The 67,360-nt window shown below is 43.9% G+C and overlaps 4 protein-coding genes across 7 annotated transcripts in view; 3 read left to right on the top strand and 1 right to left on the bottom strand.

Annotated features, from left to right (window-relative positions):
- The first annotated feature begins 11,909 nt into the window (after positions 1 to 11,909).
- Positions 11,910 to 22,024, top strand: LOC100196560 (ras-related nuclear protein). 2 transcript variants are annotated; one of them, XM_014195196.3, is made up of 7 exons: positions 11,910 to 12,024; positions 13,872 to 13,911; positions 15,721 to 15,805; positions 16,427 to 16,552; positions 16,759 to 16,946; positions 21,332 to 21,502; positions 21,697 to 22,024. In XM_014195196.3, exons 2-7 carry the CDS (start codon positions 13,885 to 13,887, stop codon positions 21,739 to 21,741), a joined length of 642 nt encoding a protein of 213 aa, XP_014050671.2. In that variant the 5' UTR covers positions 11,910 to 12,024; positions 13,872 to 13,884; the 3' UTR covers positions 21,742 to 22,024.
- Positions 22,025 to 29,012: 6,988 nt separating this feature from the next.
- LOC106602583 (syntaxin-3) lies at positions 29,013 to 35,561 on the top strand. The gene is made up of 10 exons (XM_014195299.3): positions 29,013 to 29,560; positions 30,195 to 30,269; positions 30,359 to 30,458; positions 30,633 to 30,707; positions 30,942 to 31,012; positions 31,180 to 31,288; positions 31,898 to 31,971; positions 32,820 to 32,954; positions 33,072 to 33,182; positions 33,761 to 35,561. The coding sequence occupies exons 1-10, from the start codon at positions 29,531 to 29,533 to the stop codon at positions 33,836 to 33,838; spliced, it is 858 nt and encodes a 285-aa protein (XP_014050774.1). The 5' UTR covers positions 29,013 to 29,530; the 3' UTR covers positions 33,839 to 35,561.
- A 192-nt stretch (positions 35,562 to 35,753) lies between these two features.
- On the top strand, positions 35,754 to 56,774 carry LOC106602582 (lysine-specific demethylase 2A). 3 transcript variants are annotated; one of them, XM_014195294.3, is made up of 22 exons: positions 35,754 to 35,912; positions 41,137 to 41,275; positions 41,490 to 41,568; positions 41,710 to 41,756; positions 44,263 to 44,441; positions 44,537 to 44,643; positions 44,812 to 44,905; positions 45,010 to 45,163; positions 45,404 to 45,519; positions 45,640 to 45,766; positions 46,087 to 46,319; positions 46,494 to 46,571; positions 48,421 to 48,672; positions 49,006 to 49,140; positions 50,332 to 50,415; positions 50,525 to 50,824; positions 51,332 to 51,364; positions 51,656 to 52,782; positions 53,490 to 53,653; positions 53,815 to 53,961; positions 54,234 to 54,449; positions 54,655 to 56,774. In XM_014195294.3, the coding sequence occupies exons 1-22, from the start codon at positions 35,907 to 35,909 to the stop codon at positions 54,834 to 54,836; spliced, it is 3,999 nt and encodes a 1,332-aa protein (XP_014050769.1). In that variant the 5' UTR covers positions 35,754 to 35,906; the 3' UTR covers positions 54,837 to 56,774. The 3 variants fall into 3 exon arrangements, with proteins under 3 accessions (XP_014050769.1, XP_014050767.1, XP_045572596.1); XM_014195292.3 differs by lacking the exon at positions 35,754 to 35,912 and adding an exon at positions 36,211 to 37,300; XM_045716640.2 differs by lacking the exons at positions 35,754 to 35,912; positions 50,525 to 50,824 and adding an exon at positions 36,241 to 37,300.
- Positions 56,775 to 65,522: 8,748 nt separating this feature from the next.
- Positions 65,523 to 67,360, bottom strand: part of LOC106602585 (pre-mRNA-processing factor 19) — a 9,329-nt gene continuing 7,491 nt past the window's right edge. Inside the window, exons 14-16 of the mRNA XM_014195301.3 lie at positions 67,242 to 67,324; positions 66,769 to 66,874; positions 65,523 to 66,463 (exon numbers count right to left, since the gene is read on the bottom strand). Coding sequence (XP_014050776.1) covers positions 66,366 to 66,463; positions 66,769 to 66,874; positions 67,242 to 67,324 — 287 coding nt within the window. The 3' untranslated portion in view covers positions 65,523 to 66,365. The remainder of the gene's footprint in view (positions 66,464 to 66,768; positions 66,875 to 67,241; positions 67,325 to 67,360) is intronic.

Genomic DNA, 67,360 nt, shown 5'->3' with positions numbered 1-67,360 from the left:
CAAAAGTAATGCACTATTTAAGGAAGAGTGTGCCATTTGGGACGTAGTCCTACTGTTTTAAGGGCAGAGTGTTATCATTTGGTCAGAAAGCGTTACACAACCAGTTGGCACATGATACTCAGGCTCGATTATAATATCCTCAAGCTAGTAGATATATTAGCCTGCTGCAAACACGAAGTTAAATGGGGGTTTGTCATGAGAATTGTACAAAGGTTAAATACTTGTGGACTTCAAATTATGAAGAATAAATATTGTTCTGTCCGAAGTTTTCAAATGGCGTGCAGTGTTGTCTTTCAAAGTCCCAATGCAGTCAAAATGTGATTTTCCTGGTTTTTTTTATATTTCACACTGAGGTTGGAAGTATACTGTAACATTTATGATAATTCCCTTTCAGTGGGAGCTGTTTAATAAGACTGCCTGTTTTTCAGGCGGTAAATTAGTTACATATATAGATACCATTTTGCAGATGCTTTTATCCAAAGCGACTTATAGTCATGTGTATATACATTTTATGTTTAGGTAGGTCCCTGGAATCAAACACACTACCCTGGCGGTGCAAGTGCCATGCTCTACCAACTGAGCCATACAGGACCAGTTAATAGACCAATAAGAAAGAGAGTTCCAAGTCTCTGCCAATAACAGCTCATTTCCAGTTTTCCCCTCCCCACTCAGACCACTCCCAGGCAATCTTATCAGAAATATTTGCCTGAGAAATTGCTATTTGCAAAGAAGCTATTATTGTGTCTTTTTGACCATGTTAATTGAAAACAATCACAGTAAACTGTAACCCCGAAATTATTTGATATTGAGATGAAACGGCTGCATTGGACCGTTCTAGCTTTCTGTCTAAATAAGGTTACAATTAAATGAAGCCTGCTCTTGCATCTGAAAACTTGGTTGATTTATGGTTTAGGTTAATGCCATTGATGCATAACGTGTGCCAGTATCTGTGGATGATGGGTCAGTGTGCTTAATCGATTGGCTAAGTACAGTACAATGGCACCCTATTACCTACATACTGCCCTACTTTTGACCAGGCTTCATAGGGGGCCTCTGCTTGTCCATACCATCATTAACAGTTCAGTGTGCTGTGGGGAAATTGAATTGAAAATTGTCAATAAGAACCTCAATTTCAGTCCATATGATGTAAGATGGAAAAGTTGAAATGTATACAAGCTCTTGTTTTCTTAATAATTTTAACCAGCACCTTAATGAAAAATAAAGATATTATAGTTATGACTATCAATAGTCTTTTCGTAATTGCTCAACAAATCATTAAGATAGAGATATCAGTTTTATCTGCATGGGCTTTGTCTCAATCCACTGCATCCGCCTATGTCGGTCTTCCGCATCGGTGGTGGAAGGTGGCCGAGCTACAGCAGTGTTTGTCAGACCATTGAGACATCCCGAAAAATCGGTCTTCTCACAAAAATGTCTGTAGTGTCCAAACGGTTTGGCCTACACGATGAACATGATGGTGTGCTCCATTTTGCTCTACGACCCCCACAAGTGTCACGGAACTCATCTGAAGGTAACCCATGGAAGTACGGAGCTAGTTTTGTGCCCCAAAAAATAAGCGGTTAAATATGTGTAAAAATATATATACAAATATTTTCTGAGCTTTCTTATATCGCCTAGAAATTGGACAAACACTTTAAAACCTTATTCCTTATGATTTCTTTTTTTTTTTACTGTCTTGTTTGCCATTTATGCATGTGTTATTCAGTGCATTTATGTTGGTTGTAGCAGTAGTAGGCCAAATTCAATATTTTAGCTTTATTTTCTTTTTTAAATACCTAAAGGGATCCTAAAACTCTAAATCAAATAGCTAAATGTTCCATGGTATGACCATCTTAACCCCCCCACCCCCAATGGCTTACACTTTTAGAGGTAAACAAAATGGAAGGCAGTTGAGAGGAGGCAAGATCCGGTTGCTGCTCATTTTGTACAAGCTGGACATCCTATTAGTTCTCTGAGATACATTGGAATAGAAATGGTCAAGATGCCCCCCGAGTGGCGCAGTGGTGGCTTAGTGCTGTGCCACTAGAGATCCTGGTTCGAGTCCAGGCTCTGTCGCAGCCGGCAGCAACCGTGAGACCCATGGGGCGGCGCACAATTGGCCCAGCATCGTCCGGCTTAGGGGATGGTTTTGCCGGCCATGATGTCCTTGTCCCATGCTGACACGGTAGCCAGGTGTACGGTGTTTCCTCCGGGTTAATTGGGCAATGTGTCAAGATGCAGTGCGGCTTGGCTGGGTCATGTTTCGAGGACGCACGGCTCTCGACCTTCGCCTCTCCCGAGTCCATACTGGAGTTGCAGCGATGAGACAAGACTCTAACTACTAATTGGATACCACTAAATTGGGTAGAAAAAGGGGAGGGTGTGGCAGGTGGATGGAGCATTGCAAATTAAGACCATGTCATTGTTCTCTCTCATTGTTCTCTCTCTTACGTCTGGTTTTCACAAATCAAATCAAATTTATTTTTATATAGCCCTTCGTACATCAGCTGATATCTCAAAGTGCTGTACAGAAACCCAGCCTAAAACCCCAAACAGCAAGCAAAGCATGTGAAAGAAGCACAGTGGCTAGGAAAAACTCCCTAGGAAAAACTCTCTAGAAAGGCCAAAAACCTAGGAAGAAACCTAGAGAGGAACCAGGCTATGAGGGGTGGCCAGTCCTCTTCTGGCTGTGCAGGGTGGATATTATAACAGAACATGGTCAAGATGTTAAAATGTTAAAATGTTCATAAATGACCAGCATGGTCAAATAATAATAATCATAGTAGTTGTCGAGGGTGCAACAAGCACGTCCGGTGAACAGGTCAGGGTTCCATAGCCGCAGGCAAAACAGTTGAAACTGGAGCAGCAGCACGGCCAGGTGGACTGGGGACAGCAAGGAGTCATCATACCAGGTAGTCCTGAGGCATGGTCCTAGGGCTCAGGTCCTCCGAGAGAAAGACAGAAAGAGAGAAAGAGAGAATTAGAGAGAGCATATTTAAATTCACACAGGACACCGGATAAGACAAGAGAAATACTCCAGATGTAACAGACTGACCCTAGCCCCCCGACACATAAACTACTGCAGCATAAATACTGGAGGCTGAGACGGTCACGGTTGTTTTATGTGGAGTTGGGTTTATAAACCGTGAATTCGTAAACTCAAATCTCTGTCTGGACAATTGTTCCTTTATGATCTAGCCAAGATATTACCATACAAAATATTAATGAAAAAAAAAATGCTTTTTGGTTTAATTTAAGGTTAGGATAAGGTTAGTATCAGGGTAAAGTTCGAGTTAGGTTTAAAATCACATTTTAAGAAGATGAATTGTAGAAATAGACAGGGTTTGTGACTTTATGGCTGTGACTTTGTGGTTGTAACGACACAACTCCGATAGAAAGTGTTTTTTCTAAAAGTTGCCAGGATGTCACGTGTCCTACATACAGTTGAAGTCGGATGTTTACATACACTTAGGTTGGATTCATTAAAAGTCTTGTTAACAAACTATAGTTTTGGCAAGTCGGTTAGGACATCTACTTTGTGCATGACATAAGTCATTTTTCCAACAATTGTTTACAAACAGATTATTTCACTTATAATTCACTGTATCACAATTCCAGTGGGTCAGAAGTTTACATACACTAAGTTGACTGTGCCTTTAAACAGCTTGGAAAATTCCAGAAAATTATGGTGAGGCTTTAGAAGCTTCTGATAGGCTAATTGACCTAATTTGAGTCAATTGGAGGTGTACCTGTGGATGTATTTCAAGGCCTACCTTCAAACTCAGTGCCTCGTTGCTTGACATCGTGGGAAAATAAAAAGAAATCAGCCAGGACCTCAGAACAAAAATTGTAGACCTCCAGAAGTCTGGTTCATCATTGGGAGCGATTTCCAAATGCCTGAAGGTACCACGTTCATCTGTACAAACAATAGTACGCAAGTATAAACACCATGGGACCACACAGCTGTCGTACCACTCAGGAAGTAGACTCGTTCTGTCTCCTAGAGATGAATGTACTTTGGTGCGAAAAGTGCAAATCAATCCCAAAACAACAGCACATATTATTCACAAAATAGATGGCATCATGAGGACGGAAAATTATGTGGATATATTAAAACAACATCTCAAGACATCAGTCAGGAAGTTAATGCTTGGTCGCAAATGGGTCTTCCAAATGGACAATGACCCCAAGCATACTTCCAAAGTTGTGGCAAAATAGCTTAAGGACAACAAAGTCAAGATATTGGAGTGGCCATCACAAAGCCCTGACCTGAATCCCATAGAAAATTTGTGGGCAGAACTGAAAAAGCGTGTGCGAGCAAGGTGTAACCGATGTGAAATGGCTAGTTAGTTAGCGGTGGTGCGCGCTAATAGCATTTCAATCAGTGACGTCACTCGCTCTGAGACTTGAAGTAGGGTTTCCCCTTGCGTTGCAAGGGCCGCGGCTTTTGTGGCGCGATGGGTAACGATGCTTCGTGGGGAGTCAGTTGTTGATGTGTGCAAGGGTCCCTGGTTCGAGCCCGGGTTGGGGCGAAGAGAGGGACGGAACCTACACTGTTACAGAGGCCTACAAACCTGACTCAGTTACACCAGCTCTGTCAGGAGGAATGGGCCAAAATTCACCCAACTTATTGTGGGAACGTTGTGGAAGGCTACCCGAAACGTTTGACCCAAGTTAAAAAATGTAAAGGCAATGCTACCAAGTACTAATTGAGTGTATGTAAACTTCTGACCCACTGGGAATGTGATGAAAGAAATTAAAGCTGAAATAAATCATTCTCGCTTCTATTATTCTGACATTTCACATTCTTAAAATAAAGTGATGATCCTAACTGACCTAAGACAGGGATTTTTTACTAGGATTAAATGTCAGGAATTGTCAAAAACGGAGTTGAAATTTATTTGGCTAAGGTGTATGTAAACTTCCGACTTCAACTGTACATATAACTAGGAATAAAGTGACAGATAATAAACATTAGCGGCAGCATATGTGATGAGACAAAGTTAGTGCAAAAAAGGTAAATGCGATAGTCTGTGTAGATATTTGGTTAACTATTTAACTAACTATTTTGCAGTCTTATTGCTTGGGGTAGAAGCTGTTCAGGGTCCTGTTGGTTCTAGACTTGGGACATCAGTAACGTTTGCCGTGCGGAAGCAGAGAGAACAGTCTATGATTTGTAGGGCCTTCCTCTGACACCGCCTGGTGTAAAGGTCCTGGATGGTAGGGAGCTTGGCCCCAGTGATGTACTGAGCTATTCACCCTACCCTCTGTAGTGCCTTCGAGGTCGGATGCCAAGCACTTGCCCTACAAAGCGGTGATGCAGCCAGTCAAGATGTTCCGGTTGAGTTTTTACTCTGTTCAAAACCTAACAGTTTAGTATTGTGAAGTAACTACAATGACCTTTATCCATCCTCAGTTTTCTCCTATCACAGCCATTAAACTCTAACTTTTTTAAGTCACCATTGGCCTCATGGTGAAATCCCTAAGGGAGTTCATTCCTCACCGGCAAATGAGTTAGGAAGGACGTCTGTGTAGTGACTGGGTGCATTGATACACCACCGAAAGTGTAATTAACAGTACCGCTTAAGTCGTTTTTTTTGGGTGTCTGTACTGTACTTTACTATTTATATTTTTTACAACTTTTACTTTTACGCCACTGCATTCCTAAAGTAAATGATGGAATTTTTACTCCTTACATTTTCCCTGAAACCCAAAAGTACTCGTTACATTTTGAATGCTTAGCAGGACAGGAAAATTGTCTAATTCACGCATTTATCAAGAGAACATCCCTGGTCATCCCTACTGTCCCTGATCTAGCACACTCACTAAACACAAATGCTTAATTTGTAAATTATGTCTGAGTGTTGACCTGTGTCCATGGCTATCTGTAAATTTAAAAAACAAGAAAATCATGTCATCTGGTTTGCTTAATATAAGACATTTGAAATGATTTATATTTCCACTTTTGATACTTAAGTACATTTAAAACCAAATACGTTTAGACTTTTACTTAAGTAGTATTTTACTGGGTGACTTTCACTTTTACTTGAGTTATTTTCTTTTAAGATATCTTAACTTTTTTTACTCAAGTATGAACATTGGGTACTTTTCCCCAGCACTGGTAATTAATAACTTCACCATCCTCAAAGGGATATTCAATGTCTGTTTTTATTTTATTTTCCCATCTACCAGGTAGCCTAGTGGTTACAGCGTTGGGCCAGTAAGCAAAAGGTTGCTAGATTGAATCCCCGAGCTTTGCTAAATGTCCCTAAACAGTTTCTCATGCATTGTCAATGGGGTTTGTAAACCAATTTGGATGTGTCATGAGAATTTCTATCCCAATGTTCTAACTGAACTATTTTATATTTCTGTCTAATTCCTGAAGGTTGTAAATCTCCAGTTCAAAGAAATAGACAGTCTCAGCCTGCAATAGGTCAATACTTTATTCAGAGAGCGCTCTGCCCTTCAAGTGCAGAGCGAATCTTTTATACACACACACACAAACAAGTTAAAATCTTAAGCTACGCCTTGCTCAGACAGTTACTTTTCCACTACACACATACATTGTTTATCATATTCTGCAACATGTTTCATAATTTTCTGCAAGCCTAACAATTTCTCCCCTCCACGGGTGGGGACAGAATATCCTGTTATTGGTTTCACAGTAGCACAACTTGTCTGTCGATAGCTCCGCTTATCCTTTGTTTCACACTTGCACTCTGCTTACATAGCTAAACAGGAACAAAATGTCCTGGTTCTAATTCTGACTAAAACTACACACATCATCAGATTATAGTTTTATGATTCCAATACATTTCACACAATTATATGGTTTCAGGGTGGAATACTTTAGTCATTATCTTAAACATACAAATTATTCTATCAGGATGTAATAAAGATCTGGTCACATGTTGACTCAGTGGCACTTCTCCATGCAGGTCGTGGGACCGGGGAGGGATGCACACTCTGTAAACAGGAATAGGTGCATCACCGGTCACTGAGCTGGCAAACATTAAGTGTGTACACTTGGGCCACTGCTCTACTACCACATGTCTACAACACAAAATCCTTGTGTACAGTGTGTATGTTATCATGTGTCTCTTCACAGTCCCCGCTGTTACATATTTTTATCTGTTTTTGAAATCAAATTTTACTGCTTGCGTGAATTACTTGATGTTGAATAGAGTTCCATGTAGTCATGACTCTATGTACTACTGTGCGCCTCCCAAAGTCTGTTTTGTTTAGGTTAGTGTGTAGTCATTAAATTGATATTGTGTCCATTTTTTCAGATCTGCCAACCTGCTCGGTGGGTGACAGGTAACTGTCTTTCCACCAAGATGTTCCAGGCCTGGAGTGGCAGGCTGGAACTTCCAGAGTCTTGTAGACCTGAAGCAGTGTGATGTGGTCCAGGTAATTATCAAACACACGTATACACACTCAATCAATCACTCGGTTTCATTGTATAATTATTTCAACTTAAGAAAATTGTTCCTCTCTCTTTTAGATCTGACACCCCTATTAGCTCAACCACAGTCTTCACAGCTGCAGTCGTCTGCCCCTGCACCTGCAACACCGGCCACGACAGGTGATACAGGTACAGCATTGCTTTTTTCACCTCTTAGCTGTGTAACCCAAAGCCTAAGTTGCATTGTGATTGGACAAAAGCAATGACTGTACAGCCCCTCCCTAGAACTTTTTTTTTGTAAAATAGAAAATAGAAATGAAAAAGAATCCAGTTGGTAACTGTTAACCCAGAGGATGAAATATAGAAAATAAACAGAATTTTAAAAACTCACAAGTAGAACCTTATAGACACACACATGCACACTCTCCCTCACTTGGGGCTCTATTCAATCACGTCCGCTTTAGCCAACATCCACATTGCGGTTGTTTTGGCGTTGTCTGAGGTGGAACTGTGTTAGAGCTGTCAAATCCACAAGCTGCTCCTGGCATTATACCTAAAGCGGACATTGCCATTGGCTGCACGGAGTCGCATTACCAGAAATCTCATGCAGCCCTGTTTACAAGTTAGAACACTGCAATTTGAGATGTAATCTACACCTCGATTAGGCTGATAGAAATCCTCATTATTTAGTTCAATGATTTTGAATTTGAGTGGTGTTATTTCTATATAACCTACACTTTCTCGTTCTGAACTGGTAACGAGACTAGGGCGGGTGTAGTTTTGTGACAATGATTTGACAGATCCAACGCAGTTACACGTCAGACGCCGCCAAAACATCAGCTATGCGGGTGTCGGCTATCGCCGGTTAACGCTTGATCTGATTGAAACTAGGCCTTACAGTCATTCAGTCTATTTAGTTGTATGATTATTGTCAGTTAAGAAAATTGTGCCTCTGTCTTTTAGATCTGCCAACCCCAGCAGTTCATCTGCAGTCACAGCAGTCGTCTGCTGTGGTATTTCATTTACCGGCTGCACCAGTTCCTACTACACTGGCCGTGAAGGGAGAAACTTTTGAGGATTCCCACATGGATGCAGGTAATTCAGATTTATATTGCATATGCTCACTCACACCAACAGATGTACACACAGGCATGTTGAGCTGTGTACTTACTGTCGCTTTGTGCATCTCTCTTTCAGATCTGCCATGCACTTCACCGCTGCCTGACAACCTCACCCAGAAGTACATACACTGGGCCTATCAAGACCGACAAAGCAGAGATGGGTGGCTGACAAGGAAAATAAAACATGCACTCACACACATCCACAATGTAAATAAGTTGTAGCTACTTGTTTATTTAATGTTTGCTCCATTTTATTTTAGGATTGTAGAAATCTACTCCTTCATATCCATTCTCAATATCTACATAATTACTCAAATCAAATTGTGATTGATAATATTGTAAAAGACTATGGCTTAATGTTTACAGTTTGAGGATATTCTGTGTGCTTTTTTCTGAGTTGAAAAACATGTCTCCCTCTCTCACACACACATTAGACCCAATGTAAATCAATTGTAATAACTTGTTTATTTTATGTATGCTCCATTTTATTTGAGGAAAATATCTGCAATAAAGTACCTTCACAGTTAAAGCAATGTCTTTGGTTTATTGGATATTTCTCTGAATACAATGTGTGACCAGAAGGAAGTTGGCAGACCTGCAACCCTTGGACTGTGTGTAGGTTTTGTCATCTGGGGCTTAAAAATAGAGAGATGGGGAGAGATATGGGGGGAGGAAAGTAAGAGTGCCATTTAAAGGTTTATCATTAATAACTGACACAATTCTATAATGAATACATATTAGAATAATAATACATAAGAGTGACCAATAGTTACTGTATTGTGATTGTTTATTTACTCAATCAAGTAGTGCCCCAAGGAGGGATCGAACCGTATCTCAAAAGCAGCAGAAAAGGTCAAATAAGGTCACCAAAATTTCCGTTACGGCTATACACGACTGGCCACAAGGTAAAAATCTGTCTTTCTTCCCCTGAACAAGGCAGTTAACGCACTGTTCCTAGGCCGTCATTGTAAATAAGAATTTGTTCTTAACTGACTTGCCTAGTTATATTTAAAATACCAATAGGTGCCCTTCTTTACGAGGCATTGGAAAACCTTCCTGGTCTTTGTGGTTGAGTCTGGGTTTGAAATTCACTGCTCGACTGAGGAACCTTACAGGTAGTTGTATATGTGGGGTATTAAACACTATTATTGCAGACAGAGTGAGTCCATGCAACGTATTATGTGACTTGTTAAGTACATTTTTACTCCTGAACTTACTTAGGCTTGCCATAACAAATGGGTTGAATACTTATTGTTGACTCAAGTGATTTCAGCTTTTCATTTTGTATTAATTTGTAAAAAAAAAAAAAATACATCATTCCATTTAGATGCTATGGGGTATTGTGTAGCCCAGTGACACAAAATCTGAATTGAATCAATTTAAAATTCAGACTGTACCACAATTTCAAAGGGTGTGAATACTTTCTGAAGGCACTGCAGGTGGGAGGGCTTACAGGCTGTCGCAATTTATTAATGCACAAATTGCCTAAATGGGTAATGGAAACACTTCAACCACTTCATTTTTATTCTACTCTGAGTAGTTTATTTAATTTATTTTGCTGTGACGTCATTACGTCCAGCTGTTTATATCGAGAAAAGACTTAAATGGAAACACCGTAGCAGGCAATTGTCGAATATGTATTCAATGCAAACGTTTTAAATGTCAACAGAATCACAGGACAAGTTAATGGAAATATAGCTATTGTTACAACGAGGAGATACTTTCTTTATTGTACAATAGCCGGCACTATGTAATGGGTTTATTATGAAATTAGCTTGTGAGCACCTGAATATGCTATGACCTGAAAGTGTGGTCGCACGCATTCACTTTGTTATTTCTCTGGTAATTTTTGGAGGTTTGCACATTGTAGCGAGCAGCTGGACCATACTTTAAGTTGGAAGTTGCTAGAATATTTCAACACTTCTCATGTAAACTGAAAAAAAAACCTGAAACCCCACCTCTTTAAGGAATACCTAGGATAGGATAAAGTAATCCTTCTAACCCCCAAAAAATAATAAAAAAAAAAAAAAATAATAATAATCCTTCTAACCCCCCCCCCCCCCCCCCCTTAAAAGATTTAGATGCACTATTGTAAAGTGGTTGTTCCACTGGATATCATAAGGTGAATGCACCAATTTGTAAGTCGCTCTGGATAAGAGCGTCTGCTAAATGACTTAAATGTAAAATGTAGAACCCATCCCCAAAGCCAACACATCCTTTGGCCACCTTTCCTTCCAGTTCTCTGCTGCCAATGACTGGAATGAATTGCAAAAATTACTGAAGCTAGAGACTTATATCTCCCTCACTAACTTTAAGCATCAGCTGTCAGAGCAGCTTACCGATCACTGTATCGGTAAATAGCAAACCCAACTACCTCATCCCCATACTGTTATTTATTTTTTTGGCACTTTTGCACCCCAGTATCTCTACTTGACTGTACCTTTGTTTATCCCATGTGTAACTCTGTGATGTTGTTTTTGTCGCACAGCTTTGCTTTATCTTGGCCAGGTCGCAGTTGTAAATGAGAACTTGTTCTCAACTGGCCTACCTGGTTAAATAAAGGTGAAATAAAAATTTACATTTTCTAAACATAATTATGTATTTGAGAGACAAGTGCTCATTGAATACAGTGTACAAAACATTAGGGACACCCTCCTTATGAGTTTGACCTCCCCCCCCCTTTGCTCTCAGAACAGCCTCAATTCATTGGGCATGGACTCTACAAGGTGTCAAAAGCTTTCCACAGAGATGTTGGCCGATGTTGACTCCAATAATTCCCAAAGTTGTGTCAAATTGGCTGGATGTTCTTCGGGTCGTGGACCATTCTTCATACGCACAGGAAACTGAGCGTGAAAACCAAGCAGCGTTGCAGTTCTTGATGCACTCAAACCAGTGTACCTGGCACCTACTACCATACCCTGTTCAAAGACACTTAAATCTTTTCTATTGCCCATTCACACTCTGAATGGCGCGCGCACACACACACACACACACACACACACACACACACACACACACACACACACAATGCATGTTGCAAGGCTTAAGCTTAAAAAATCCTTCTTTAACCTGCCTCCTTCCTTTCATCTACACTGATTGAAATGGATTTAACAGGTGACATCAATAAGGGATCATAGCTTTCACCTGGATAGTCTGTAATCGGAAGAGGTGTTCCGGATGTTTTATATACTCACTCGGTGTAGTTTACATGTTGTCATCAATCTAAGCCAACCCCGTCTGTTTTGCCCCATAGTTGTGCACCTGTCAGGTTTGTTGCTAAACAACCAACCCGTCTATCGGAGAAGCAGTTTCTGCCTATATTCATATTGTACTGTCTTTGATTAAAAACCTCAACAACCTTCTCTCGCAACCATGTCAGAGATCACGTGATACAGGCAACCAAAAAACGTCACACACATTAGCCAAATTCATCGAAGGTGCTTGAAGGCCCATAGCACCTTTAGCGCCTAGCTAGCTATTCCATCCGAAACCGTGGGGGTAAGTGTGGACGTAAGAGTTTAGAAAATATGATCCATTTACTCTGCCATGTCAAAACACAGACATCAATTCAAATATCTGAATACAGGATTAGAGTTATTGTATTGTGCTGACACTCATGTCTTGTCCTAAACAAAGTTTAGCTGTCTAATGTTAGCTAGCTAACGTTTGATAGCTTGTTAGCATAGTCAGAAGACATTGGTTCCCAGTGGCGCGAGCTAGAGATAGCTAGCATATCAACTTGTTTACACTCGAGCTGCAATTTCAGTGTGTCATGCAAAGTTGTTAATACAACACTTTTGTTTTGGTACATTTTCGTAAAAACAAATGATTAGCTACTGGACCATGTGTAACGCGAAGCCTCATGAAAAATTGCTGTAGCTCGCTAAATATGGGGGTAGGCTGGTTGACTGGACTTCCAATTGCATTGCACATGTGCTGAAACTATAGCACGCTATAACTGCAGCAATACGGTGTGTACAGTTGGACCACTTCCATTAGGCAGGATTCCATTGGCCCAGGTTTATTCGACAAACGCAATGTTGCAAATAAAGTTATTGAAACGGTAGATATAATGGATATTTTCTAAATATAGACAACATTTGTATTCGTATGACGTGTGGATTTTTCTTTAATCTAAATGTCTGTATTGGGGGGGGGTCAAGGTGTTATAAACATTGACTGATTTACATATATGAACTGTAACTCAGTAAAATCGTTGACATTTTTGCATGTTGCGTTTATATTTTTGTCAAGTATATTTTCTATGCAAATTATAATTGTTGACAAAAAGACACGATGACGTGTTTCTGCACGTGAGTTTAGCTAGCCAACGTCGCCATGACATCGCCTAATAGCGTCATCTGGGATTTCTATTGGAAAAGCAGTTTCTGACTGTCTTGGATACTAGGCTTCGTCATTGTTTTTCAACCTGGACTCTGGGGTAGACGTAACATAGTAAATGTACATTTGTCTCCTTTCCTTTGGTAGGATATGTTACATTTCGTAAGGGAAGGAAATGAATTTGTGGATGTCTGTCATCCATTTCGCATGATATGTTATTAATTACAATTTGTATATGTAATTTGCAATGCGTATATGCGACGAATTACAATGTATTGTGGCTAACTTTATCTAGGTAGCAAACGTTCGTCAGATGGCTAACATTAGTTAGGGGTTTATGGTTAGGGTTAAGTTTATGAGTTAGCTAAACCTTCCCCTAAACCTAACATGCTAAGTAGTTGCAAAGTAGTAAGTGTTTCCTAAAATGCTAAATTTGTCCACGATGAGATTCGAACGCTCAACTTTTGGGTTGCTAGACGTTTGCGTTATGCACCTACCCATCCACAACGACCAACCAACCTCCTTTCGTGTTTGCCTTAAGTAACTTTGTCTTATTAACCATGCCATACGTATCACACTAATTTGAGTGGCCTGGATGTATTTTTACTATGTTACGCCTAGTCTGAGACCAGGCTGGTTTTTCAGCTTCTCTCCACCATGTCCAAAACAAAACACATTCATATTGCTTTCCTAGTGCCAAGACAGTCATGTCAACCAAGCATCAATAACTGAATAATATGGGAATTACTCAAGTAGTTAACACTAATAGGACATGGTGTCTGAAGTCACTTTTGGCAGGTATTGTTGTGAAGCCACATCACACCAGCAGCACCCCTTGTGGCTTCCTCTATTGATGATTGATACTGTATTTTGAGCAGAGCCCTATGGTCTCTAGTCAAAGTAGTGCACTATAAAGTGAAAAGGGTGCCATTTGGACACAAACACTGCCCATTATTAACCTGTTCTTCTTCTCCTCTTATTTCATCGTATAATCACCAACACAGAGAACATACTGCTATGGCAGAACCAGATGTACAGTTTAAGGTGAGTCTTTGACTGTGACTTATGGCACCCTACTCCCTATATAGTGCACAACTTTTGACCATGGCCCATAGGGCTCTGATCAAAAGTAGTGTACTAGACCTACAGTTGCAAGAAAAAGTATGCGAACCCTTTGGAATTACCTGGATTTCTACATAAATTGTTACATTTTTTTATCTGAACTTCCTTTGTTACAACAATGGACAAACACAGTGTGCTTAAACTAATAACACACACGTTATTGTATTTTTCTTGTCTATATTGAATACATAATTTAAACATTCACAGTGTAGGTTGGGAAAAGTATGTGAACCCCTAGGTTAATGACTTCTCCAAAAGATAATTGGAGTCAGCTAAACTGGAGTCCAATCAATGAGACAAGGTTGGAGATGTTGGTTAGAGCTGCTCTGCAATCTAAAAAACACTCACAAAATGTGAGTTTTCTATTCACATTAAGCATTGCCTGATGTGAACTAGGCCTTGAACAAAAGAGATCTCAGAAGACCTAAGATTAAGAATTGATGACTTGGATAAAGCTGGAAAGGGTTACAAAAGTATCTCTAAAAGCCTTGATGTTCATCAGTCCACGGTAAGACAAATTGTCTATAAATGGAGAAAGTTCAGCACTGTTGCTACTCTCCCTAGGAGTGGCCGTCCTACAAAGATGACTGCAAGAGAACAGCGCAGAATGCTCAATGAGATTAAGAAGAATCCTAGAGTGTCAGCTAAAGACTTACAGAAATCTCTGGAACATGCTAACATCTGTGTTGATGAGTCTACGATACTTAAAACACTAAACAAGAATGGTTTTCATGGGAGGACACCACGGAAGAAGCCACTGCTGTCCAAAAAAAACATTGCTGCAAGTCTTAAGTTTGCAAAAGAGCACCTGGATGTTCCACAGCGCTACTGGCAAAATATGCTGTGGACAGATGAAACTAAAGTTGAGTTGTTTGGAAGGAAGGAACACACAACACTATGTCTGGAGAAAAAAAGGCACTGCACACCAACATCAAAACCTCATCCCAACTGTAAAATATGGTGGAGGGAGCATCATGGTTTGGGGCTGCCTCAGGGCCTGGACATGCTTGCTATCATTGACGGAAAAAGGAATTCCCATGTTTATCAAGACATTTTGTAGGAGAATGTAAGGCTCTGTCTGCCAATTGAAGTGCAACAGAAGTTGGGTGATGCAACAGGACAACGACCCAAAACACAGAAATAAATCAACAGAAGAAAATACGCCTTCTGGAGTCATAGTCCTGACCTCAACCCGATTGAGATGCTGTTGCATGACCTCGAGTGGTTCACACCAGACATCCCAAGAATATTGTTGAACTGAAACAGTTTTGTAAAGAGGAATGGTCAAATTCCTCCTGACCATTGTGCAGGTCTGATACGCAACTACAGAAAACGTTTGGTTGAGGTTATTGCTGCCAAAGAATGGTCAACCAGTTATTAAATCCAAGGGTTCACATACCTTTCCCACCCTGCACTGTGAATGTTTACACGGTGTGTTCAATAAAGACATGAAAACGTATAATTGTTTGTTATTAGTTAAGCAGAAATGTGTTTGTCTATTGTTGTGACTTAGATGAAGATCAGATCAAATTTTATGACCAATTTATGCAGCAATCCAGGTAATTCCAAAGGGTTCACATACTTTTTCTTGCCACTGTATATAGGTGTCATTTGGGATACACACTTTGGGTTGGAATTGTTCCTTCGTTTAGCACTAACCAGTACTACATTGGTGTTTAGTTGCTATTCCTTTTTACCAATGTGTTCTTTTAATTACTGTCCGTGTTTCAGCTCGTGTTGTGCGGAGATGGAGGCACAGGAAAAACCACCTTCGTGAAGAGGCATTTAACGGGAGAGTTTGAAAAGAAATACGTTGGTGAGTTTCTTAGAGTCCAGACAGTCCTCAGTCCCCCTCTCTCTCTCTCTCTCTCTCTCTCAGCTTTACATACCCCTTCTTTTTCGTCTTCTGTTTCTTCTCCTTCTTCTTCTCCTTCATAACACCACCATACATTCAATCAATAATCTGACTTAATTCTCTCCTGAGGGAAATTTAGTTTGCAGGCTAACTTTATAATTGTAGACAAAAAAAGACTCTGACGTGTTTCTGCGCATGAGTTTAGCTAGCCAATGTGGAAAAGCAGTTTCTGACTGTCTTGGATACTAGGCTTCATCATTGTTTTTCAACCTGGACTCTGGGGTAGACGTAACATAGTAAATGCACATTTGTCTCTTTCCCTTTGGTAGGCTATGTTACGTTTCGTAAGGGAAGGAAATGAATTTGTGGATGTCCGTCATCCATTTCGCATGATATGATACGAATTGTAATTCGTATATGTAATTTGCGATGCGTATATGTTACGAATTACAATTTATTGTGGCTAACTTTAGCTAGGTGGGTAGCGTGATTTAAAAAAAGCAATCCATACAAGAGTTTAAACTGTTCTAGATCCCTGAACCATGGCTGACCTGCCCCTCGCTCCCCCTCTTCCCCCTGTAGCGACTCTGGGAGTAGAGGTGCACCCCTTGGTCTTCCACACCACTCGAGGGACCATCAAGTACAACGTCTGGGACACAGCCGGCCAGGAGAAGTTTGGAGGGCTCAGAGATGGCTACTACATACAGGGTACGTCACGTTTGTGTGGGTCACATGTCTGTGTATTGTATTGTAGTATATACAGAGTAGGTCACATCCTGTCCTCAGATCTCTACACAATCTTACCCTCTGGTGCAAAATGACTCGGATGGGTACGGGCACCACACATTTACCGATTATCTGATACACACAATTACTCTCCCCCTTCCACTCTTCTCTCCCCTATCTCTCTCCAGCCCAGTGTGCGATCATCATGTTCGACGTCACATCTCGCGTCACCTACAAGAACGTGCCCAACTGGCACCGCGACCTGGTGCGCGTCTGCGAGAACATACCCATAGTCCTGTGCGGAAACAAGGTGGACATCAAGGACAGGAAGGTCAAAGCCAAGAGCATCGTGTTCCACCGCAAGAAGAACCTTCAGGTAACCGTGGCAACGCCAGCCCGACGCACATGTTAAGATACAGTGGGGGGGGGGGGGGGAGTATTTGATCCCCTGCTGATTTTGTACGTTTGCCCACTTACAAAGAAATGATCAGTCTATAATTTTAATAGTAGGTATATTTGAACAGTGAGAGACAGAATAACAACAAAAAAATCCAGAAAAACGCATGTCAAAAATGTTATAAAATGATTTACATTTTAATGAGGGAAATAAGTATTTGACCCCTCTGCAAAACATGACTTAGTACTTGGTGGCAAAACCCTTGTTGGCAATCAGAGGTCAGACGTTTCTTGTAGTTGGCCACCAGGTTTGCACACATCTCAGGAGGGATTTTGTCCCACTCCTCTTTGCAGATCTTCTCCAAGTCATTAAAGTTTCAAGGCTGACGTTTGGCAACTCGAACCTTCAGCTCCCTCCTCAGATTGTCTATGGGATTAAGGTCTGGAGACTGGCTAGGCCACTCCAGGACCTTAAGTATTGGAACGAGGGTACCCAACATGAACTAGCGCGCCAGGTGTCTAATGGGACATCACCGTTCCATGGCTCTTGTTCGGTCAGATCTCCCTCCAGAAGACTCAAAACACTTTGTAAAGGCTGGTGACATCTAGTGGAAGCAATAGGAAGTGCCAAAATATTCCTAAACCCCTGTGTTTTTCAATGGGATAGGTTTAAAGTCAATACAACACATCAGGTATCCACTTCCTGTCAGAAAATGTCTCAGGGTTTTGCCTGCCAAATGAGTTCTGTTATACTCACAGACACCATTCAAACAGTTTTGGAAACTTTAGAGTGTTTTCTATCCATATATAATAAGTATATGCATATTCTAGTTACTGGGTAGGATTAGTAACCAGATTAAATCGGGTACATTTTTTTTATCCAGACGTGCAAATGCTGCCCCCTAGACCCAACAGGTTAATGTGCTTCTTCTTGAGCCACTCCTTTGTTGCCTTGGCCGTGTGTTTTGGGTCATTGTCATGCTGGAATACCCATCCACGACCCATTTTAAATGCCCTGGCTGAGGGAAGGAGGTTCTCACCCAAGATTTGACGGTACATGGCCCTGTCCATCGTCCCTTTGATGCGGTGAAGTTGTCATGTCCCCTTCGCAGAAAAACACCCCCAAAGCATAATGTTTCCACCTCCATGTTTGATGGTGTTCTTGGGTCATAGGCAGCATTCCTTCTCCTCCAAACACGGCGAGTTGAGTTGATGCCAAAGTGCTCCATTTTGGTCTCATCTGACCACAACACTTTCACCCAGTTGTCCTCTGAATCATTCAGATGTTCATTGGCAAACTTCAGACAGGCATGTATATGTGCTTTCTTGAGCAGGGGGACCTTGCGGGCGCTGCAGGATTTCAGTCCTTCATGGCATAGTGTGTTACCAACTGTTTTCTTGGTGACTATGGTCCCAGCTGCCTTGAGTCATTGACAAGATCCTCCCGTGTGTTCTGGGCTGATTCCTCACCGTTCTTATGGTCATTGCAACTCCACGAGGTGAGATCTTGCATGGAGCCCCAGGCCGAGGGAGATTGACAGTTCTTTTGTGTTTCTTCCATTTGCGAATAATCGCACCAACTGTTGTCACCTTCGCACCAAGCTGCTTGGCGATGGTCTTGTAGCCCATTCCAGCCTTGTATAGGTCTACAATCTTGTCCCTGACATCCTTGGAGAGCTCTTTGGTCTTGGCCATGGGGGAGAGTTTGGAATCTGATTGATTGCTTCTGTGGACAGGTGTCTTTTTTACAGGTAACAAGCTGCGGTTAGGAGCACTTCCTTTTAAGAGTGTGCTCCTAATCTCAGCTCGTTACCTGTATAAAAGACACCTGGGAGCCAGAAATCTTTCTGATTGAGAGGGGGTCAAATACTTATTTCCCTCATTAAAATGAAAATCAATTTATAACATTTCTGGCATGCATTTTTCTGGATATTTTTGTTGTTATTCTGTCTCTCACTGTTCAAATAAACCTACCATTAAAATTATAGACTGATCCTTTCTTTGTCAGTGGGCAAATGTACAAAATCAGCAGGGGATCAAATACTTTTTTCCCCCCACTGTAGGTGTGTTAGCTGACAGGTAAAAAAAAGTCTCTACAAGTATATACAATTGCAGTCAGAAGTTTACATACACTTAGGTTGGAGTCATTAAAAGTCGTTTTTCAACCACATTTCTTGATAACAAACTATAGTTTTGGCAAGTCGGTTAGGACATCTACTTTGTGCATGACACAAGTAATTTTTCCAACAATTGCTTACAGACAGATTATTTAACTTATAATTCCCTGTATCACAATTCCAGTGGGTCAGAAGTTTACATACACTAAGTTGACTGTGCCTTTAAACAGCTAGGAAAATTCCAGAAAATTGTCAAGGCTTTAGAAGCTTCTGATAGGCTAATTGACATAATTTGAGTCATTTAGAGGTGTACCTGTGGATGTATTTCAAGGCCTACCTTCAAACTCAGTGCCTCTTCAAACTCAGTGCCTCTCAGCGAAACGAGTCCTATATCGACATAACCTGAAAGGCCTCTCAGCAAGGAAGAAGCCACTGCTCCAAAACCGCCATAAAAAAGCCAGACTACGGTTTGCAACTGCACATGGGGACAAAGACCATACTTTTTGGAGAAATGTCCTCAGGTCTGATGAAACAAAAATAGAACTGTTTGGCCATAATGACCATCGTTATGTTTGGAGGAAAAAGGGGGACGCTTGCAAGCAGAAGAACACCATCCCAACCGTGAAGCACGGGGGTGGTAGCATCATGTTGTGGGGGTGCTTTGCTGCAGGAGGGACTGGTGCACTTCACAAAATAGATGGCATCATGAGGGAGGAACATTATGTGGATATATTGAAGCAACATCTCAAGACATCAGTCAGGAAGTTAAAGCTTGGTAACAAATGGGTCTTCCAAATGGACAATGACCCCAAGCATACTTCCAAAATTGTGGCAAAATGGCTTAAGGACAACAAAGTCAAGGTATTGGAGTGGCCATCACAAAGCCCTGACCTCAATCCCATAGAACATTTGTGGGCAGAACTGAAAAAGTGTGTGCGAGCAAGGAGCCCTACAAACCTGACTCAGTTACACCAGCTCTGTCAGGAGGAATAGGCCAAAATTCACCCAACTTATTGTGGGAAGGTTGTGGAATGCTACCCGACACGTTTGACCCAAGTTAAACAATTTAAAGGCAATGCTACCAAATACTAATTGAGTGTATGTAAACTTCTGACCCACTGGGAATGTGATGTAAGAAATAAAAGCTGAAATAAATCATACTGTATACTATTATTCTGACATTTCACATTCTTAAAATAAAGTGGGGATCCTAACTGACCTAAGACAGGATTTTTTTACTAGGATTAAATGTCAGGAATTGTGAAACGCCTTAGCCAAATACATTTAAACTCAGTTTATGTAAACTTCCAACTTCAACTGTATGCCTCAGCTGGAGTGCTGTGTCTGCAGTGTTTCTCCCTTCCTTGGTTCCTTTTTTTAGATGGGAGAGCTAAAATAGCATTTAAATAGCTAAAATAGATTTGATTAGATAGTTTGGACACAATCTCATTCAAGGGGTTTTCTTTATTTTTACTATATTCTACATTGTAGAATAATAGTGAAGACATCACAACTATGAAATAACACATATGGAATCATGTAGTAACCAAAAACGTATTTTATTTTATATTTGAGGTTCATCAAAGTAGCCACTCTTTGCCTTGATGACAACTTTGCACACTCTTGGCATTCTCTCAACCAGCTTCATGAGGTAGCCACCTGGAATGCATTTCAATTAACAGGTGTGCCTTGTTAAGTTAATTTGTGGAATTATTTTCCTTAATGAGCCAATCAGTTGTGTTGTGACAAGCTAGGTGTGGTATGTGGAAGATAACCCTATTTGGTAAAATACCAAGTCCATATTATGGCAAGAACAGCTCAAATAAGCAAAGCGAATCACAATCACCCGACCTCAACCCAATTGAGATGGTTTGGTATGAGTTGGACTGCAGAGTGAAGGAAAAGCAGCCAACAAGTGCTCAGCATATGTGGGAACTCCTTCAAGACTGTTGGAAAAGCCTTCCAGGTGACTACCTCATGAAGCTGGTTGAGAGAACGCCAAGAGTGTGCTAAGCTGTCATCAAGGAAAAGGGTGGCTACGTTGAAGAATATCAAATGTATTATTTTGGTTACTCCATGATTCCGTATGTGTTATTTCATAGTTTTGATGTCTAAACTACTCTAAATTGTAGAAAATAGTAAAAATAAAGAAAAACCCTTTGAGTGTGAGTGAAAGAATGAGAGAGCGAGAGAGAGCCTGGATAGAGATGACCATACCTAATTGACTGACTCTCCACTTCCCCATCAGTACTACGACATCTCAGCCAAGAGTAACTACAACTTTGAAAAGCCCTTCCTGTGGCTGGCCAGGAAGCTGGTAGGAGACCCCAACCTAGAGTTTGTGGAGATGCCAGCCCTCGCCCCCCCGGAGGTCGTCATGGACGCCTCCCTGGCCGCGCAGTACGAGAATGACCTTAAAGTGCGTACACGCATGCAGATGACACGCATGCAGAACACACACACATGCAGAAGTCACACACGCTATACACCGTACACACACACAGGCTGGATCAGTGTTTGAAGTGTTATTTATTTTAATTGTTTTTATTTACATCAGGAACTTGCATACAAGTATTTAGTATTACAGGTGATACATTTTCCTCATGCCTCCAGGTTGCCGCAGAAACTGCTCTTCCAGATGAAGACGACGACCTTTAACCTGTGACCTTGCTGGCCTCCAGTGTTCTGAGAGCGTGCCCTATTGCTGACCTTAACCCTTGACCTTTAATTGTAAAAGCCTTCCCCAATGTTTTGTTTTTGTGTTTCAAACTGAAAATGTGTGTCTGGTAGCGTGAAGCTTTCAGTAGAGACAAACAGGAGTAGAAGTTTAGACTGCTGAAAGTAGGCATTACTCAAAAGACTTTGTACGCTCGCTGTACTATACTGACTAAGGGTGATATGAAATCACACTAAATCAAAAATAAAACGTTTTCGAATACAATCTAGCTGCTGTGTCAATTCATGTGAACAGAATCGGTGTGTGACTGGAATTTAGCAAAAATTACATTTCACTTGCTTCGGGTCTACCTGATTGATGTTTGACAGCATTTTATTCTACAGAGGTGGCTGTGGTGTGGTTGACGGGGAATGAAAATGTCCAAGTTCCACAACAGTTGTATAGTAAATACAATAATCCATTTGTACAGTGCCTTCAGAAAGTTTTCGTACACCTTGACTTATTCCACATGTTGTGTGGCAGCCTGAATTGAAAATTGATTAAATCAACAACAAAAAATTGTCACCCATCTACACGCATCCCTGTATCACAACCGGCAATGTTTGGGAGTCCCATAGGACGGCGCACAATTGGCCCAGCGTCAAGGGTTTGGCCGATGTGTGCCGTCATTGAAAATAAGAATTTGTTCTTAACTGACTTGCCTAGTTAAATAAAGGTTCAATAAAAAAAACAATACCCTGTAATTACAAAGTGACACTTTTTTTATTTATAAAACAATATATACAAAATGTAGCAAGTATTCACACCCCTGACTCAATACATGTTAGAATCACCTTTGGCAGTGATTACAGCTGTGAGTTTTTCTGGGTAAGTCTCTAAGAGCTTTGCACACCTGGATTGTACAATATTTGCACATTTATTATTTAAATTCTTCAATCTCTGTCAAGTTGGTTGTTGATCATTCCTAAACAGCCATTTTTAGGTCTTGACATAGAATTAAGTGGATTTAAGTCAGCTAACTAGGGCACTCAAGAACATTCAATGTCGTCTTGGTACGCAACCAGTGTATATTTGGCCTTGTTTTTTAGGTTATTGCCCTGCTGAAAGGTGAATTTGTCTCCCAGTGTCTGTCGGAAAGCAGACAACCAGGTTTTCCTCTAGGATTTTGCCTGTGCTTAGGTCTATTCCATTTAGTTTTATCCTAAAAACAACTCTAGTCCTTGCCGATGACAATGCTTGAAAATATGAAGTGGTACTAAGTGATGTGTTGGATTTGCCCCAAACATAACGCTTTGTATTTAGGAAAATAAAGTTAATTTCTTTTCCACATTTTTTTTCCTATTTTAATTTAATGCCTTGCAAAAGGATGCATGTTTTGGAATATTTTTATTCTGTGCATTCTTCCTTCTTTTCACTGTCATTTAGGTTAGTATTGTGGAGTCATTCAAAAACAATGTTAACTTTCACTGCTATGCAAATGACACACAGCTGTACATTTCGATGAAACATGGTGAAGCCCCAAAATTGCCCTCGCTGGAAGCCTGTGTTTCAGACATAAGGAAGTGGATGGCTGAAAACGTCCTACTTTTAAACTCAGACATAACAGAGATGCTTGTTTTAGGTCCCAAGAAACAAAGAGATCTGTTGAATCTGACAATTAATCTTGATTGTTGTACAGTCGTCTCAAATAAATCTATGAAGGACCTCGGCGTTACTCTGGACCCTGATCTCTCTTTTGACGAACATATCAAGACTCTTTCAAGGACGGCTTTTTTCCATCTACGTAACATTGCAAAAATCAGACATTTTCTGTCCAAAAATGATGCAGAAAAATGAATCCATGCTTTTGTCACTTCTAGGTTAGACTACTGCAATGCTCTACTTTCCGGCTACCCGGATAAAGCACTAAATGAACTTCAGTTAGTGCTAAATACGGCTGCTAGAATCCTGACTAGAACCAAAAAATTTGATCATATTACTCCAGTGCTAGCCTCCCTACACTGGCTTCCTGTTAAGGCAAGGGCTGATTTCAAGGTTTTACTGCTAACCTACAAAGCATTATATGGGCTTGCTCCTACCTATCTTTACGATTTGGTCCTGCCGTACATACCTACACGTACGCTATGGTCACAAGACGCAGGCCTCCTAATTGTCCCTAGAATGTATAAGGAAACAGCTGGAGGCAGGGCTTTCTCCTGTCCTGTAGAGCTCCATTTTTATGGAATGGTCTGCCTACTCATGTGAGAGACGCAGACTCGGTCTCAACCTTTAAGTCTTTATTGAAGACTCATCTCTTCAGTAGGTCCTATGATTGAGTGTAGTCTGGCCCAGGAGTGTGAAGGTGAACGGAAAGGCACTGGAGCAAAGAACCGCCCTTGCTGTCTGCCTGGCCGGTTCCCCCTCTTTCCACTGGGATTCTCTGCCTCTACCCCTATTACGGGGGCTGAGTCACTGGTGCTCTTCCATGCCGTCCCTGGGAGGGGTGCGTCACTTGAGTGGGTTGAGTCACTGACGTGGTCTTCCTGTCTGGGTTGGCGCCCCCCCTTGGGTTGTGCCATGGCGGAGATCTTTGTGGGCTATAGTCGGCCTTGTCTCAGGATGGTAAGTTGGTAGTTGAAGATGTCCCTCTAGTGGTGTGGGGGCTGTGCTTTGGCAAAGTGGGTGGGGTTATATCCTGCCTGTTTGGCCCTGTCCGGGGGTATCATCGGATGGGGCCACAGTGTCTCCTGACCCCTCCTGTCTCAGCCGCCAGTATTTATGCTACAGTAGTTTGTGTCGGGGGGCTAGCGTCAGTCTGTTATATCTGGAGTATTTCTCCTGTCTTATCCGGTGTCCTGTGTGAATTTAAGTATGCTCTCTCTAATTCTCTTTCTCTCTTTCTTTCTCTCTCTCGGAGGACCTGAGCCCTAGGACCATGCCTCAGGACTACCTGGCATGATGACTCCTTGCTGTCCCCAGGGTACCTGGCCGTGCTGCTGCTCCAGTTTCAACTGTTCTGCCTGCGGCTATGGAACCCTGCCCTGTTCACCGGACGTGCTACCTGTCCCAGACCTGCTGTTTTCATCTCTATAGAGACAGCAGGAGCGGTAGAGATACTCTCAATTATCAGCTATGAAAAGCCAACTGACATTTACTCTTGAGGTGCTGACCTGTTGCACCCTCGACAACCACTGTGATTATTATTTGACCATTCTGGTAATTTATGAACATTTGAACATCTTGGCCATGTTCTGTTATAATCTCCACCCGGCACAGCCAGAAGAGGACTGGCCACCCCTCATAGCCTGGTTCCTCTCTAGGTTTCTTCCTAGGTTTTGGGCTTTCTAGGGAGTTTTTCCTAGCCACCGTGCTTCTACACCTGCATTGCTTGCTGTTTGGGGTTTTAGGTTGGGTTTCTGTACAGCACTTTGAGATATCAGCTGATTTTAGAAGGGCTATATAAATACATTTGATTTGATTTGAGTAACTACAATGTTGAGCCATCCTCAGATTTCTCCTATCACAGACATTCAACTCTGTAACTGTTTTAAAGTCACCATTGGCCTTATGGTGAAATCCCTGAGTGATATCCTTCCTCTCCGGGACCTGTTAGGAAGGATGCCTGTATCTTTGTAGTGACTGAGTGTATTGATACACCATCCAAAGTGTAATTATTAACTTCACCACAGGAGGTTGGTGGCACGTTAATTGGGGAGGACGGGCTTGTGATAATGGTTGGAGCGGAATCTGTGGAATGGTATCAAATGCATCAGGCATGTGTTTGATGCCATTCTATGTGGCTCCATTCAGACATTATTATGAGCCTTCCTCCCCTCAGCAGCCTCCAGTGAACTTCACCACGCTCAAAGGGATATATTCAATGTCTGCTTTTTTTGCTTTTTTTTACCGATCTACCAATAGGTGCCCTTTACGAGGCATTGGAAAACCTCAATGGTCTTTTCGGTTGAATCTGTGTTTGAAATTCATTGCTCTACTGAGGGACCTTACAGATAATTGTATGTGTGGAGTACAGAGATGAGGTAGTCATTCAAAAATCATGTTAAACACTATTATTGCACACAGAGTGAGTCCATGTAATGTAACATGTTAAGCACATTTTTACTCAGCTTATTACAACAATGGCGTTGAAAACTTACTGACTCAAGACATTTCAGCTTTTCCTTTTTAATGAATTTGTAATTCCGTGTTGACATTATCGGGTATTGTGTGTAGGCCAATGACACAATCTCAGTTGAATCCATTTTAAATTCAGGCTGTAACACAACAAAATGTGGAAAAAGTCAAGGGATGTGAATACTTTCTGAAGGCACTATAGGTATTTTTCTCCACATGTTGTGTTCTATCATGAAAAGTTGTCTTGACAAGTTGTTCTCTTGAGAAACAACCAGCAGACAGAATGTACATTTTGTGGACTAATATATTGGTACCCTTGCACTTTTCTTAAATAATTCATAATTCTGCCTAAAATAAATTGAAATTGAAAATAACTCCACACCTGGTTATGTGAATTTCCACATTGCAGAACCAAATAACATTTTAGAAAATAAAACTATTGACAAAATTATTAGCACCCAGTACTAGTACTTGGTTGCACAGCATTTGGTCAGCATAACTGCCGCTTATTGCAGCCCTCAAGGAGCTTGCTGTACCTTTCTACTGGCAACTTTGCCCACTCTTCAGCTGTAAATTGCTCCCAATTCTTCAATGTTTGATGGTTGCCTTATGACCAACTGTTGTTTTCAGATCTCGCCTTAGGGTTTCGACGGGACTCAGATCTGGACTCATTGCTGGTCACCCCAGTCCAGTGTTTCTTCTTGAGCCATTCCTGGGTTCTTCTTTGTGTTCTTGGGGTTGTTGTCCTGCTGGATACCCATGACCTTCGACAGAGACCTCATTTTTGGAATCTGGGTTGAACACTGCACTCCAAAACTCCTTGATAAGCTGCTGATTTCATGATGCCTTGCACATGTTCAAGGCCCCCAGTACCAGAGGCAGCAAAGCAGCCTCACAGTATTATCAAAAAACTCTCGCATGTTTGGTTGTAGGGAGGGTGTTATTTTCTTTGAATGCTTAATTTGGTCATACATTACTGTAGTTCTACTTGGAATATCGTTGTTCAACAGGAGAAGTAAAAAAAATTACTTGAGTGAAGGGTGACAATATATTAGGCTGCAACTTTACCCAGGGATTGCACATACTGTCAAGACAAACCCAGAGGGTTTGCAACCTTTTATGTGTAAGAGGTTGACACATCAGAAAAGAGGAAATACATGGGAGATTAGGATGGAGGTATTGAATAGGTATATGAGGCAGAGCTGAGTGAAAGAGAGCATCTGAGGCAAGGAAAAGAAGCAAGAATAGAGGAAAAAGACGCTGACATTTACACACACCAGGGTAAAACCCAAATATTTGATTCTGTAATGAGAAAATGCACCTCTTTCCAACGTTATTCCACCGCTTTCTCATTTGTCTCCGTGTTCTCTGTATTTCTCATTGTCTCGGAGAGTGCCGGTCGCGTGCCCCCACAGATTGTAACTCCGGTCTCCTTTTAAAAAATCATATAATAACTTTGATATTTTCCCAACAGCTGAAGAGAAGTGAAGATCCCATGATGAAGGTCCTACCCATTCTGGCCATGATGCTACTCGGGGCGTCTGCCATGGTGCTCAATGGCCTAAACTCCACCGGTACAGTAGCCTGCCCTCATCATCTTAACACCACAGTGACTGATGTAGATTCTTTCAACAGAATATATATTTTGAGGGCCAGATACTCTGACCCAGATTAAGCCTAGTCCTGGACTGAAAAGGATGTTCAAATGAGAATCTCCATGTAAAGTTCTGTGTCTGCCCCCATCAAAAAATATATAGTATAGTATACATATAAATACTATAGTATTCACTGTAGTGTTTTTGCTGACTTTACTATAGTATTTACTGTAGTACTGTATACTGTTTTATTTACAGTTAATTATAGTATAAATACTGTAGTAAAATATAACTGTAGTCAAATCTGTCGATGTGCCCTTGAGCAAGGCACTTAACCCTAATTGCTCCTGTAAGTCGTTTTGGATAAGAGCGTCTGCTCAATTACTAAAATGTAAATGTAAATACTATAGTAATTAATGTTGTGTTTTTGCGGGTTGTAGTAGACTGTAGTGTTTTTGTGGATATGACTGTACTATTTGTTTTATTGTCTTTGATATAGAATTCAAGGCTTTCTCCTTCAGGAAACCTACTGGAGAAATACTAAGAGCTAGTTTTCCATAACCTGTAGGTAGGACTGGGGTCTGAACAGACCCCGGCGCTTCTGGTCTTTTCTATAACCTGTAAGGAACTCAGTATATGGTCTTTACTTTGCATGTAGGTGTCTCACTTATGGGTGGAACAAATTGCGATATGGGGAATGGGCAGGGTATATGCAAATAAGATACTGTAGTATTTACTATAGTTTTTTAAAAATGGAGTGCTTTTGCAGACTATAGTGTTTGTGTGGATAATACTGTAGTATTTACTATAGTATTCTACAGTTTACTGCAACATTCTATAGTAAGTACTACATATGGTCGAGGGATATTACAGTGTGTAGTGTAGTATTTTTTCATGTTGGTGGGAAACCAGCCCTGAGAGTATATGGACGGAGCCTCTCTCTCTCATATCCCTCCTTCTAATCTCTCCCTTGTTCTTCCCATGTTTGTTTAGAACCTAAGCGGGTCTCTGGGAAGGTCAAGGTCTTTCTCCCATGTTCTTGCCATTCTACCTGGTATAAACTTCTTCAAGGAAGACTTGGACTTTACATCTGCTGAGGTAAATTCAGACTTCTCTAAGGTTTTAGCTTACAGACAGACCCATGTTCTCTTAGTTATTTAACCTTATTTAGGCAAGAGTCCCATTGAGCCCAAAGTAAGATTTAACGAAGCAACTGATAGTGTTAGAAACTTCTAGACACATTGCATTTGAGAATCCTATCTAGACCTATTGTATTTATAGGTCTAGATAGGACCTATATAATGTATTTTCAGGAGGAATGGTGTCGATAAAAATGCTGCTTCACGTGTTTGTACTATGAAACATTATGCATTTTTTGATTCGAAAATATAAAAAAAGGAATACTAAATATCTTAATGAATCAATAATCATTGCATTACTTTATTTTGTTGACCTGGCCTTATTTAGCTATATTTAGAAAGCAGATGGGGGTCAAGAAATAACAATACAAATGCAGCCTCTTCTCATTTATAGATGGACAACCCACTGGGTTGACTTTACAGATTTAGAATTTAACCTATTACCTTTCCATTCAGTGCCCTGTTTGAGTAGTCTGCCCAAAACAGAGATCATGTGTGATATTTACTTTGCATCCTTTTTTACGCATGCTATTGATGAGAGAGAGAGAGAGAGAGAGAGAGAGAGAGAGAGAGAGAGATTAATTGCCCTCTACACAACTGTTGCTCTAATCCTCCTTGAGAGGATAGGCTTAGTAAAACTACAGGTTGGAGACGCTGCTACAGCCATATTGAACAGACATTTTGTAAAAAAAAAAAAAGATTGTTCTTTTTTTATTTGATGACCATATTCTAATGGCCATTTAGCCTACTAAATCTTTTTACAACTAACTTCGAAACGTATTTTCGGCCAAATCACTGGATGAATCAGTAGGCTATTAAATTGTAATGGTCTAATTTGGTAACCTTTTAATTAGTGGTTGTAGATTAGAATATCGCTTTTTTGATAGTTTAGAGATTGTGACAGTGACAACACAGTTTTGAAGATGAAGGACCGATTGGAACAGTTGAAGGCGGTAAGCTACGTCTTTTTATACACTTGTTCATGTTTTCATAGCCTTGCTTGCTATTAGCTCAACATATAACCGTTGCTAATCATATATAATTATATAATAGGGATGGGGGACGTATCAGATTTACTCGTTTGTCTTTGCGCACTAGATGCGGATGGTCCGGATGAGCGGTTTGGCCATAACATTAGAACAACTGTTTGATCCCATTTTCAGGCCTAGAAAAGCGGAAATAGAAATAGCCTAGTTGAACATTGGGCTAATAAACATTAGAGCATTCATTTATTCTAGGAAGTAGGTAGGCCTAATTGGGGTGTGATGATATTCAGGCTGTACACTTGTTTATTGGTGGTGCGTTACAAATGGAGGGGGGTGGGTACAGAGAAGGATTGTTTTCTCCTAATTTCCTGCACCTCATCCAAGATCTCAATGTCATCGATGTAGGCTATTCATTGTAGCTTGTGTGCGCTGCAATCCTTATTGTGTCTGGTTAAAAAATTTACTTTATAGTGGCTTCAAAACACATTGTTTCACTGATGTAAGAACCGCTAAAAAGCCGGTGAGTGTAATTATCTCACCACAAACACACCACCACAACAACTGTGTGTGTGTGTGTGTGTGTGTGTGTGTGTGTCAACAGAAAAGTGATGTGGCTGGGGACGATGTGGAGATTCCAGTGGAGAACCAAGCCTTTATGGATGACTTCTTCGCCCAGGTATTTCTGACCATACTCCTGATGTTTGTGTGTGTATTTGCGTGCGCGTGTGTTCACCAGTGTGTCATCATTGCCTGTCTCGGTCTCAGATTGAGGAGATTCGCGGCAGCATCGATAAGATAGATGAGAGTGTGGCGCAAGCAAAGAAGCTGTACTCTACCATCCTCTCCGCCCCTACGTCAGAGCAGAGTAAACATCATCATTCAATCCCACTCTGTCTCTGCCCCCTCTCTCTCTCTCTCTCTCTCTCTCTCTTCGTTATCTCACCCACTTTCTTTCCATTCCATATTGTTCATCTTTGTGGCTTATTGATACTTCTATGTTACAATCGCTCTTTTTTCTCCCTTTCTCTGTGCTCACCAGAGACGCAGGATGATTTGGAGGCAGTCACCAACGACATCAAGAAAGCAGCCGGCACCGCTCGCAACAAACTAAAGAGTCAGTCCTTCTTGACCCTTTAAATATTAGACGCACCATATCTTACCCACAGTCTTTCTGATGACCAACCGTTTTTTCTGATGACCAGCACAACAGTCATCAAATTGTATAAACTTAGTTTTCCTGTCAAGATAAAATGTTTTTGAATGCCATGGACTCCAATGCCATGGTCATTTTGTGTTGTTGTCGATGGCCGTAGTCACGGTAACGGTTGCATGTTCCCATCCCTGGCAGGTATCGAGAAGCAACTTGAGACAAACACAGAGGAACGGTCGTCAGCAGACACGAGGATTCGGAAGTCCCAGGTAACCCTTAAAAAACGAACTAACCTCAACCATACCCTTAACTCTATCGGTTTGCACGTCAATCATGTCCCCGTCGTTTTTCCTGTTGGAGACCGGGGTTGGAGACTTGGGTTCCATCCCCACTGGTTACCATAACAACCTCTGTACCCACCTCCACCTTTTCCCAGCATGCCATCCTGGCCAAGAAGTTTGTGGAGGTGATGACCAAGTACAACGAGGCTCAGACGGATTTTAGAGACAAGAGCAAAGGCCGCATCGCCCGGCAGCTGGAGATCAGTGAGTCTGACGTCTATGAACCTTCATAACCATGTGATAACCATGTCATAACCAGTAGTATAGACAAGATACCTGGTATAACTCGGGCCAGGGTTTTTTGTTCCTGGAAAAGTCAATTGTCAGGAAAAAATGCAGGCCCAAGTTGCATTAAGTCGTAGACGGGAGTGTATGTTTCAACCTACCACAGACAGACTCAAACCAATACAATGCTCTTTACCAGTTCAAATACTTGGAAAATCCTTTCAAATACTTTGAGTGTTTGCTTGAATCTGCCTGGAGTTGGGCAGGGTTGCAGTTTTGTTCCTTTTCTTTTCTGTTTTATTAAGCCAGGCAAGCTCAGACACAGATAAAGTATTTGAAACCCAGATCTGCTGTTGATGGCGTGTATTAGTATAGTCTATGTATTAGTATAGTCTATGTATTAGTATAGTCTATGTATTAGTAGTCTATGTATTAGTAGTCTATGTATTAGTATAGTCTATGTATTAGTATAGTCTATGTATTAGTATAGTCTATGCCAGCATTACGGGCCTGTTGTATGTTATTAACTTGTTATTAAGCCTTTCATACATGTTATTAACCCCTTTCTGTGAACTCTCCACTCCACAGCGGGAAAAACAACGACCGACGAGGAGCTGGAGGAGATGTTGGAAGGAGGGAACGCAGCCGTCTTCACCGCAGGGGTAATTCTGTGTGTGTGCGTGCGTATGTGTACAAGCGAGAATGTTTGTGTTTGTGTATGTGTGTGTGTACGAGCGAGAATGCTTGTGAGTGTGTATGTGTACAAGCGAGAATGCTTGTGAGTGAGTCTGTACAAGCAAGAATGCTTGTGAGTATGTGTGTTAAAGCATCCTGTATATCCTCTCCTATGTGTGGGTGTTCAACCGTTGTCTATATCCTCTCCTAGTGTGGGTGTTAAACCGTTGTGTATATCCTCTCCTAGTGTGGGTGTTAAACCGTTGTGTATATCCTCTCCTAGTGTGGGTGTTAAACCATTGTGTATATCCTCTCCTAGTGTGGGTGTTAAACCGTTGTGTATATCCTCTCCTAGTGTGGGTGTTAAACCGTTGTGTATATCCTCTTCTAGTGTGGGTGTTTAACCGTTGTGTATATCCTCTCCTAGTGTGGGTGTTAAACCATTGTGTATATCCTCTCCTAGTGTGGGTGTTAAACCGTTGTGTATATCCTCTCCTAGTGTGGGTGTTAAACCGTTGTGTATATCCTCTCCTAGTGTGGGTGTTAAACCGTTGTGTATATCCTCTCCTAGTGTGGGTGTTAAACCATTCTGTATATCCTCTCCTAGTGTGGGTGTTAAACCGTTGTGTATATCCTCTCCTAGTGTGGGTGTTAAACCGTTGTGTATATCCTCTCCTAGTGTGGGTGTTAAACCATTCTGTATATCCTCTCCTAGTGTGGGTGTTAAACCGTTGTGTATATCCTCTCCTAGTGTGGGTGTTAAACCATTGTGTATATCCTCTCTTATGTGTGGGTGTTAAACCATTGTGTATATCCTCTCTTATGTGTTTTGTAGATCATGGAGTCGGGTATATCGAAGCAGGCGTTGAATGAGATCGAGGCGCGGCATAAAGATATTGTGAGGCTGGAGAGCAGCATCAAAGAGCTTCATGACATGTTCGTGGACATTGCTATGCTGGTGGAGAACCAGGTAACCCTTCACACCTTTTAGGGTGCATCCCAAATGGCACCCTATTCCCTACGTAGTGCACTGCTTTTGACCGCTGTTTGTGTGACTCTCCCAACACTCCGCTCACTCCCTTCAAAGGGCGGTATGATTGACAAGATTGAGAGCAACATGGACCAATCGGTGGGCTTCGTAGAGCGGGCTGTTGCCGACACCAAGAAAGCAGCCAAATTTCAGCAGGAGGCCCGTAGGGTGAGTGGGGCTGAAACCATAGAATTAGAATGAGTAGAATGGCCGTCCCCATTCAGGTCGATGATGCCAAAGTAGGTGATTCTATTTATACGGCTGCAACGTCCTGTTTATAGGTCCACTTCAGTCCGGACACTAGACCTATTATCTATCACCTTGGTCCATACAGGAGAAGGGATACATTGGCTTCGTCCCAAATGGCACCCTGTTACCTTCATAGTGCATTGCTTTTGAAAGTACTGCACTATACAGGGAAAAGGGTGCCATTTGGGACATACACTAAATCTACTGTCTTGCTACAGGGGGTTCAGCATTCTCACTCATGCAAAGAATCTCTTAAAAACTTCTGAACTTGCAATGGCACATTGAGTCTCTAAATATTTATTGTGGGTTATGATTTCTCTCTACGGTCAGGTCAATCTTCCCTTTTGTTTTTCTGAGTTTTTTCTTGTTCTCTTTCTTCTCTCCCTTCCCTTCATTGTTTCTTTATATTTATTCCTCCTCTTACTCCTCTGTGTCCTCTTGCTCTCTCGTATCCTCTGTCTTTCTTTGCCTCTTTCTTTCCGTCTTCCGCCCTTTAGAAGCAGATGATGATCATGTGTTGCTGTGTCATTCTCTGTGTCATCGGAGGGTCCTTCCTCTACAGCTTTATCAAATAGGAAATACCGTCCGGGGAAAACTTGTTGTGAAACTGAGAGGTGTTCAAAACTTAAACGTTTAAATCATGTATTGATCCAGAAGGATGTTACCCTGGTCACAGATCTCTTTGTACTCTTGCAAACGCCATTCCTGTCCCTGTCAAGCCAAATGTGTGGATTTCCAAGTTTGATCAGGGCCTGGATTTATAAAGCCTTTCAGAGTATGAGTGCAGATCTGGGATCAGTTGAACCTTTTAGATCACATGGACAGGCGGGGCAGGATCCTAGATCAGCACTCCTACTCTGAGATGCTTTATGAATACGGGACCAGATTAGATAACGTTAGATCCAGGTTATTCTTAGTCTGTGTCCCACATGGCACCCTATTCCCCTTGTAGTATATAGGGAATAGGGTGCCATTTGGGATGTAGACTTAGGCTTTATTATTGGCCTCTTAACGTGATAATTACTTATGACTCTGGCCTCAGGGGAAGTTGAAGAAGAGTGTCCCAGATTACCCCCAGTCTAACCTGGGTGGATGGATCAACAGTGGTCACTGTCTGTCAAGAGACGCATACAGCGCTACTCAGAGGAGATGCACTTCAGTCCGGCTTAAGGCTTTCCACCCTACATTGTCTTTCGTCTTCTCTCTCCCTCTTTCCTTTCGTCTTTTTCTCTGTCTTTCTCTCTCTCACACACACACACACCCACACTCTCTCTTTTTTCCCCTCTCTCTCTCGTTCCTCTTTTCAGGCATGCTTCTCCCCACAGCTCCTTTTCCCACTTCAAGGATTTGTGTCAATTAGCTTTGGTAGTGTGGCTCCTTAATAATCTAAGCCAAGACAGGTCAACGATAACACTGTAATCATGTCAAGTAACCTAAAGATATTGGTAAACAAAATATGATAAAACGATGATTCACTGCCCTATTGTCAGCTAGTAATCAACATGACCCCAAAATGGCACCTTTTTATGTTATTATTGTGTGTTGAAGTTATTGCTTAATATTGCACTCATGTCATTTTTATCCTACATGTGTGTTGATGCATGTACCACCAGGGAGCATGCCTGTGTCATAAAACTGTCACATGCGCTCTCTCTACAAATGATGTGTATAAACCCTGGATGACTGTATGTGTATAAACCCTGTATTGAAGCCACCCTGCAGCCATCTTGGTAATCCCCCTCGATGGTTAAAAGATTTTGGAAGCTATAGAAATGCATTTGTTAATGTCTACATTCGTTTTGACACGTTTATTCTATTACAGACGCTTTAATGCATACTTTTAAATTATATTATGTGGCCTAAACATTTTTTTAAATGGGGAGAGTACTAATGTTACTGTCCCCACTACAAAAAAAATACTTAAATACATGTAATTTTGTCTTTGAAATACTATGGAGGACTACTCCTTCTAGGGAGTGCCAATATGGCCGACTGGTGGCTTCAAAGCATCTCAATGACCAATACATAGCATCAGCAGTGCAGGGTTTATTTATATAAGCCATTGCTCTCTACCCCCTCTAATAATAGATAGGATAGTATTTTTGTTGTGATGCAAGCAAGCAGTATCAAGTGAATAGCCAATATGTCTGTGTGTGTTTGTGTCTTCAGTCAGATACATGTGTAGTGATTTTGTAGGCATTTATATGGAAAATGTTTATCTGAACAAAATGTAAGGTCAGGTTTCAGTTTTGTAGCTTTTCCCCTCTCTTGACAAAAAATAAAAAATAATCGCCATTTGCCAAGTGTTTTTATTTGTAAGTTTTCATTATTCAACTACTTGAAACTGCTTTGAAAAATAGGAATAAAACAAAACGAATTGCCTTTGACATCTCTCGCCGTCTGTATATTGTTTAATTGGCAGGCCAAATCCTCCAATTGTTGCCATCCACCCAACTGTGGGACCAATAGACAGCCGCTTCCGGACAACTGCCATGAAGGGGCGGCTTTGCTGTAGCAATCCAAGACCAAAGTAGCTACCCAGAAAACGTGGCTCAGCAATGCAAAGCTCCGGGAGTCAAGACACAGCAGAAGCCAGGAGGCAGACTGGCCCCGTTGACCGTCCTTGAACAGGTCTACTCAATCATGGTGGTGTGTAACGGAAATACATTTACATTTTATGGGTTCATAAGTTATATGGCAGGTCTGGCAATTTTTGTAAAGAGGTTGAGTTGGGTAACACGATGTCTGAATTGCGTGGTAGTTCATTGGTAGTTTACTGACCCTTTTTATCTGTTGACCAATTGTTATTCTCCTTTGAAGATAGTAGCAAAATGGTTGCCAATTGGAGTTCGATTCGTCCAATAGCTTGCAATTTAATTGGTCATTCACGTGTCGGTATCACTTTGTTTTACGTGTGTTCAACCCTTATCGACAAAATGTATTTGGGAGTGACATAATTACCGACCATTTAGCGTCTCGCCGGCTTTGCGGTCGTTGGACGATTTTATTGTTGTAGGCGGGTCTTGAGAAACGAGTGTTTTGTGAGGAGATGAAAATGGCGGCGGATGGCTGACCGCCGTCTTTGTCGGATATTAACATAAAACTGCGATTTAAACCAGCGTTCTCTGTCGCTTTTAACAGAACGTCGTGTCATTTAATATGCCCAGATTAAGGATTTTCTAAACTCTTTGGTTGATTGGAGTTTTCCAAAAGACAAAGCGGAAAGTTCCTTTGGAAATAGATTGCTCGCTGTCTGCTGTTGCATTTTAAATTTAGACGTTCGTTTTAGTTTAGCGAACAGTTTGTTCAACATAATAAGAAAATGTGTTTGAACTACATGCCGCAAATAACCCAGGACTGGTAACCCCCCCTCACCCCCTAAAACTAGCCAGACAAGTGTCTAAATTGTATGTATTGTATCAATTGTAAGCTACACTCTATAGCTAACGTTAGCTATAACACGCTAACCTTTACATAATGAACCACACTACAATCCCAAATGCAATATTGGCTCTATAAACAAACTAAAGCTTGCTAGCTAATCCCATTCTCTCGGTAGGGTTTTGTTTTGGTGATCGACAACAATGTTTCCCTTTGGTGGGGGATAGCTAGCATCTTTACTATTTCTCTAGCTATGTCCTAGTGGTAATTATCTACCGTTAGCTGCAAATAACATAACGTTGCAATGTGTAAACGCTCGTACTTTATTTATACGGTGGTTTTAATCAAATCAAAATGTATTAATTTCGCTACGTTGCTGACTGTATTTTAGATTTACTTTGTCAGATTTGAAAGGCTTTTTTTTTTTTTTTACCCGCAAGTTACAGTGGACATAAATATTACACTACTAGAAATAAATAGATAAGTTAAGCTACATTTCCAATCACGAGCTAGTTGTAGTGTTCAGCAGCTTGACAGCGCAGTCACAGGTACCCACGTGTATCGGCGAATCGCCTACCAAATAAGCAGTCCACTGTCTCAAGTGACAGTCATAAAACATGGAAGATAAGCGTCGACCAAGATTCAGCAAGCGGCTGGTAAGTAACTAGTTGGCCCAGCTGTATTTCAACGTCTCCCTGTTTTGTCTGTAGTAAAAATCCATAGCTAACGTTACTTTAGACGTTGATGGTGATGAACTATCTGAAATGGCATGGACTACCGCAAGTGACTACGGACGCACCTTTCAATATAGTTAGAATGGACATTTTCATATTTTAGTGTGTTCTTAAACTGTCCATATGGATTGAGATGTTGGAATTATAGAGACAGTCAGAGGAAATGAGTTATGTTACTAGTCTGCGGTTCAATTCCATGACTTGCACCTCATAATTTAGGTTATGGGAATAACTGTAGTGTTTTTTTCCCTAAGTAACAATTTATTTCCAATACCAAATAGCTGAGAAGGTTATGTCTCTGACTTGTCTTGCTTGATGGCGTCATGTAGTCCAGATTGGCACTGTTGACTAACTTGAGAAAGTACTGTAACGACCCTGGGTTTATAAGTGCGGAAATCGACTCTGCCGCTTGAGCATGCTTTTGCGGCACAGTCGATAGTGCAGGACTTCGGGCTAGAAGGTCGAGGGTTCGAGACCTGCTCCCTGCTGTTTCGTTACAGTACGATAAACAGGCTCTTTGGTCAAAAGTAGTGCCTTATAAAAGGGAATAGGGTGCACTTTTAAGACGAGCCAGGTTCATGTTCATCGCTTGGGGGTTAAACCCTGCCAGGAGAGTGCATCATGTCAGTCGCTCCAAAACTTTGTAAACGCAAACGGAGCGGAAGACATTTGGTTAAAGAGGACCGGATCAACCATGTCTGGAGGAGTGAACACAGGGTTAGGTTGGGCTATGGCTGGGATTAGTGTGAGCTAGCTAAATCTTTGGAAAGGAATATTGTACATTTTTGTTACATGGTACATTTGATTGAGGGTCAGATAAGATTATTGATTGATGTGTTTGAGGGGAGTTCTTTTTTTCTGCATGTTGAGAGAATTTGAACCTGTATTGTAGGGTGACTAGGGTCTCCAGCCTACCTGACTGTGTAGAATCTGGATAGTTACAGGTGAGGTGACACAAAAAAAGGCTGTTACTAGGCAATGGACTGTAGACCTGATGTTTATACTGTACAATGGAGGTATGTGTGTGTGTTTGTTGTGATTGTTAAAGTTGAGTTTTAAACGATAGTCACGTTTGTAGGAGCAGAAGCAGAACATGTCTTTCAGAGCAGTAGCCAGGCAGCATCATGCAGAGATAACGTCTTATCAATTATGAATAGGCTGAGATTTAGGCAGTAGTGGTCAGCTCTACATCTCTAAGTCTCTGGTCTGTTAGGGAGAGGGAGTTATTTTTCTTTGCCTGTACTTTGAGCCATGCAAGTAATGAAACAGGAGAAGGGGATTGGGGGGGGGGGGGTGAGTGGAGAGGACACTGTGGCGAGAGCACGCTGTCGGCTCTGTGTGAAGCAAGAGGAGAAGTTACTGGAGAGGCTGGCTGTCTGGCTGGCCATGTGAGCAGAAATGCGGAGAACACGGATGGAGATGTGGGGGGGGGGAGACACTGCAGAGGCGGGGGGAGTGAGACACTGCAGAGGCAGAAGAATGACAGAGCTGGATAGACCGCAGGCCTCTTTCTCTCTGAAAAGAAATAGAGAGGGGGAGCGGAGGATGGCGAGCGAAGGAGAGATGCTGCTGCACTACGCTGGGGATGAAGGGATGTGGGAAGAGAGGAGGAGGAGGAAGAAGAAAGATAAAGAGAGGAGGGATGTAATGGTGACACTGAAGGTGCGAGGTGTGTAGAGTCTCCATCCCATAGGATTCCCCAAAGTGCACTGCAGGAGAGGGAAAAGGCAAGATAAATATGATGGAGAGGATACTGGATTGCTACAGTGAGGGAGGGAGAGAGAACATCTGTAACCCTGCTGGTACTGGCTCCGAGACCCGTCTCTTGGCGACGATCTTTGATAATAAACATGGACAATGCGGTTAGATACTGCATCTGGCGTGTGCCCTTACCCACTCTGGTTGCTCAGGCGTCGTGGTGCGATTGTGTAGCGCAGGGTCGTCTATTGTTTCTTGAGTAGCCGAGTGAGTGGGAGACCCAGGAGGTGATCTAGACCGGAGGCGCTGGCTGTCCGTTGTTCCCCAGCCAAGGCGTCTCCCAGACGGATCCACTCCCTCCCGCTCCCATGTTCCTGGCATGGTGCTCCAATCCAGACTGTTTCTCTCTCTAGAGTCTGTTGTCACAGAAGCAGAATTCCCGCCTTGGGAATACTAGGTGGAGCTGGACACTGCGGTGTGTGTGACCAGCAGCTGGTCTGTGTGATGTCTCAGTTAAAGGTCGTTGGTTCCGCCGGGGGCAGTAGCAACGTAGTGCGTCACTGAGAGACGGTATGCTGTGTCTCAAATGGCACCCTATTCCCTACATAGTGCACCATCTAGGGAGCCATGTGGTACGCGCAGCCACTGTCCACTGTGCTGGGCAGCGGCCCAGGGGAGCACAGACCGACTGGCGCACTGCGTTACACCACTCACTGCAATGCCGTTGTGTCCGTCTCCTATATCAAACCACCTGAATGGAACAAAGATCTCTCGTCAACCCTGACTTAAAGATGGATCACGGATTTTGAATTTACTGGGACGGGGTTGTCTTCTTGAAGGGCTGGGCTGCCCAGAGCCAAGGAGGATTGCAGTGGCTGGCAGGCAGATGGGCAGTGAGATGTTGGAGGTAGGGCTGGTACTGGTGCCTCATTCTGCATCTCATGTCACTGATTTGGCTGTTACAGCGGTGGATACTAGTGCTGTTTAATGTCGCGCTGTAGAGTGGCATTGGCTTGTGGCTGACAGTACAGTGAGGTCGTTTTACATTGTGTGATGTTTGCAAGGAGGCGTGTGTGTGTGTTCAGGGCCGGCTGAGGATGTTTTAGAGGTGTGTGTGAGACGGGCGGAGAGATTGCATTCTCAGACATCTCTTATTGTTGTCCCTGAGCTCTGGGCTGCTGGACCCCCACCCCCTCCCTGGGTCAGCTGGTGCATTGCCATGGCAACCCTGGTCCCCTTTGTGTAGCTGTTAGCAATAGTGCTAATGAAAACCGTCAGCTGGTAGACGGAAAGGCTTTCCCAAAAAACCTTCTCAGTAAAATGTTGAGTTAAAAAGTAGCCTCTGCCTTTCTGGCAGAATGATATCATGATTATTTGCATCAATCCAATGGCCATTTGTTTTGCAAACTCTGAAATCACGTGAGCGCTACATCCCCATCAATGAAGCATCAAGCCTCCAGTTGACAGAGGTGGTGAATAAATAGTGGGGATGGGGGACAATATTGAGCGGATGAGCAGGGGGAATGGAAGCACTGGGTAAAAAAAAAGGCTCCAGGTACCCCCCCCTTTATTTATCCCCCCCATCCCTGAGAGAAGGGAGAGTCAGTGTGAGGGAAATGAATGATAGGCTACATTAGAGAGAATTGATCCCCTGGCCTGAACATCAATGTATTGTGTGTGTGTTCTGTGTTGATATGGGTTTGTGTGGGTATGTTCTTTCCTCCTTGCCCCAGTGTGTGTTATACAGAGACTTTTTGTAGGAGGGAGGTGCAGGTCATGTACTGTGTGTGGGAGCATTGTTTACACAGCCAAACGCTGCGGTTTTTAAGTAGCATTACATGTTAAAGAAATACCTTAAAGAACCTGGGAGAAGTATTAAGCCTAACTATTACAGAAATACCGTAAATACCCTAAAATAGTGCGATGGGATTTAAAGGGTATACAGCTGCTGAACACATTGAGGTAAATCTGTTCTTTATTCCTTTTCCCTCTTCCTCCTCACATTCCTATTCCCTTTTGCTCTCCCCCTCTCCTTTCCCCTCCTTTCTTCCTCTCTCCAGCGGTCGGGCACGCGGCGGCGCTACCATGACGATGGTATCTCGGACGACGAGATCGAGGGGAGGAGGACCTTTGACCTGGAGGAGAAGCTGACGAGCGAGAGGTTCACCTCAGACAGGGTCAAACGCATGGAGGGGAAAGGTCAGTGTTGGGTGTCATCACCGTAGAATGACGGAGGGTTTGAGACATTGGCTGCGTCTGAAATTGCACCCTATTCCCTATATGAAATGCACTTCTGACATTAGTAGTGCCCTATAGGGAAGGGAATAGGGTCTCATTTGCGCGTCGCTTACAAACTTGAGTAGCTTTGAGGATTCCTGTTTAGTTTATGACTTATTGTGGTTTGTTTTTCCAGACCTCACGTTTGAGTACATCCAAAGAGGTGGGTTGAGGGACCCGATCATCTTTGAGAAGCCAGACGGACTGGGCATCAAGTACGTCCTGCTTTTCCCCCTCAACTCTGTTGGAAACACGCTCACTTTATTCTCTCTGGGGCAATTAGAATGGCTGAAATTGCATTAAGAGTTTGTAATTCTCTGAGTAATATGTAACCTGGTTTGTCGTGCTCTCTAAAGGATGCCGGATCCAGACTTCAGTGTGAACGACGTCAAGATATTTGTCGGTAAGATTCCCTCCTCCAGTGCTTCTATCCAAACACGCCTCTTCCCTTTTCCTGTTCCTCTCCTTCACCCACTTCACTCTATTTCTCCATCATAACACTCCCTCATTTACATCTCCTTTATTTCTCTCCCTCACTCGCATTTTTAACACCACAGTCGACCAAACAAGCCCTGCAGGCTCTAGTTTGATCTGATCTTGACCGTATTGCCCGGTGATATGAAGTGCTGCAAAGAAGGACCGAGAAAAGCTGCAGCCGGCCCAGAACAGAGCAGCAAGTATTGCCCTTCAATGTACAAAGAGGGCTAATGTCAACAGTACGCGTGTCAGTCTCTCTTGGCTCAAAGTACAGGAGAGATTTGACTGCATCAATTCTTGTTTTTTTGTGTTCATTTCCAAGTAGTCTGTATAATCAATTTACATATAGCTCTGATTGGCATGCTTACCCACCAGACATGCCACCAGGGGTCTCTTCACAGTCGAGACCAAATCGAGAACAGATTCAAGGCAACGCACAGTATTCTAGAGCCATTATCATATGGGACACCCATCTCAAAGGACTCAAGCAAACCTAAAAAAAAATGAGCTTCAAAACAACACCTCACAGAACAATGCCGCTCCCCATCTGACCTAATTAACTGATAGTCATTATGTACAGAGCATTCAGGAAGTATTCAGACCCCTTGACTTTTTCCACATTTTGTCACGTTACAGCTTTATTCTAAAATGGATTAAACTTTTATTTTTTCATGAATCTAAACACAATACCCCATAATGACAGAGCAAAAACAGGTTTTTGGACATTTTTGCAAAAAAATTATATATTATTCAGACCCTTTACTCACTACTTGGTTGAAGCACCTTTGGCAGTGATTACAGCCTCGAGTCTTCTTGGGTATGACGCTACAAGCTTGGCACACCTGTATTTGGGGAATTTCTCCCATTCTTCTCTGCAGATCCTCTCAAGCTCTGTCAGGTTGGATGGGGAGCGTCGCTGCACAGCTATTTTCAAGTCTCTCCAGAGATGTTCGATCGGGTTCAAGTCCGGGCTCTGGCTGGGCCACTCAAGGACTTTCGGAGACTTGTCCCAAAGCCACTCCTGCATTGTCTTGGCTGTGTGCTTAGGGTTGTTGTCCTGTTGGAAGGTGAACCTTCACCCCAGTCTGAGGACCTGAGCGCTCTGGAGAAGGTTTTCATCAAGGATCTTTCTGTACTTTCCTCTGTTCATCTTTGCCTTGATCCTGATGGTCTCCCAGTCCCTGCCGCTGAAAAACATCCCCACAGCATGATGCTGCCACCACTATGCTTCACCGTAGGGATGGTGCCAGGTTTCCTCCAGACGTGACGTTTGGCATTCCGGCCAAAGAGTTCAATCTTGGTTTCATCAGACCAGAGAATCTTGTTTCTCATGGTCTGAGAGTCCTTTAGGTGCCCTTTGGCAAACTCCAAGCTGGCTGTCATGTGCCTTTTTACTGAGGAGTGGCTTCCGTCTGGCCACTCTACCATAAAGGCCTGATTGGTGGAGTGCTGCAGAGATGGTTGTCCTTCTGGAAGGTTCTCCCATTCCACAGAGGAACTCAGGAGCTCTTTCAGAGTGACCATCAGGTTCTTGGTCACCTCCCTGACCAAGGCCCCAATTGCTCAGTTTGGCTGGGTGGCCAGCTCTAGGAAGAGTCTTGGTGGTTCCAACCTTCTTCCATTTTAAGCATAGAGGCCAATGTGTTCTTGAGGACATGCAGTGCTGCAGAAATGTTTTGGTACCCTTCCCCAGATCTGTGCCTCGACACAATCTTGTCTCGGAGCTCTATGGATAATTCCTTTGACCTCATGGCTTGGTTTTTACTCTGACATGCTCTGTCAACTGTGGGACCTTATATTGACAGGTGTGTGCCTTTCCAAATCATGTTCAATCAATTGAATTTACCACAGGTAGACTCCAATCAAGTTGTAGAAACATCTCAAAGATGATCAATGGAAACACGATGCACCTGAGCTCAATTTTGAGTCTAGTAGCAAAGGGTCTGAATTCTTATGTAAATAAGGTATTTCAGTTTTTTTTTAAATCTTTAATAAATTAGCAAAACATTAAAGGTTTTGCTTGCCATTATAGGGTATTGTGTGTAGATTGAGATTTGTATTTATTTAATCCATTTTAGAATAAGGCTGTAACGTAACAAAATGTGGAAAAGGGCAGCGTGCCTGAATACTTTTCGAATTCACCGTATGTATACTGATGTGTGGGTAACTGTCAGTAGGGCCTTTTTTGTTCCCATTTAAATTGGTGTAGTTCAGTCCTTGAGCTGTTCTTGTCTATTTATGTCATGTTTCATGTTGTGGAAGAGTAGCTTCAGCGACAGTTAATGGGGATCCCAATAAAATACCAAATACTCTCTTACCTTCCCTTTTCCTCCTCTCACCTTTTCTGTCTCTCTCCTCCTTCTCTCCTTTGTTCCTCCCTCACCGTATCACCCCTCTGTCTGTACCCCTCTCCCCCTCCTTGTCTCCCCCAGGCAGCAGGCGTATGATGGATGTGATGGATGTCAGTACTCAGAAGGGTATAGAGATGTCTATGGCCCAGTGGAGACGTTATTACGAGACGCCCCCCTCCCAGAGGGACAAACTCTACAACGTCATCAGCCTGGAGTTTAGCCACACCAAGCTGGAGAACCTGGTCCAGAGGCCTGCATCGGTCAGTCTGAGATATATATATATACACACACACACACATACATCGGCACACACACCCTTCTGTCTGTTCTTACTGCCTCCTGTGTATCCTATCAGGTGGACATCATAGACTGGGTGGACAACATGTGGCCTCGGCACCTGAAGGAGCGACAGAGAGACTCCACCAACTCCATCACAGACATGCAGTACCCCAAAGTGCAGAAGTAAGGCTCATCTGTGTCCCAAATGGCACCCTATATAGTGCACAACTTGACCATGGTCCGTAGGCCCCGTCAACTCCATCACAGATATGCAGTGCCCCGAAGTGCGACCCTCTCCCTCATCAACTGCGTTCTCCTTCCCTCTTTTTCTCCTCTCCTCCTCTGTTCCAGGTACTGTCTAATGAGTGTGCAGGGCTGCTACACGGACTTCCACATCGACTTCGGAGGTTCCTCGGTCTGGTACCACATACTGCGGGGAGGCAAGGTAACAACGGACTACTTGATCTTACAACCTACGACTTGAGACTCGAATAAGAGTGACTCTGGTTTCCTCTCACTTCTTACCTCTGCGCCTTTACTTCCTGTCAGGTGTTCTGGCTGATCCCGCCCACGCCTCAGAACCTGGAGCTGTATGAGGACTGGGTGTTGTCAGGGAAACAGGGAGACATCTTCCTAGGAGACAAGGCCCAGGACTGTCAGAGGATAGAGCTGAAGCAGGGCTATACCTTCATGATCCCCTCAGGTACCCACTTAATATGTTGGGAAATCTGGTGTGAATGGATTGTAATGTTTTTTTTTTTTAAATGTAGAACTGCCTTAATTTTGCTGGACTCCAGGAAGAGTAATGGGGATCCATAATTAACACACACACACACACATGTTTAATCATACTCATACTTTGGCACACACACATACAGATGTTTAAACTTCAACCTAGTGTTGTGTGTTCCTGTTTCTAATGTTTACCTTTGTGTCCTGTCAGGTTGGATCCATGCGGTCTACACTCCAGTGGACACCCTGGTGTTTGGGGGGAACTTCCTCCACAGCTTCAACATCCCCATGCAACTCAACATCTACAGCATCGAGGACAGGACACGGGTGGGACACACACACTCTCTCTCTCATCTCTCTCTCTCCTAAATGTACTAAATCTTTTCCTATTCCTGAGCACTCGAAAGAAGAGAAGTTACTAATAAGTTGAACTTGGTGTCTCTGCAGGTACCAGCTAAGTTCCGTTACCCGTTCTACTATGAGATGTGTTGGTACGTGTTGGAGAGATACCTCTTCAGTCTGACCAACACCTCCTACCTCACGCCTGACTTCCAGAAACACTCCCTGGGTATCGGTCAGTGCCGACACTACCCCCTCTCTGTTTCTCTGTTCTCCCCCCCTCTGCTCTCTCACCCTCTCTCTCTCCCTCTCTCTGTTGTCTCACCCCCTCCATCTCTCTCTACACTCCACCTCCTACTATTCCAGCTTTACAGCAGGCAGCTCAGCACTTCTCTAACCATCATTACTTGACATTAGGTGGTTACGTTTTGAATGACAGCACGAGATCTAGAACCTGAGACGTGCGCTCTCTGTATTTCGTTAGACTACAAACCGTGCATTCCTTTTCTCTTTCCAGCTCCACCTCTTCATCTCTCTGTCCCTCCCTCCCTCCAGGTCTTACCAGAGACCCCTCCACCTGTGAGTCAGTCAACGGGCACACCCAGGAGGAGGATGAAGAGGAGGCTACCCCGACCCGGGGCTCTAAGCCCGGGGTGAAGGTTCACCTCACGCCTTTTGAGCTGGAGGGGCTGTGGAACCTGCTGGGGAAGCTGGAGTCGCTGCCCTCACAGAAGAACTGTGTCCCGGCAGGCATACACGATGCTCCCGCTCTGCTGCACGACATCAGGGTGAGGGATGGATGGATGTGGGTGTCTGACAGAATGAAATATCCTCATATCAAAATGGATGCATACGCATGACTGACTAAGTCACTTTGGATAAAACCGTCTGCTAAATGGCGTATATTATAAAGGTTTTGTGTGTGTGTTTTCATGTACTAACCTTCTCTTGTCCTCTGTAAGGCGCTGCTGAAGGAGCATGCTAATGACATCCCCAAACTGTCCTACACTGGCAAGCCCATCGTCAAGTGGCCCAAGAGGGTGAGAAGGCGACACATGCTCATATTGGCCCTTTACACTCCTACCCATATACGGGATCAGATTGGCAGGTTTGGACGGCAACAAGCGCCTTAATTGGGACGCAGTGGCTGTACAGTGACTTGATATACCTGACGTCAGAGCTCAGTGGCTGTACAGTAACTTGATATACCTGACGTCAGAGCTCAGTGGCTGTACAGTAACTTGATATACCTGACGTCAGAGCTCAGTGGCTGTACAGTAACTTGATATACCTGACGTCAGAGCTCAGTGGCTGTACAGTAACTTGATATACCTGACGTCAGAGCTCAGTGGCTGTACAGTAACTTGATATACCTGACGTCAGAGCTCAGTGGCTGTACAGTAACTTGATATACCTGACGTCAGAGCTCAGTGGCTGTACAGTAACTTGATATACCTGACGTCAGAGCTCAGTGGCTGTACAGTAACTTGATATACCTGACGTCAGAGCTCAGTGGCTGTACAGTAACTTGATATACCTGACGTCAGAGCTCAGTGGCTGTACAGTAACTTGATATACCTGACGTCAGAGCTCAGTGGCTGTACAGTAACTTGATATACCTGACGTCAGAGCTCAGTGGCTGTACAGTAACTTGATATACCTGACGTCAGAGCTCAGTCTGTCTGCTTCACAGCTCTGGATGGGTTTTGACTGACAGCCGTTCTGAACTTCAGCACCACACGCGACAAAAAGATGCCCTTGTCCCTCCCGCTAATTGAGTAACCTTTTGCACATTTTTTTAATTGTTGTCTGACTGAGGGAAATGCTGTAAATTTAAGAGGACTGGAAAGGTTGAGGATGACAATAAATACCGCTTTGATGTCGTACAAGCAAGCCAAACACCTGTGAGTCCAAATGTGCACTTCACATTTCCGTATCATGAAACTGATGTCTATACAGTGACAACTTTACAAGGTGACATGGCGGCATACCCCGTTCTGAACAGAATGAGACGATTGTTTGTTTGTTGTGGAAACATTTTTGCCGCGGAACACGCACACAAACGCACTCCTGACGCCATTCTATGCTCACCAAAATCCCAATCTGTTTCTCTGAATTGTCTTGTTGAAAGCCTAACGCTGTAAGATCGTATTTTACAACTTAGCTAGTCGTGTTGGAAATGGAATACGCTTTCAAATGATGCCCACCTGACCCAGACTGCAGTTTTCTAATGAGATCTTGTGGGATAGCGTGAACAGCAACAGTAATTGTGTGACGGCTCCAATGCAGGGCTGCGTTCCAAACAAAACAACTGCAAGTCTGCTTGCTCTAGTTCCTCAACGGCACAGCTAGGAGAGCTGAAGACTCTTCATCTAAAAGTGCAGAAAAATATGAATTTCAATAATGTTACTGAAAGTATCCAGATTACAGTAAATGTAAAATGCACATGAAATCAAGTTTAAATGTTTGGGTTCCGTCTTGTGTAAGGTGAACTGTTGTCCTCAACTTTGGTTTAATCATTTTTTTCCACAATGTCCAAACTGTTGCTACTGTGCTTATGCTTATAATAGTTATGTAAGAAACCTGGAGCCCTGTCCATATAGGCCTATATCCCCACATGTGTTAACACACACACATACTGTACATTGTCGTAAGACGGGGTGCAAGTCATGCCACATTCTTAGACTGCTTCACTTGAAATCCATGTACTTTTCTGACTCCTAAATCCAAGGGTGATTCAATCCACAGAGGGATGCTTTTCCAGACAGATTAAGCCTAGTCCTGGACTGTTGCCTTCGTCCCGTCCCCTACCATTTGTTTAGATTATTTTATTTTTTTATAACTTTGAATTCACCTTTATCCCAATAATTCTCGCCCCCACCCTTCCAGCCGTCGTGGTACCAGCCCCCTCCCCCTCCTCCCCCGGTGGCTCGTCCCAAGCTGTCTGCCACGGTGGTGACCCCGCGGCCCCAGAAGCCCGCCTCCTCCATGTCCGTGCTGCGGCGGCGGCGCGTGCGGTGTAAGCGCTGCGAGGCGTGCGTCAGGACGGAGTGCGGGGACTGTAACTTCTGCAGGGACATGAAGAAGTTCGGAGGGCCGGGGAAACTGAAACAGACCTGCGTGCTCCGACAGTGTCTGGCGGTGAGAGCGAGTGGGGGGGTGTGTGTGAGAGTGGAGCGGGGCGTGAGAGCGAGTGTGTGTGGGGGGGGGGGGGGGGGGGGAGAGATTGGGGGCGTGAGAGTGGCGGGGGTGAGAGCGAGTGGGGGGGAGGGGTGAGATGTTTCATCCGTACAGTAGAAGCATTGTCACTGTCTCCCTCTCTTTGCTCGCTGTGTGTATCGCTTACTGCTTGCCTTTGATGCCTGGGTCCTTATCTCTTCTTCCCAGCTAGTATACGCTGTGTGTGTGTGTGTGTCATTCTGACAGAATATACTAGTCTGTCAGTATATTAACTCCTCCCTTTCTCTCCCCCAGCCGGGTCTGCCCCTGTCAGTGGTGTGTGAGATCTGTGCAGAGGGGAACCAGGAGGGAGGAGAGAGGCCGGTCTTCGCCCTCACCCTCATGGAGTGTTCCAACTGTGCCCAGATAGCCCACCCCGCCTGCCTCAAAGTAACCCCGACACTCTCCTCAAACTATACCCTACCTTCAAGTTTCAGCTTGATTTGCCATATGTAGTAAATGCATGTTGAAATCTTACTCACCAGAGCTCTCACAATCAAATCAGCATTAAAACACACATGACATCACTTTTTGTTGTTGTCTGACATCAGTACAGATGGAGGTTAAACTCTCCCTCTACCTCTATCTAGTTCTCAAACAAAATCCTCTACACTTCTGACTCGCTCTCTCGCTCCACCTCTGTCTCTCGCTCTGTCTCTCGCTCCACCTCTGTCTCTCGCTCTCTCTCTCGCTCCACCTCTGTCTCTCGCTCTCTCTCTCGCTCCACCTCTGTCTCTCGCTCTCTCTCTCGCTCCACCTCTGTCTCTCTCTCGCTCCACCTCTGTCTCTCTCTCTCGCTCCACCTCTGTCTCTCTCTCTCGCTCCACCTCTGTCTCTCGCTCTCTCTCTCGCTCCACCTCTGTCTCTCGCTCTCTCTCTCGCTCCACCTCTGTCTCTCGCTCTCTCTCTCGCTCCACCTCTGTCTCTCGCTCTCTCTCTCGCTCCACCTCTGTCTCTCGCTCTCTCTCTCGCTCCACCTCTGTCTCTCGCTCTCTCTCTCGCTCCACCTCTGTCTCTCGCTCCACCTCTGTCTCTCGCTCCACCTCTGTCTCTCGCTCTCTCTCTCGCTCCACCTCTGTCTCTCGCTCTCTCTCTCGCTCCACCTCTGTCTCTCGCTCTCTCTCTCGCTCCACCTCTGTCTCTCGCTCTCTCTCTCTCGCTCCACCTCTGTCTCTCGCTCTGTCTCTCGCTCTCTCTCTCGCTCCACCTCTGTCTCTCGCTCTCTCTCTCGCTCCACCTCTGTCTCTCGCTCTCTCTCTCGCTCCACCTCTGTCTCTCGCTCTCTCTCTCGCTCCACCTCTGTCTCTCGCTCTCTCTCTCTCGCTCCACCTCTGTCTCTCTCGCTCCACCTCTGTCTCTCTCTCTCTCTCGCTCCACCTCTGTCTCTCTCGCTCCACCTCTGTCTCTCTCTCTCTCTCTCGCTCCACCTCTGTCTCTCTCTCTCTCTCGCTCCACCTCTGTCTCTCTCTCTCGCTCCACCTCTGTCTCTCTCTCTCGCTCCACCTCTGTCTCTCTCTCTCTCTCTCTCGCTCCACCTCTGTCTCTCTCTCTCGCTCCACCTCTGTCTCTCTCTCTCTCTAGGTAACAGGGGATGGCGTGGTGAATACAGATCTGCCCAGCTGCTGGGAATGTCCCAAATGTGTTCTGGGAATCACCGACACTGAGGTAGACCCTACTCTATACACACACACACACACACACACACACACACACACACACACACTGTGTCCCGGCTAGCTAACGGCCGTGACTCTCTCCCTGTGCTGTGTGTCAGTCTTCGGGCACCGATGATGATGACAGTGGGGCGTCCGTTGGCCTCGGCGCTGGCGTGAGCCCCCTCTCCGCCACCGCCCTCTCCTCCACCCAGGGGCCTCTAGGGGTCTCCATGGAGCCAGGCTCTGCTCCTGGGTTGGGGGACAAGGGCTGGGGCAGGGCGATACTGCTACACCCAGGGCTGGTTCCCAACCCCCCCTCCTGGTTCTCCGAGGCGCCCCTTCCCTCCCCTGGGCAGCTACTACTAGAGCAGCGCGGCCTCAAGCGGGCGGGGAGATGGGCAAGCGGGCGCAGGAAGAGGGTGAGAGGCCTACCGCCGCCACCGTGCTTCCCCCCGCCCGTTACATCATCATCACGCGCCTATCACTGGTCTGACTGACGAGGGGAGGGGCTGGGGGAGACATGGGGCTTTGGGCTCCACAAATACTGTCTGAATGTAGAACCCTTTGCTTTAGGGTCGATATCAGACACTTTATCTGTGCCTGTTTTCAGCTTGCCTGGCTTAATGGACCAGTAGAAAAGTCTGGCACTCCAGGCAGACTCAAGAAAAATATTTAAAGGGGTTTTCAACTATTTGAACCCAGGTCTAGTCCATGTATTTGTGAGACAGTATTTGTGGAGCAGAAAGTGTTTGTAGCCTGAACGAAAGCCCAGTGCATGTGGAGGTTGAGCGAGAGAACCAGCAGCTTGTGATGTGAATGTGCTTGTCTGTCTTCAGTGCAGCAGGCGTTATGTCAACAGAGATGTTACAGTAGTCAATGAACAGTGAATTTCTCTTGCATTGATGTTTTTCTTTTTTTGATTTCAGGTGAAGGGGGACAAGAATAAAATGTTACACGCGGTAAGTATGGCAGCCAATAAAAATGTATTCGACTAAACCGAAGACAGTTTTTCACGTTTTCCCTAAAGGATACTTTGCTCCCTCTCTTCTTTCCTCTCTCCTTTCCTCTCTCCTTTCCTCTCTCCTTTCCTCTCTCCTTTCCTCTCTCCTTTCCTCTCTCCTTTCCTCTCTCCTTTCCTCTCTCCTTTCCTCTCTCCTTTCCTCTCTCCTTTCCTCTCTCCTTTCCTCCCTCCTCTCTCCTTTCCTTTCCTCTGCCCTCTTTCATTTTCTCCTTTCCTCCCTCCCTTCCAGAAACGCAAGTCTTCTTCGTATCTCGACGGTCACATCGCCAAGATCTACCGTCGCCATGGTTATAGCCGAGACGATGACTCGGGCAGCGATGATGATGATGATGATGATGAAGGCTCCAGGAGCGGAGGAGGCGCGGGACAGAAGATGTCCGGGCCACGCCCTCGCGGCAGTGGCTCCGCCTCTCGGAGAGGCTACGGGACTGGGAGGCGGGGCATTTGGAGAGGCTCCTCCCACAGAGGGGCAGGCCGCGGGAGCGGGCTGGCCCCTCACTCCTCCCTGAAGATGAGGCGCGGCAGAGGGGATAGAGAGGGGGGGCGTAGGGAGAGGGGTGGGAGAGTGCGCCTCCGGGGAGGCACCAGGATGCAGAGACGCAGGGACGAGTCAGAGGAGGAGGAGGACGACGATGACGACAGCGAGGAAGATCGGCAGCAACGCCGCAGGCGGAGGAGAACGGACGACGAGGAAGACGACGACGACGAGGAAGACGACGATGAGGGAGACAGCTCGGCCCGGGACCTGGAGGGGGAGGATGAGGACGTGGCCGGTGAAGACGAGGAAGACGACGAGAACCGGTCAGACTCTGAACCAGAGCCTCCCGTTCTCCTGGTGTCTGACCTTAACGACGACCTCCTAAACGGCTCGTACCTGACCGTGACCCTACAGCGCCCCCCCAGGGCCAAACGCCACCCCGGCTCCATCGTGCCCAAGCTGGAGGCCGCCATGTCTCCCAGGACCCACGGCGGCGGTCCAGGTTACGTCCAGCATAAAACCCTCGGGAAGACGCGGCACAAAAACGGCACGGTCGCCGCCGGCAACGGCCTGGCCCAGCCCGCCAAGAATCCAGTCGGCCGGCCGCCTCGTCACCGCATCAACAATCCCCACGGCGACACAGCAGACAGGGAAAAAGAGAGGGACACCGCCTCTCATTCCTCCTCGGACTCCTCGGCCTCCCCCACCCCTCCTCCCCACTCCTCCCACTCTCCTTCCTCGCTCCTGTCGCTTCCCTCCTTCAAGGATGTAGGAAATGAGAAAGGAGGGGAGAAGGAGGTGTGGGTGGCGGTGTTCCGTTACCTGAGCAGAGCCGAGCTGGCTAGCTGCATGACTGTCTGTAAGGCCTGGTACAAATGGTGAGTCACACTGTCTGTTATTAGATTCCAATTCACAGCCATAAGCATGGCTTGTTGGTGATTGGGGGGGAAAAATCTATACAGTTGCATATTGGCATATTATTTTTGGCGATATATGGTATTAAAAATATCGCAGTATTTTTCTGCTAGTTGGCTTGTTCGCCATCTTTTTAAATATGGAGCAAATTTGTTTTCAGCACTTATTTCCATGACTGATCCAAACTGGTTTCTCATGGCTCTGTTGTCTCTCTTCAACAGACAATCTATATGGTGAGCAATATGTTTGGAACATCGAATCGCAATAAAATGACAGTATCCAATCGCGCTACTTATAGAATCGCAATCCATATCGTATCGGCACCTAAGCATCGCGATCATATCGTGAGGTCCCTGGCCATTACCAGCCCTACTTATTGTTTCTGTACACAAAGGAGTTTAGTTCCTGTTTCTGGTTCAATGCAGCTTTAGGATATTTTCTTCCATTGAAAATGACATGACACTCTCCTTAATCTGTGGACCAAAGGGCACTTTCTGTGGGGCTTCTCCATGAAGCGTGGTTTTTACACCAGAGACAGGAGACAGTCATGTCATTTTAATGGATGAAACATACTGAAGCTGCGTTGAAACAGAACCAGGACACCTCCTTTATCTAACAGGACTATCCTCATTTCTGTACCCCCCCCTCCCCCTCTCCCTCCTCTCTGTAGGAGTTGTGACAAGCGTCTGTGGAGTGGTGTGGATGTATCGCGGTGTCCCTCCCTCTCCTCCCAGGCCGTGCAGGGCATCATCAAACGCCAGCCCACCTCCCTGGACCTTTCCTGGACCCCCGTGTCCAAGAAACAGATCACCCTGCTCATACACCGCCTGCCAGGTAGCTACTGCGCACACACACACACACACACACACACACACACACTCACTCACAGACACACAACAACATCCACCACAACAGTCTACACACACACCGTACCATTGCAAGATGAATTAAAACCTTCTCCATCCTCTTTCTCTCTTCCACCCCCTGTCTCTCAGGTCTGAAGGAGCTGATGATAGCAGGTTGCTCCTGGTCGTCCATGTCAGCCCTGTCCACCCCCAGCCTGCCGTGCCTTCGTACCCTGGACCTGCGCTGGGCAGAGGGGATCAAAGACACCCAGATCAGGGACCTGGTCACACCACCAGGTCACTAGTCAATACTAACTGACTAACAGGGGTGTTGGGAGTTAAATCTCTCTCCTTTTCCTACAGGCTGTTATGACTGCAGCAGGCCACTGGTGCCGTGTGTGTGTTTGACTATAGTAGTTTGTCTTTGAGGAATTATGTAGCTGCTTCACCTCCCCTATGATGAATGAATCTCGAGTTTTAGGTGGTTGGGTTTGGCGAGTAAGTATTTTATATTGAATGGGGTGGGTTAGTGACGGTACTGTACGTATCTGACCCCTCTCTCTCTGCAGGTTGTGACAGTCGGTCTCGGCTGCGTGGCTGTGTGGCGCTGCGTCTAGCCGGCCTGGACATCAGTGACTCCACCCTGAGGCTGATCCTCCGTCACATGCCCCTGCTAGAGAGGCTGGACCTGGGCCACTGCAGGGACCTCACGGACCAGTCCGTCTGCCTGCTCACCGCCGCCGGCACACACACACGAAACACACTCACGGAGATCAACCTCGCAGGTAGGCGCGTGCACACACACACACACACACACACACACTCCCATGGAATGCATAGAGGTGAACCTTGAAGGTACACACAACCCACATGCGAATTTGCAATTGCTGAGATCAGCCTCGCAAGTTCACACACACACACTCATTTTCTTCATACAGTTTGTACACCTCTACCTCTGTCTAAGCCCTCCTCCTCCCCTTCCTCCCCCAGGCTGTAACAAGCTGACGGACGGCTGTCTGGCTTACCTGAAGAGGGCGTCTGGCCTGGCGCTGCTCGACCTGCGGGGCTGCAAAGGTGTGACGCGGCGGGGCTGTGAGGGCTTCATCTCGGACCTCTCTCACTGCGTCCTGTTCTGTATGACAGAGGAGAAACTCATCCAGAGGATATCGTAAAACTGACCCCGTTCTTACCCCTACGCAAGGGGCACGTAGAGACCCCGTACCAGCCAGGCAGGGGGGAGAGATGGGCAGCAGCCAACACCCCTCCCCCGAAAAGGAGGAGAAGCGCTCCAAAAAAAAGGGGGGCGAGCAACAAAAAAAAGTGAAGATGTTCCCACTCCTCACTTGGGATGATAGAAGACATGGAGAGAGGGGAGGGTGGAGGGATAGTGTAAGGAGAGGGGAGAATGTGCTGTTGCAGCATCATGTGTTTATTAGGAGGGTTAGGAACGATATGACTAGCACAGAGACACTTGTTAGTGTTGTTCACACTACAGGGCTGAAAATGGGAGCCCTGGGCCTCCCGAGCGGCGCAGTGGTCTAAGCCACTGCATCGCAGTGCTGCCTGTGCCACTAGAGATCCTGTGTCGCAGCCGGACGTGACCGGGAGACCCATGAGGCGGCGCAAAATTGGCCCAGAATCGTCCGGGTTAGGGGAGGGTACCATGATGTCCTTGTCCCATCGCGCACTAGCGACTCCTGTGGAGGGCCGGGCGCAATGCACGCTGACACGGTCGCCAGGTGTACGGTGTTTCCTCTGACACATTGGTGCGGCTGGCTTCCGGGTTAGGTGGGCATTGTGTAAAGAAGCAGTGCGGCTTGTTTGGGTCGTGTTTCTGAGGACGTACGGCTCTTGACCTTCTCTCCTGAGTCCGTACTGGAGTTGCAGCGATGAGACAAGACTGTAACTACCAATTGGATACCACAAAATTGGGGAGAAAAAAGGTTAAAAAAAGAAGACGGGAACCCTATGGATTGAATGTGGGTTTTTGTGCGACATGGTCTACATGAACTAGAGTGAATCGGGGTTTAGGTTTCAGAGGGGGTTGAGAGGGGAAGACTCCGACATGACTGGTGTGTCCCACTAGGTCCGGATTCTATGCCACACTGTCCAACACTTCCACGGACTCCTTGGGAAACCGAGCCGTCGGGACTCGTAAGCACCGAGGGGATGATGAATTGCAACCCCCCCCCGCCCCCCCGTTTCAGCTCTCATTGTGTCCCCTCCTTCTTTTCGCGCCATCCTCACCTCTGTTCCTTACGCTTTTACAGCCATGAGTTTTGTTGGATAAAAACCGTACTGTATCTCTCATCAGTTACATCCAAAATGGTACCCTGTTCCTCATAGTACACTACTACAGAGCCCTGGTCAAAGGTAGTACTCTATATAGGGAATAGGGTGCTATTTGGGATGAATACATTGTTTCTCTTCAGTTTTTCTTGACTCCCTTTCACACTACCAGCCACTGCAGGTCTTAACTTTAACTTGGTTTCTTTGAATTCCCTCATTTGACAGAATATTTTCCTCCTGTCATTTTAATGTTTTTCCTTTGTCAGTCTTTTTACAGGTAACTTTTTGTTCATCCCTCTGTCTCTGTCCCCCATAATGTTATTGTTAATAATGTTGAACCGGAGGGCTTTTGGGTTGAGCGCGCCCCAAATGTCACCCTAGTCCCAATATCGTGCACTACTTTTCAAAAGTAGTGCACTATATAGGAAATATGATACCATTTGGTACGCGATCTTGGTGAATTGTTTTGGTTGCCCTACTGCAGTTGCTCAATGGGACTGTAATGTGCCTGTAGCATTGCAATCAATTATAATTATTTTCTGAAATGTTTTGCAGAAATTCTCTGTTAATTTGTGGGTTTTTATAAGAAAAAAATGAAAACAAGAAATCTGAAATGAATAGTGTGTACGCACGTCTTGATTGAAATTAAGTTGAGGTCAGTTGCTAAATACAGTGCTGGTCAAAAGTTTTCCACATACTCATTCAAGAGTTTTTCTTTATTTTTTACTATTTTCTACAATGTAGAATAATAGTGAAGACGTGACTCATGTACTAACCAAAAGTGTTAAATCAAAATAAATTAATAAAACCCTTACACAGCCTGGAGGTGTGTTGGGTCGTTGTCCTGTTGGAAAAACAAATGATAGAACCACTAAGCGCAAACCAGATGGGATGGCGTATCGCTGCACAATGCTGTGGTAGACATGCTGGTTAAGTGTGTCTTGAATTATAAATAAATCACTGACCATGTCACCAGCAAAGCACCATCACACCTCCTCCATGCTTCAGTGGGAACTACACATGCAGAGATCATCCGTTCACCTACTCTGCGTCTCACAAACACAGTGGTTGGAACCAAAAATCTCAAATTTGGACTCATCAGACCAAATTACAGATTTCCACCGGTCTAATGTCCATTGCTCGTGTTTCTTGGCCCAAGCAAGTCTCTTCTTATTATTGGTGTCCTTTAGTAGTGGTTTCTTTGCAGCAATTCGACCATGAAGGCCTGATTTACGCAGTCTCCGCTGAACAGTTGATGTTGAAATGTGTGAAGCATTTATTTGGGCTGCAATTTCTGAGGCTGGTAACTCTAATGAACTTATCCTCTGCAGCAGAGGTAACTGTGTCTCCCTTTCCTGTGGCGGTCCTCATGAGAGCCAGTTTCATCATAGCGCTTGATGGTTTTTGCGACTGCACTTGAAACGTTCAAAGTTCTTGAAATGTTCCACATTGACTGACCTTCATGTCTTAAAGTAATGATGGACTGTCGTTTCTCTTTGCTTATTTGAGCTGTTCTCGCCATAATATGGACTTGGTCTTTTACCAAATACAATTACAACACAACTGATTGGCTCAAACATATTAATTTGTGGAATCTCTTTCCTTAACTTTTAACAAGGCACACCTGTTAATTGAAATGCATTCCACCTCAGGAAGAATGCGTAAAGGGTGGTGACTTTGAAGAATCTCATAAAATATATTTTGATTTAACACTTTTTGCTACATGATTCCATAGTTTTGATGTCTTCAATATTATGCTACAATGTAGAAAATAGTTTAAAAAAATGTATGGAATGAGTAGGTGTTTCAACTTTTGACTGGTACTGTAAGCTATCATTTATGTTGGCTGCGGTGTTCGTACTGAACATTCTCTACATTACTGAAAATCCACAACAATCCATAAACTTTTAGGGATTATAAAACAATGATATAATGGCATCATTTATAAGTGGTTAGAACATAGAAGGCTCCCATGCACAAAATGGTGTCCCAGTGGTCCCTGGGAAACTTAGTGCACTCCTACAGTCGCCATCTCTGTTGTAGAAATCATTAAAGAGAAACTGCAAGTCAACAACTAAACGCTAACTATATACACAAGTTGCTCTCCTTTTTAAATAGGATACCATATGCAAGATACAAAATGTAGTATCAAACAATAGCTTATTAGGTTATAGATGCATCTGAAATGGAACTCTATTCCCTATATAGTGCACTACCTTTGACCAGGGTCCATAGGGCTCTTGTCAAAAGTAGTGCACTATATAAGGAATAGTTTGCCATTCCAGACACCCTATATCTGTCAGTATTTCATATGTAACATAATGTCGTGTGTTTGAAAGCGGCATATAAAACAACTTTATACATGCTTCTATTGGGAAAATATCTATGTAGGTAGAGTAATTCCTCTGTAACAATGTCCTGTGTTGAAAGCCTATAGAGGGTTCAGGATGAAGGAGAAAGCGTTGAGCTTGTATCCCGTTCCACTTTAGAACTTATTCTGGAACTCCACCCTGGGAAGAAAGAAAATGGGAATATTAGGGATGGAGAATGGTGTGGCGTGAAGGACGTCACGCTGCTTATTCTGCGACTACCACTTCCTCCTGACATGACTCGCGCTGAGGCTCGTACCAAGGACCGCTGCTTTGCTAGCACAAGTGACTGCACTCCCGAAGCGTCTTACCAGTCCGCGCCACCGACACGTTCACAATTCTGCGACACTTCAGGCTGAGAAGTTTCACACATCCCCATGTGTGTTGTGCGTGCATTATTTAATGTGTTTGTTCGCCTGTGTGAGGGTGAGAGATGGAAGACATCGATGGTCAACAGTATGTGTTTGGTATGTGAATGACCTAAGAGAGATGGAACAAATTGTGACCCACCAGTGTAATCTGAGCGCGTGCAGGAAGGCGGACAGCCCCTCCATGACAAGCAGGATGGAGACGGTGAGTGTGGCAAAGGAGGAAAAGATGATGGCTAGAACTACAGATCCCACGTAGCCCTGCCACGACAGGCTGCTACGCATCACCCATAGCACCTCCGACAGCTCTGCAACACACACACAACTGGTATTGTGCCGTGTTCAAAACAACTGGGAACTCTGAAATCTCTGACTGCAGTGCGTTCGAGACAACCGGTAACTCGGAAGAAAAAGTAGCTCCGACTGTGAAAAATCATTTTGAACGGTCATTAAACTCTGAATTCCAACTCGGAAACTCTGTCATCGTTCTAGAGCTCAGACCTGAAGCTCAGTGACGTCATGATTTGACCTCGTTTTTTTCCCCCAGAGTTCTCCGTTGTCTTGAAAGAACCAGTAGTAGTCTGTCACTTTTCAATTAAGCAAAAAGCATACAAATACATGTGGGTTCTTTAAAAAAAAAAAAAAAATATTCAGTACCAGTCAAAAGTTTGGACACCTGCTCATTCAAGGGTTTTTCTTTATTTTTACTATTTTCTACATTGTAGAATAATAGTGAAGACATAAACTATGAAATAAACACATGGAATCATGTAGTAACCCTAAAAAGTGTTAAATCAAAATATATTTTAGATTCTTCAAAGTAGCCACCCTTTTCCTTGACGACAGCTTTGCACACATGGTATTCTCTCTACCAGCTTCATGAGAAATGCTTTTCGAACAGTCTTGAAGGAGTTCCCACATATGCTGAGCACTTATTGGCTGCTTTTCCTTCACTCTGCGGTCCAACTCATCCCAAACTATCTCAATTGGGTTGAGGTCGGGTGATTGTGGAGGCCAGATCATCTGATGCAGCATTCCATCACTCTCCTTCTTGGTCGAATAGCCCTTACACAGCCTGGAGGTGTGTTGGGTCATTGTCCTGTTGAAAAACAAATGATAGTCCCACTAAGCGCAAACCAGATGGGATGGCGTATGGCTGCAGAATGCTGTGGTAGCCATGCTGGTTAAGTGTGCCTTGAATTCAAAATAAATCAGACTGCGTCACCAAAAAAGCGGTTTCTTTGCAGAAATTCGACCATGAAAGCCTGATTCACGCAGTCTCCCCTGAACAGTTGATGTTGAGATGTGTGAAGCATATATTTGGGCTGCAATCTGAGGCTGGTAACTCTAATGAACTTATCCTCTGCAGCAGAAGTAACGCTGGGTCTTCCTGTCTTGTGGCAGTCCTCATGAGAGCCAGTTTCATCATAGCACTTGATGGTTTTTGAGACTGCACTTGAAGAAACTTTCAAAGTTCTTGAAATGTTCCGGATTGACTGACCTTCATGTCTTAAAGTAATTATGGACTGTTGTTTCTCTTTGCTAATTTGAGCTGTTCTTGCCATAATATGGACTTGGTCTTTTACCAAATAGGGCCATCTTCTGTATACCACCCCTACCTTGTCACAACACAACTGATTGGCTCAAACGCATTAAGGAAAGAAATTCCACAAATGAACTTTTAACAAGGTACACGTTCATTGAAATGCATTCCATGTGACTACCTCATGAAACTGGTTGAGAGAATGCCAAGAGTGTGCAAAGCTGTCATCAAGGCAAAGGGTGGCTACTTTGAAGAACCTCTAATATAAAATATATTTTGATTTGTTTAACACTTTTTTGGTTACTACATGATTCCATATGTGTAATGTCATCGTTTTGACGTCGTCACTATTATTCCACAATGTAGAAAATAGTACAAATAAAGAAAAACCCTGGAAGGAGTTGGTGTGTCCAAACCTTTGACTGGTACTGTAGGTGTGTCTATCCATTTACCTCCAGTTGTAGTGCTGGAACATAGGTTGCAGGTGCCATCCTGAGGGGAAGGGGCTGAGGCTTCTACTCAAACACTCGTTGTACACAGCTCCGGTGTAGATAGAGAAAAGACCCATCAGCAGAATCAGATACCGACCACCAAACATCATCTGGCAGATCTGAGAGAGAGAGAGTTGCTCTTCAATTGGATGAGGTCAAGAGGGGTACAGTGTGTGGCTGGGCCAGTTGAAATACTTCCCTTTCCAACACCCATTTCACATGAAGACAAACCAGAGACAGGAAACCGGGAAGAGGCTCTAGCATCAGCTCCAGTCCTCTGGTCTTTCTCCTGTAGTACCATCCACGAGGAGAGTGGTAAAGGTGTGTGTGTGTGTGTGTGTACCTCGTTGTCGTTGGTCCTGAGTTTGAGGTCTCTCTCCTGCAGCACCATCCAGAGAGCGGCCATGGTCATGAGGAGGCCGTGGCCCCAAACATCACCGCAAACAGGAAGGGGAAGGTGATAATGGTGTACACTGCTACGGACGGAGACACAGGAGGGACAAACACAAAAAAACCTACAGAGTTAGGGTTGACAGAGTTGGGGGATGCCTGTTGAGTTTGCTGGTGTGTGTGTGTATACCTGGGTTGACCTCTCTGTATCTGGCAACACCGTATGCGTCTACGATGCTCTGGAAGCCGGCTGTGAAGAAGTTGGTGTGGAAGAGGGTTGGAGGAGGGGTGCTGGGGTCCGGGAGGCGGTTATAGAATGAGTCCACACCACTACCGTTCTTCCTCTGGGGGAGAGAGGGAGAGAGAGAGATATATTCCTGTTATTGCCTAAAGCAGTGGTTCCCAAACTTGTTGTAGTCCCGTACCCCTTAAAACATTCAACCTCCAGCTGCGTACCCCCTCTAGCACCAGGGCCAGGGTACTCTCAAGTGTTGTTTTTTGCCATCATTGTAAGCCTGCCACACACACTCTATATGATACATTTATTAAACATAAGAATGAGTGTGAGTTTGTCACAACCCGGCTTGTGGGATGTGACAAAGAGCTCTTATAGAATCAGGGCACTAATAATAATAATCAATCATTTTGCTTTTTATTTAACCATCTTACATATAGAACCTTATTTGTTAATCGAAAATTGTGAATAACTCACCACAAGTTAATGAGAAGGGTGTGATTGAAAGGATGCACATAACTCTGCAATGTTGGGTGTATTGGAGAGAATCTCAGTCTTAAATCATTTTCCACACACAGTCTGTGCCTGTATTTAGTTTTAATGCTAGTGAGGGCTGAGAATCCACTCTCACATAGGTACGCGGTTGCAAAGGTTATCAGTGTCTTAACAGCACGATTTGCCAAGGCAGGACACTCTGAGCGCAGTCCAATCCAGAAATCTGTCAGTGGCATCTGATTAAATTACATTTTCACAGAACCGATTGTTGCAATTTCGATGAGGCTCTCTTGTTCAGATATCGGTAAGTGGAATGAAGGCAGGGCATGAAAGGGATAACGAATTCAGTTGTTTGTGTCATCAGTTTTGGGAAAGTACCTGCGTAATTGCGCACCTAACTCACTCAGGTGCTTCACTATATCACATTTGACATTGTGCGTAAGCTTGAGTTAATTTGCGCTAAAAAAAATCATACAATGATGGAAAGACCTGTGTGTTGACTTCCTACCTGACTTCCCTGTAGCTCAGTTGGTAGAGCATGGTGTTTGCAACGCCAGGGTTGTGGGTTCGATTCCCATGGGGGTCCAGCACAGGAAAAAAATGAAATGTATGCATTCACTACTGTAAGTTGCTCTGGATAAGAGCATCTGCTAAATGACTAAAATGTAAATGTTGTCTTTGTTAATGCAGACAGAGAAGAGCTCCAACTTCATGATCATAGCCTCAATTTTGTCTCCTTCTAGACTCACATCAAACATCTCCAATCCAAAGTTAAATCTAGAATTGGCTTCCTATTTCGCAACAAAGCATCCTTCACTCATGCTGCCAAACATACCCTCGTAAAACTGACCATCCTACCGATCCTCGACTTCGGCGATGTCATTTACAAAATAGCCTCCAATACCCTACTCAATAAACTGGATGCAGTCTATCACAGTGCCATCCGTTTTGTCACCAAAGCCCCATATACTACCCACCACTGCGACCTGTACGCTCTCGTTGGCTGGCCCTCGCTTCATACTCGTCGCCAAACCCACCTCCAGGTCATCTACAAGACCGTGATAGGTAAAGTCCACCCTTATCTCCGCTCACTGGTCACCATAGCAGCACCCACCTGTAGCACGCGCTCCAGCAGGTATATCTCTCTGGTCACCCCCAAAGCCAATTCCTCCTTTGGCCGTCTCTCCTTCCAGTTCTCTGCTGCCAATGCAATGACTGGAACGAACTACAAAAATCTCTGAAACTGGAAACACTTATCTCCCTCACTAGCTTTAAGCACCAGCTGTCAGAGCAGCTCACAGATCACTGCACCTGTACATAGCCCATCTATAATTTAGCCCAAACAACTACCTCTTCCCCTACTGTATTTATTTATTTATTTTGCTCCTTTGCACCCCATTATTTCTATTTCTACTTTGCACTTTCTTCCACTACAAATCTACCATTCCAGTGTTTTACTTGCTATATTGTATTTACTTTGCCACCATGGCCTTTTTTTGCCTTTACCTCCCTTATCTCACCTCATTTGCTCACATTGTATATAGACTTATTTTTCTACTTTATTATTGACTGTATGTTTGTTTTACTCCATGTGTAACTCTGTGTTGTTGTATGTGTCGAACTGCTTTGCTTTATCTTGGCCAGGTCGCAATTGTAAATGAGAACTTGTTCTCAACTTGCCTACCTGGTTAAATAAAGGTGAAATAAAAAAATAGCTGTACACATGCCCGTCAAATAGAGATGGTTGACCATTTCATCGAAATGTCTTCATCGTAGGGTGATAGCTAGCTACGTGAACCAAACATGAACTTCTGTAATTTACCGTTATCTAGCTAGCTCGCCGGTTAGCTATCTGTTAGCTTTGGGGATGTTATCCCAGCATTTCTCCCTCAAGCAAGTGGGATGGTGCAACGTGGACTATGCAGTGATGTAAACAAAGACACTACAGTACAGATGCCCGTTAGATAACGAAGTTAAATGGCGGAAACTATTTGAGGTTGTTTTTTTTCCCTTTGTCTTTCTTCTGTGTCACACTATTCCACTCTCAAACTCACGTGAAGTCTCCAACCGTTCTGGTACTGTCCTATTTGGGACAGTGGTGTTCTCACACACGGGTAATGGCGTTGTATAACAAGAGGGAATGTGTAATAAGCATGTAACAGACAACACAATGAGAGCGGATTGGATTATTTTGATGTTTATTGATTGATGATCCAAAAAACAAACAAAGTCTTCACCTAGCAAAAGATGTGTAAAAGAAAAATGCATAAAACAGGCATTTCATGAAGAAAGTGAGAAAGGAGGGACAATAGGATAATAAAATAAAGATAAGGGGAAAGAACAGTGAAATGGAATAGAGGGTTTAAAAAAAAAAAATTTTTTTTAGAATTATCAAATCAATGGCATCACTTACCAACTAATCAAAATCATTCACATCGTACAAGAAACATAATGAATAGTTTTTTTTTAAACGCGGAAATGGAGAATAGAAGGCATGAAATCCACAAGCTGTAAAGACTAAGACCACATTCTGATACTGTTATGATTATTAATCAAAATAAGATGGCACTGAGCTTCAAAAATATATATATATATATATATATCTAAAACAACAATGTTCACTCTAAAGTCACCTCTGTGTTTGTGCTCCCTTGTGTGTGTGGTATGGGTGGTCTTACAAGGTACTATATACACATTGATGAAAAGACATGGTCTATAATATGCTTGTATGGCTCTTGGTGTGATTCAGTCAATGCTCAAGTCCTAAATGGCACCCTATTCCCTTTATCGGGTACAACCTTTGACCAGGGCCCCTTTCAAAAGTAGTGCAGCACTATATAGGGAATAGGGTGTCATTTGGGATACATCCCATGGCTCTCGGCCTAGTGGTTAGAGTGTTGGGCCAATAACCGAAAGGTTGCTAGATCGAATCCCCGGAGCTGACAAGGTAAAAATCTGTTGTTCTGCCCCTGAACAAGGCAGTTAACCCACTGTTCCTAGGCAGTCATTGTAAATAAGAATTTGTTCTTAACTGACTTGCCTAGTCACTTTAACTATACGTTCATTTACATACTACCGCAATTGGCCCGACCAACCAGTGCTCCCGCACATTGGCTAACCGGGCTATCTGCATTGTGTCCCGCCAACCCCTCTTTTTACGCTACTGCTACTCTCTGTTCATCATATATGCATGGTCACTTTAACCATACCTACATGTACATACTACCTCAATAAGCCTGACTAACCAGTGTCTGTATATAGCCTTGCTACTCTTATTTTAAAATGTCTTTTTACTGTTTTATTTCTTTACTAACCTACACACACACACCTTTTTTTTCACACTATTGGTTAGAGCCGGTAAGTAAGCATTTCACTGTAAGGTCTACACATGTTGTATTCGGCGCACATGACAAATAAACTTTGATTTGATTTAGTTAAATAAAGGTAAAATACAACAATAACAGCCATATACAATAGGATTGTTGTATGACATATATTGGGTGCATGCTAGTAGCCTGGAATCCAAACTGATATGCTCCGTTTCACCATTGTTAAAACCTCTACGGGATTGGTGTCCCCCCCACGGGACGGGCGCGCTAATGCGATTAGCATGAGGCTGTAAGTAACAAGAATATTTCCCAGGACAAAGACATATCTGATATGGGCAGAAAGCTTGAATTCTTGTTTGAGTTTATTTATTTTTACAGGGACAGTGCACATTATTAATCAACGTTTCAGTAAAAGTGCCGGTTTTAACCAACCAGCTAATTTTCAACCGCAGTCCCTTTGCAGGTTGTTAATCTAACTGCACTGTCCAATTTACAGTAGCTAAGAATACCATGCTATTGTTTTAGGAGAGTGCACAGTTATGTACTGAAAATGTATCAATAAACCAATTAGGCACATTTGGGCAGACTTTATACAACATTTTGAACAGTAATGCAATGGTTCATTGGATCAGTCTAAAACTTTGCGCATACACTCCAAAATCTAAATAGTACCTAAACTGCAATAATACATTGTGGCCTTTCTCTTGCATTTCAAAGCTGATGTTTTTTTTGTTCCATGTTCTTTTCTTTGTATTATCTTTTACAGATCTAATGTGTTATTCTCCTACATTAATTTCACATTTCCATAAACTTCAAAAGTGTTTCCTTTCAAATGGTATCAAGAATATGCATATCCTTGCTTCAGTTCCTGAACTACAGGCAGTTAGATTTAGGGATGTAATTTTAGGCGGAAATTGAAAAAAAGGGTCCGATCCTTATTATTAAGAGCATATCAGTTAAAAATCCATTCTAACATTCTAGCCTCAGTTTATTATCCAATCTAGCTGCATTTCCCTTCTGATCAACTGCTGCAGGGTTTTGTGTCCCCCCCAGATGGAATCCTTTTCCCTAGGGTGCCATTTGGGACACAGCCAAAGTCTCTACCCATGCATACATCATCAGCGTGACCTCAGAGAGGCCAGCCAATCAGAGACATCCATCACTCTGCTCATATGATCTTTGATCCATGTTGTTACAGGCTGTAGAACTTGAGGCTCCTGTCCATTCCAGTGGAGGTGAGGAACTGGGCGTGCTCCCCAAAGGCCACACCTGTCACCACCCCAGTGTGTTCTGGGTAAAGAAAAACAAAACTATAACAGGCAACAACAAAAAATTGACTTGAAATCAACTCAAAAGCATGAGTTGACGCACACCCAATAAAGTTGGGGAGGTGCTGATTAACGAAATAGTAAAACAGATTTTTTTTTTTTTTGTGAATATTTCATAAGGTACTGCATATACACACTTGTTATTATCGTCATCCAGCCAGGCACTTTGAAGACCCACCTCTAGAGCACCGTTTCTGTCCCAAGCTAACTCATCACCACTCGCCATTGCATCTCTAGCAGTACGACACACACAGTGCATTCTCTTACCTGTGAAGTTGAGGACCTCGGACCATTGCTTACAGATGTAGACCCTGATGTCAGTGCCACCCACAGCCAGGTAAGTCCCACTCTGGTCAAACACCAGGGACTTCACCTGAGGGAGAGGAAAGAGACTCACATATAACTTCTCTAAATTTACAGGGTAGTTCAGTACAAGGAGATTACAGTATTCATACAGAGTAGACCGTTGCTAGCCTGGCTGCCAGTCGGTTTCTGTTCTTTTGCAAACTCCTTATGGAATTTTCATGCCAGTGACGGAAATGGAGATGGCAAGAGCACAAACAGATGTGGGACCAGGCTAGATTGTAGCACGACTAGCTTCTGAATGTCCAGTGTACAGTCTACAACGACTGTCTCTCAAATAGCAGCGGATTTCTTAGATAGTGCACTAGGCTCTGGCCAAAAGTAGTGAAGGGAATAGAGGTCATTACAGACGTGCACTAATTTTCTGCTCTTCTTACCTCATAGTTGTTGTCCAGGGTGATGGTTTTGAAATTTTTCAGCTTCCTCAGATCCCAGAGCTTCACTGAGCTGTCCTGTGCACCTGGAGACATGAGAGAGGAGGTGAGGTGAGCAGGGC

The sequence above is a fragment of the Salmo salar genome, chromosome 04, assembly GCF_965601325.2.
Source record: "Salmo salar chromosome 04, fSalSal1, whole genome shotgun sequence".
Lineage (NCBI taxonomy): Eukaryota > Metazoa > Chordata > Actinopteri > Salmoniformes > Salmonidae > Salmo > Salmo salar.
The sequence above is the reverse complement of the archived record's forward strand: the minus strand, read 5'-3'. Positions and strand labels throughout refer to the sequence as shown.

Coding starts and splice junctions, on each gene's coding strand:
- LOC106602583 (XM_014195299.3), top strand. CDS start 29,531: ATGAAGGACCGATTGGAACAGTTGAAGGCG. Junction 31,972..32,819: donor CAGCCGTCTTCACCGCAGGG/GTAATTCTGTGT, acceptor TGTGTTTTGTAG/ATCATGGAGTCGGGTATATC. Junction 32,955..33,071: donor CTATGCTGGTGGAGAACCAG/GTAACCCTTCAC, acceptor CTCCCTTCAAAG/GGCGGTATGATTGACAAGAT.
- LOC100196560 (XM_014195196.3), top strand. CDS start 13,885: ATGGCAGAACCAGATGTACAGTTTAAG. Junction 13,912..15,720: donor AACCAGATGTACAGTTTAAG/GTGAGTCTTTGA, acceptor TCCGTGTTTCAG/CTCGTGTTGTGCGGAGATGG. Junction 16,947..21,331: donor ACCGCAAGAAGAACCTTCAG/GTAACCGTGGCA, acceptor CTTCCCCATCAG/TACTACGACATCTCAGCCAA.
- LOC106602582 (XM_014195292.3), top strand. CDS start 37,262: ATGGAAGATAAGCGTCGACCAAGATTCAGCAAGCGGCTG. Junction 41,757..44,262: donor CGACGTCAAGATATTTGTCG/GTAAGATTCCCT, acceptor TGTCTCCCCCAG/GCAGCAGGCGTATGATGGAT. Junction 46,320..46,493: donor CTCTGCTGCACGACATCAGG/GTGAGGGATGGA, acceptor GTCCTCTGTAAG/GCGCTGCTGAAGGAGCATGC.